The sequence below is a fragment of the Indicator indicator genome, chromosome 2 (assembly GCF_027791375.1).
Source record: "Indicator indicator isolate 239-I01 chromosome 2, UM_Iind_1.1, whole genome shotgun sequence".
Lineage (NCBI taxonomy): Eukaryota > Metazoa > Chordata > Aves > Piciformes > Indicatoridae > Indicator > Indicator indicator.
Window position 1 is genome coordinate 59,571,019 of NC_072011.1, and position 68,900 is coordinate 59,639,918.

The 68,900-nt window shown below is 47.1% G+C and overlaps 4 protein-coding genes across 8 annotated transcripts in view; 3 read left to right on the plus strand and 1 right to left on the minus strand.

The window, feature by feature from the left end:
- Nucleotides 1-1,358: 1,358 nt before the first annotated feature.
- On the plus strand, nt 1,359-5,598 carry LOC128980750 (protein PET117 homolog, mitochondrial). The gene is made up of 2 exons (XM_054399234.1): nt 1,359-1,454; nt 5,449-5,598. Exons 1-2 carry the CDS (start codon nt 1,359-1,361, stop codon nt 5,596-5,598), a joined length of 246 nt encoding a protein of 81 aa, XP_054255209.1.
- Nucleotides 5,599-5,861: 263 nt separating this feature from the next.
- Nucleotides 5,862-32,589, plus strand: KAT14 (lysine acetyltransferase 14). Of its 5 annotated transcripts, none has more exons than XM_054398929.1 (10): nt 5,862-6,117; nt 10,902-11,020; nt 13,995-14,116; nt 14,769-14,950; nt 15,876-16,295; nt 18,391-18,962; nt 20,117-20,253; nt 21,339-21,514; nt 26,453-26,643; nt 32,416-32,589. In XM_054398929.1, the coding sequence occupies exons 1-10, from the start codon at nt 5,862-5,864 to the stop codon at nt 32,587-32,589; spliced, it is 2,349 nt and encodes a 782-aa protein (XP_054254904.1). The 5 variants fall into 5 exon arrangements, with proteins under 5 accessions (XP_054254904.1, XP_054254913.1, XP_054254921.1 ...); XM_054398938.1 differs by having other exon boundaries at nt 21,405-21,514; XM_054398946.1 differs by having other exon boundaries at nt 20,117-20,166.
- A 7,021-nt stretch (nt 32,590-39,610) lies between these two features.
- Nucleotides 39,611-41,105, plus strand: BIRC5 (baculoviral IAP repeat containing 5). The gene is made up of 4 exons (XM_054397384.1): nt 39,611-39,727; nt 39,823-39,932; nt 40,494-40,611; nt 41,022-41,105. The coding sequence occupies exons 1-4, from the start codon at nt 39,611-39,613 to the stop codon at nt 41,103-41,105; spliced, it is 429 nt and encodes a 142-aa protein (XP_054253359.1).
- A 1,127-nt stretch (nt 41,106-42,232) lies between these two features.
- The window catches only part of DZANK1 (double zinc ribbon and ankyrin repeat domains 1), a 31,424-nt gene continuing 4,756 nt past the window's right edge, over nt 42,233-68,900 (minus strand). The window contains exons 4-20 of the mRNA XM_054397540.1: nt 68,808-68,900; nt 67,347-67,471; nt 65,170-65,255; nt 64,341-64,458; nt 62,525-62,638; nt 60,172-60,264; nt 57,540-57,662; nt 55,643-55,807; nt 53,802-54,030; nt 52,307-52,410; nt 49,244-49,318; nt 48,129-48,225; nt 46,240-46,328; nt 45,063-45,143; nt 43,945-44,072; nt 42,639-42,713; nt 42,233-42,398 (exon numbers count right to left, since the gene is read on the minus strand). The exon at nt 68,808-68,900 is cut by the window's right edge and continues 4 nt beyond it. Coding sequence (XP_054253515.1) covers nt 42,233-42,398; nt 42,639-42,713; nt 43,945-44,072; nt 45,063-45,143; nt 46,240-46,328; nt 48,129-48,225; nt 49,244-49,318; nt 52,307-52,410; nt 53,802-54,030; nt 55,643-55,807; nt 57,540-57,662; nt 60,172-60,264; nt 62,525-62,638; nt 64,341-64,458; nt 65,170-65,255; nt 67,347-67,471; nt 68,808-68,900 — 1,961 coding nt within the window. The remainder of the gene's footprint in view (nt 42,399-42,638; nt 42,714-43,944; nt 44,073-45,062; nt 45,144-46,239; nt 46,329-48,128; nt 48,226-49,243; nt 49,319-52,306; nt 52,411-53,801; nt 54,031-55,642; nt 55,808-57,539; nt 57,663-60,171; nt 60,265-62,524; nt 62,639-64,340; nt 64,459-65,169; nt 65,256-67,346; nt 67,472-68,807) is intronic.

Consider the following 68,900-nt stretch of genomic DNA (forward strand, 5'->3'; position numbering starts at 1 on the left):
AAACACTTAAGATACTTGAGAGAGGAGGTGCCTGGAAAAGCCCCCAGGGTGAGGAATAACTTTGTTGTCTTTGGAGCATGAAGAAGTGCCAAACACAAAGCCTGAGGCCACATGCTGAACAATGAGAAGAAACCAAACAATTGAAGAGCTGCTTTCTTCAGCTGCTGGCCCTATGCAATCTGGATTTTCTGGACAAGGGAAGCATAGAAGTGGAGATCTTCAAGCAACAGAAGCAAAAAGTCTTTCTTGAACTGAACAGAAACCTCCTTTTTTTTTTTTTTTTTTTTTTTTTCACAGCTGCAGCCACATTGGAAATGGAAGCAAACAGTGGTGGGAAGCTCTAGAAAATATCTCTTTCGGAAAGGCACAAGCCCAGCTGTCCTCCTGTGGTCAGCCTGGTCCTGTGGTCGAGGCTGCTTGTTCCACCATGCCTAGGATCATAGAATCATTAAGGTCTGAAAAGACCTCTACGATCATGAAGTCCAACCATCCATCCACCATGGTCACTAAATCACGTCCCAAAGTGCCATGTCTACACATTTTTTCAGCACCTCCAGGGAAGGGGATTCAGCCACCTCCCTGGGTAGCCTGTTAAGAACCTTCCAGTCAAGAAATTTTTTCTAACATCTGACCTAAACCTCTCCTGGTGCAACTTGAGAGCACCTCCTCTCCTCCTACCACTTGGTTCCTCAGGAGAAGCAACCAACACTCACCTCAGTACAACCTCCTAGAAGGGAGTTGTAGAGCGCAAGCAGCTCTCCCCTCGGCCTCTTTTTCTCCTCACCAGACCTGTTCTCCAGACCCTTCAACAGCTTCGTTGCCCTTCTGTGAACACGCTCAATGTCCATCTTGTAGAGCAGGGCACAAGAACACCGTAAAGCCAGGCAGAGCTGAGTAGCACGTGGGAGGTGCAGCCAGCCAACCAGGAACGTCTCTGGAGACATTCAAGGTGCAATCTGATGTAGTTAAGGATGTCTCTGCTGGCTGCAGCAGGGGTTGAACTGGATGACCTTTGGAAGTCCCTTCCAACCCAGACATGATTCTATGACCACAACCCACATCAGCCCCCCACTATCACTATCATCATCACCACCACCACCACCATCATCATCATCACCACCATCATCATCATCACAACCACCCCGCCTCTCTCAGCGCCCCGCAGTGCGGGTCGCCCTGTCTCTCCCGCTCGGCCCCGCCCCGCATCGGCGCTCTGTTGCTCCGGCCTGGCTGGATGCGCTCGGCGCTCGGCTAGCCGCGCCTCCTCTCCGCCGCCCTCCCTACCCGCGTCCCCCGCAGCCCGACCCGTCCCTTCCCCCGGCGGCGAGCAGGCGGCTCGGGCCCGCCCCGCTGCCGCGATGTCCAGGAGCTCCCGGGTGGTGCTGGCCATCTCCGCGCTGCTCTCCGCCGCCACGGTGGTGGCCGTGCACGTCCAGCAGCAGTGGGAACGGGAGGTGAGTGGGCTTGGAGCGGGCGAGGGAGGTGAGGCAGGGGGTGGGGGGGGCGAAGAGCAGGTCCGCGCCCCGCCTCGAGCAGCGGCCTCTGCGCCGCCGGTCCCGCCCCGGCAGGGCAGGCTCGGCCCCCGGCGCCGCCCCTCACCTGCAAGCCCGGCCCGAGGTGTCTCTGCGGCCCCGCCTCGCCCTTTGCCCCTCATGCCAGCCCTGGGCGCTGCGGCCTTTACACGTGTCTGGCCCTGCTTCCCGCTCCCTGCCCTTATGCCTGCTGGCCCTCACCCCCGTCTTCTCTTACCCCCGCCTGACCTCAGCCCCTGGCTCCCCTCAGCTCCTTTCTCCCCTCAGCCCCTGCCTCCCCTCACCCCCTCCCGTCTGCCCATCTGCTCGCGTCCTCCTCCTAGGGACGTTCTCCTCCTCCTCCACCCTGCCCTAGTGCGACTGCATCTGGAGTATTGTGTCCAGTTCTGGGCTCCCCAGTTCAAGAGGAACAGGGATATATGTCCAACAGAGGCTATGAGGATGGTGAAGGGGCTGGAACATCTGTTTGATGAGGAAAGACTGAAAAACCTGGCGCTGTTTAGTGTGGAAAAAAGAAGACTGAGAGGAGATCTTGTTAATGTTTGTAAATACTTGAAGGGGAGGTGTCAAGAAGAAGGGGTCAGGCTCTTTTCAGTGGTGTCCTGTGACAGGATAAGGGGCAATGGATACAAATTGGATCATAGGAAGTTTCACCTCAACATGAGGAAAAACTTTACTGTAAGGGTGACCGAGCACTGTAACAGGCTGCTCAGAGAGGTTGTGGAGTCTCCTCTGCAGACTTTCAAGACCTGTCTGGATGTGCTCCTGTGTGACCTGCTGTAGGTGATCCTGCTTTGGCAGAAGGGTTGGATTTGATGGTTTTCAGAGGTCCCTTGCAACCCCTATCATTCTATGATTCTGTGATCCCTGCCCACTTGCCCCTGTCTGTCCCTCCCTGCCTGCACACATCCCTGTCTGCCTAACCTCCTGCCTCCTTGCCCACATCCCTCTTTTCCTCCCTGCCTGAATCCCTCCCTGCCTACTTGCCAGCATCCCTTCCTCCCTTCCTGCCCACATCCTTCTCTCTTTGCCTGCCTACCTGCCTCGTTCCCTCCCTTCCTGCCTGCCTTCCTGCATCCCTCCCTGCCCACTTCTCTGCATCCCTCCCTGCCTGCCTACCCACCTGCCTGCATCCCTCCCTCCCTGTCTTCTTGCCTACATCCCCAGTGTGTAGGCAGCTCCGTGAGCTATCCCTTCCCCACCTTTTCCTGGCCTTTCCATATTCAGGCAGCAGCATCCCTTTCTTTATCCCATCCTGTTCGTTTGACTTCAGTGACAAGCAGCATCTGGGAGCTGCAGGGTGAAGCACAGGAGGCTCAGTGGAGGGGTTTCTTCATCCTCTGCAGCATGTGGAGGTGTTGTGCTGCAGGCAGGATGTGACCCTGCATCCTGTAGGCCCATGGGCCTCACCCTGGTGGCATTTCCAGGGTTCTCCCTGGCCTGACTGTGCTGTCCCACTGGTGCTTGTTCCTCTGGCAGTGTGTGTACAGCCAAAAGTGTCAGATCAGGGGATGGTGAGTCCGTATGCAATGAACTCCTGCTTGAGACTCAAAGTGATGTGATGGCAGGATGGATCTACTGCATGTAACAGAAGTTTGGGTGATTAGTGTGCAGAGAGATGAGACCCTGCTGATGAGCCCAGCTGAGGCCACACATCTGATTTCCTACCCCTTCTTTAGAAACAGATGTAGAAAAAAATAGCCACAAAAGCCTATTTAAAGGTCTGAAGCAGTTGGAAGTTACAGAACACCGGAGTTCAAGTTGCTAGTTCATCTCCCAGCCCTGTTGCCTGTTGCATGGACTTTGCCATGCAGGCTGTAATTATTTTTTTTTCCTTCAAGAGATTGTAAGGGGTTGAGAATCACAGAATTGTTTTGGCTGGAAAAGGCCTTTAAGATCACGGAGTCCAACCATCAGCCTAACACTGCCATGGCCATTAAACCGAACTTCAACTAAACCGAACTTCAGCTAAACTTAGCTCAGGGAGTTAAATCAGCAGAGTATGATTTGCTTTGTGAAGGGCAAATCCAAGAGAGAGACTTGTTTCCTCCTAGTTGCACTGACTGCCCCAGGGATGAGACAAGCAGTGCTTGTGGGGTTGGAAGGAGGGCAGCAGCACCATCTGTGGTGGGTTGAAGTTGCTGGGTAACTGTCTCAGCTGTATGCCATGTACATGACCAGTTAAATGCTTCACTTGGTCCCTGTTTCCTTCCAGAGTTAGTGACAACCTTGCAATCTTCTCTGTCCACTGTCTGGTCTCATCACCCATGTGCATGTGGAGTCTAGCAGCTAGTTCTCAGCAAGTGTCTCCCCTCCTCTTCCTCCTCAACCCATGTCACAAGTTTGGTTTTCACTTATTTTGCATTCCCCTGGTAAGAGGTAAAGTTTAAACATTTCACCTGGTTATCAGAGTGGAAAAAAAAACAACCAAACTAATTTCCAGGTAGCAAATAGAGAAAGAGAGATTGAAAAGTGTATAGAGGAAAGAAAGAGCAGCTGGGATTTTCTTAGGGGTTTTTTACACCCCTTGTGGGGCTTAACCACTGGTGTGGAAACTGCTGGTCTGCGGTCCTGTGTGTTATTTATAACAAACATTTTAGGTAGAGGGGATATTTTTTTGAATGGAGTGCCTTGCTGTTGCAAGAGTTTGGCATACACAGGCTGTGGGACTCCTGCCAGCCTTGCAGCAAGAGTCCACAAGGTATTTTTTGAAGAGTAAGATGTGAGCAGAAGGAAGCAGATGTGGACACGTGGCAGGTTTTCTTTTTGAAATACATTTCCAATTTGCCACCAGATTCCCTCCAAGCAGAGGAAAAACTCCGGGGAGATGAATTCAATTTTGTAAAAATGTAGGGCAAAAGGTAACAGGATTTTTAGATCATGTCTGTCCTGCATGGCACAGGAATTATGTGTGTAGCATTTATTTGCTTGGTTGCTTTACTGTGTAGTAAATCCACTCATATGAATTTGAGTAGAAATAAAGCATTTTTTGGTGTGGTGCCATTACCACAGAATCATAGAATGGTTTGGGTTGGAAGGGACCTTAAAGATCATCTAGTTCCAACCCCCCCTGCCATGGGCAAGGACACTTCCCACTAGACCACTTTGCTCAAGGCCCTGTCCAACCTGGCTTTGAACAATTCCCAGGGAGGGAGCAGCCACAACTTCCCTGGGCAACCTGTTCCAGTGTCTCACCACCCTCACCATCACAGGATCACAGGATGTTAGGAGTTGGAAGGGACCTCCAGAGATCGAGTCCAACACCCCTGCCAGAGAAGAATAAAGAATTTCTTTCTAATCTCCAGTCTAAATCTCCCCTCTTCCAGCTTAAAGTCACTCCCCCTCATCCTATCACAACAAGCCCTTGTCAAAAGTCTCTCCCCAGCTTTTGTGTAGTCCCCTTCAGGTACTGGAAGGCTGCTATAAGGTCTCCTGAGAGCCTTCTCTTCAGGCTGAACAGCCCCAACTCTCTCATTTTCCCCAGCTCTCCGATCCTCTGATCGTCTTCGTGGCCCTCCTGTGGAGCCACTCCAGCAGTTTGATGTCCTTCTTGTGTTGAGGGCCCCAGAACTGGACACAGCACTCCAGGTGGGGTCTCACAAGAGCAGAGTAGAGGGGCAGAACCCCCTCCCTTGTCCTGCTGGTCACACTTCTTTCGATGCAGCCTAGCACATAGTGGCCTCCTCTGGCCCTGCTCTAACAGTTCAATGTCCTTCTCATCAGTGCTTATCAATAGTGGATATCAGCTCCTGTAATCTTAGGTTCAAACCAACTGATGTGACTGTGGCTACAGGTGCTGGCAGAGGACTTGCCAAGAGTGGTGAACAGCCCTGCAGCAGGGGTTGGAGCCTGGGTGGGTGTTAACTATGTTCAGCATGCAGCAGGCTGGGATAAACTCTGTCCTTTGTGTTTTCAGAGGCTGCACAGTGGAGTTCTCAGAGATCTTGAGCGTCAGAGTCAGAAAAAGGAGAATCTTCGCCTCCTGGAAGAGCAGATAGCTTTGACAAAGCAGCTTATGGAAGAAAGAGACAAGGCACTAATGGAAAAAGGGTCCCAGCAGTCCTAAGCACAGAGCTGGGTCCTCAGAGGTTTGATGAAAGATGTTCTGAGCTCACCAGTGTCTTAACTACTTGCAAGTGTTTCAGCAAACAGAGGTAATCTGTGGAAGACTGTTTCTTTTGTAGAGGTTATCATCCACTGTAAAGTAGACACAAAACCTTTTCTCTGTCATCCCTGCTTTGGCTGTAGAGACTTGGCTGGCACACCCAGCGTGGATGGACTTGTCAATGTGGGGAGGAGCAGCTCCTTGTTCTCCAGACGCCATCTAGGATGGCCAATAACGTTCACATGAGCGGGCTGCTGAGCCGCCACGATGACGAAGCCACTAGGACCTCCACCTCAGAAGGTCTGGAGGAGGGGGAGGTGGAAGGAGAAACCCTCCTGATAGTTGAGTCTGAGGACCAGGCTTCGGTGGATTTATCGCACGATCAGAGCGGGGACTCCCTGAACAGCGACGAGGGCGACGCGTCCTGGATGGAGGAGATGTCCTATTACTGCGAGAAGTGCCAGAAGTGGATTCCAGCAAGTAAGTCTGTGTGCTGGTTTGAGTTTTAACTGGAGTTTGAAAGCTCAGATGGTAACAGATTGAGATTCCTCCCCCCTCTCCCCACCCTGCTTTTTCCTGGTAAGGTAAAACAAACAAACAAACAAAAAAAAAGAGGCAGGGGAAAGGAGAGGTAAATTCATGAAAAGAAATAGTCTGGAATCGGTTTGGAAGTAAAAGAGGTAAATTTTTGAACAAAATAGATAGTACTGCATCCAGTTCTGGAGCCCCTGTTACAAGAGGGATCTGGACATGCTGGAATGTGTCCAGAGAAGGGCCATGAGGATGATCAGAGGGCTGGAGCACCTCTCCTATGAGGATAAACTGAGGCACTTGGGGATGTTCAGTCTGGAGAAGAGAAGGCTCCAAGGTGACCTTATTGTGGCCTTCCAGTATTTGAAGGGGCCTACAAGAAAGCTGGGGAGGGACTTTTTAGGATCTCAGGTAGTGACAGGACTAGGGGGAATGGAACAAAGCTGGAAGTGGGGAGATTCAGGCTGGATGTGAGGAAGAAGTTTTTCACCACGAGAGTGGTGAGAGCCTGGAATGGGTTGCCCAGGGAGGTGGTTGAGGCCCCATCCCTGGAAGTGTTTAAGGGCAGGCTGAATGAGGCTCTGGCCAGCCTGATCTAGTGTGAGGTGTCCCTGTCCATGGCAAGGGGGGTTGGAACTGGATGATCCTTGTGGTCCCTTCCAACCCTGACTGATTCTATGATTCTATATCTATATATAGCAACAGCAGGGAGGGTTTACAAAGGTAAGGGATAAGGATAAATAGGAAAATATATAAAACTAAGCCTGGATGGCCTTTGTATTCCCTGGATGCAATGGATTCAGTTCTTTGGAAAGTGTGGATGCCTCTTGGAAAGTAGGTCCTGACCACGTGGTCAGTGCAGGAATAAGCAGCTGATCTCTCTCGAGGAGGCGAGGCAAGGAAAGGAAGAGCAGTAAAAGATGTCTGCCCTTTTTACAGGCTTGCTGGACAGGAAGGGGGAGTGGAATAGAATCACAGAATTCATCAGGTTGGAAAAGGCCTTCAAGATCATGAAGTCCAGCCTATCACCCAGCACCATCCAATCAGCTAAACCATGGCACTGAGTCCCTCATCCAGTCTTATTTTAAACATTTCCAGGGACAGTGACTCCACCACCTCCCTGGGCAGCAAATTCCAATGGCCAGTCTCGGTCTAAACCTCCCCTGGTGCAGCTTGAGACTGTGTCCTCTTGTTCTGTCACCGGTTGCCTGGGAGAAGAGACCAACCCCCACCTGGCTACAGCCTCCCTTCAGGTAGTTGTAGAGAGCAATAAGGTCTCCCCTGAGCCTCCTCTTCTCCAGGCTGAACACCCCCAGCTCCCTCAGCCTCTCCTCACAGGGCTGTGCTCCTGACCCCTCACCAGCCTTGTTGCCCTTCTCTGGACATGTTTGAGTAACTCAACATCTTTCTTGAATTGAGGAGCCCAGAACTGGACACAGTACTCAATGTGTGACCTAACCAGTGCTGAGTACAGGGCAGAATGACTTCCCTGCTCCTGCTGGCCACACTATTCCTGATCCAGGCCAGCATGCCATTGGCCTTCTTGGCCACCTTGGGCACCCTGCTGACTCATGTTCAGCTGCTGTCAACCAGACCACCTTTGATCCAGGGGGCCCCTCCTCCTAAGAGGGGGAAAACCAAGTCTCTCTCTGTCTACCTGGATCAAGTGTCTTTTGTCCACCTGAGGGCTGGGTTCTTTCAGCCCCTATCTAGGAATGGTGTAACCCAGCACAGCCTGCCAGCTGTGTTGTATCTTGCGTGCATTGCTGTGGTGGTTTGTAACGTGGTGCCTCACTCCTCCATACCTGTTTGATGAGTGTGGTAGTTTTAGGCTGTACCTTTAAAATTTTTCCACAGATCTTGAACAGAAAGTAGTAAAATGTAAAGAAATTCATCTTTGGGTGTAAAAAGGATAATGATGATAGTTCTAAACAATCCCATTGGAGAGATATCTACTATAAGAATTAGTTTGGTAAACAATCTTTCTCTCCTTTGGTTTCCTCACTCTGGGAGATACTAACTGGCTTCTGCTTGACCTTGGCTGCATTGTTTTGGCTAAGTTCTAACATCCTTCTGCTCTTACACTTGTCCCTTTGTGTACAGGAGGGTAGGGAGAGGGAATAGTAAGCTATTAAGCAGCCCCCCAGGGTTTTGGCCAGGGGGGTTCTTGTGCTGTTTATCAATTGTAAATACCTGTAAATATTGTGTATTTTGTACATATTAATTGCATTTCATTGTAGATTGTAGTTTTGCTTGTAAAGACAGATTCATTTGCTTCCAATTAGGCTGGCCAGGCAAATTTAATGTGTGTGGGGAATTTTTCAACCCACCACAATGAGGCAGCCCCTTATTTAGCCACAGCCCACTTTATGTTGGAAGAGAAAGGCTCTCTTGGCACTGCATGAAGCTGGATCCACCACCTACTCCCAGTGATGTGCATTAGGCACTTGGATCTGTGAACTGTGTGGATGTCTGAAGCTGGCAGTCCTTGTAAAGAAACGGGTCTGTCTTCTTTCGTGAGTGGAGAACAGAATCACAGAGTGACAAGGGTTGGAAGGGGCCTCTGGAGATCATCTTGTCCAACCCTCTTGCTAGAGCAGGTTCACCTGGATCTGGTTGCACAAAAATGTGTCCAAGTGGGTTTTGAAAGTCTCCAGAGAAGGAGACTCTGCAACCTCTGTGGGTCCAGTGCTCCACCACGCTCAAAGTACTGAAGCTTTTCCTTACATATAAGTGAAACCTTCTGAGTCCCAGTTTGTGTTCATTGCCCCTCATTCTGCCACTGGGCACCACTGAAAAAAGCCTGGCTCCACCCTTTTGACCTATACCTTTTAGATATTGATGAGCATTAATCAGATACCCCCTCAGTCTCCTCCAGGCTAAAAAGCCCCAGGTCTCTCAGCCTCCTGATGGTGGGGAGCACGGTATTCAGGCAGAGACAGCTGAGTGAGTTCCTCAAGATGTTAAGGCTGCTGACATCCCAGAAGGAGCCTCAAATCAGAGCTTGGGAAACACCTTTAAGATCATCTAGTCCACCCCCACCCTGCTAGAGCAGGATCACCTAGACTAAATCACAGAGGAACACATCCAGGCGGGTTTGGAATGCCTCCAGAGATGGAGACTCCACAACCTCTCTGGGCAGCCTGGTCCCTCTGCCACCCTTGTTAGATCCAAAAGCCAGATACTGCTAAGCACTTGTTGGTTGGGTTTTGTTTGTTGGGGTTTTTTTTATGTTGTTGTTTGTTGGGCTGGTTTTTTTTTATAGCTAGGAATAGTGAACTCTTCACATGGCACCTGCTTTAAAGAGTCCCTCCCCAGCTTTCTTGTAAATCCTCTTCAGGTACTGGAAGTCTGCTATAAGGTCTCCCTGGAACCTTCAAGCTGAGCAGCCCCAACTCTCACAGCCTGTGCCCACAAGGAAGGTGCTCCAGCCCTCTGGTCGTCTTTGTGGCCCTCCTGTGAACCCACTCCTACTTGTGCTGGGGGCCCCAGAACTGGACACAGTACTCCAGGTGGGGTCTCACGAGAGCAGAGCAGAGAGGCAGAATCACCTCCCTTGTCCTGCTGGCCACACTTCTTTTCATGCAGCCCAGCACACAGTTGCCTTCTGCACATTGCCAGCTCATGTTGAGTTTTTCGTCAGCTGACACCCCTAGGTCCTTCTCCTCCAATCTGCTCTCAAGCCACTCCTTGTGCTTGGGATTGCCCTGACTCAGGTGCAGGACCTTGCACTTGGCCTTGTTGAACTTCATGAGGTTGGCTTGGGCCTGTCCAAGTCCCTCTGGATGGCGTCCCTTCCCTCCATCCTGATCGATTAGAGCCTGTAACTTGGGCTGCCTGGGGTTTTACAGGTAGCTGTATCCCAGCAGGTCACTTTTTTTTTACAGACAAACTTTCAGACAAACCTCTTTACACAGCAAAGAGGCATAGGTTGAAGTGCTTTGCTGGTTTGAGATCTGTTGCATCAAACTGCAGTAAAGAAAGAATGCTTCTTAATAATGTTGGGCCCTTCTGTTGGCTCTCAGTCTGAAGGAAAGAAGATCTTCCCCTGACAGGAGAAATAAATACCTTAAAGCTTCACACCATGTCTGCTGCCCTGCATCCTGGATGCTGCTGTGAACAGGAAATCCTACTTCAGGGATGATTTGTGGACAGGGAAAAAGAGAGAGCTGCAAAGACAGGTAGCAGTGATCAGAAAGATGACGTGGAAGAGGGTGCTTGTATGCCCCATCCCTGGAAGTTTTTAAGGCCAGGCTGGATGTGGCTGTGAGCAACCTGACCTAGTGTGAAGTGTCCCTGCCCATGGCAGGGGATTGGAACTGGATGATCCTTGAGGTCCCTTCCAACTCAAACCATTCTATGATTCTGTGTTCCCGGGAGGCTTTGAACTACCTTTCTTTAACAGGTCCACTTTGGGGTTTGTCTTTTTGTTTTTTTAAGAGTAGAGTGGGAAAACATTTATTGCAGTAGGTAGGTTATCTTGGGGAAGCAAGAAGGAATGAGAAATGCAGCAGAAAGAAATAAATCCTTGGCTTGGCCTGCTGAAATGAATCTGCACTTTCCCTCTCAGTGAGTTCCTGGGAACTGTTGGGATGCTGGGGGATAAAAGCAAAAACTACTCTTCTGCCTGATGTTGTAAGCTAATCCAAATCTCCTTTTGCAGCACTTTTGCCTATAAAAGGACCAAGAAGGTGATTTTTTTTGTTGTTGTTGTTGTTTGCCTTTGGATTTAGGTCAGTTGAGAGAACAGCTCAGCTACCTCAAAGGAGATAACTTCTTCAGATTTACGTGCTCCGACTGCTCGGAAGATGGGAAGGAGCAGTTTGAACGATTGAGATTGACGTGGCAACAGGTGAGGAAAATGTTTGTGCCTGCAGGACAACCACAGGGCTTGCTAAAATTCTTGTTTGTTGTATATCTTGCTACCTAGACAAGGAGGATCAGGTATAGGTAAGAATGTGTGCATGAAATTCAGCGATGAATCCCCTCTCCCCTTTTCCCTTTTTCCTCTTTTTCTTTCTTTTTCCTTATCTTTTTCTTCTTCTTCTTTCTTTCTCTTCTCCTTTTTCTTTCTCTTCTCCTTTTTCTTTCTCTTCTCCTTTTTCTTTCTCTTCTCCTTTTTCTTTCTCTTCTCCTTTTTCTTTCTCTTCTCCTTTTTCTTTCTCTTCTCCTTTTCTTTCTCTTCTCCTTTTCTTTCTCTTCTCCTTCTTCTTTCTCTTCTCCTTTTTCTTTCTCTTCTCCTTCTTCTTTCTCTTCTCCTTTTTCTTTCTCTTCTCCTTCTTTCTTTCTCTTCTCCTTTTTCTTTCTCTTCTCCTTTTTCTTTCTCTTCTCCTTTTTCTTTCTCTTCTCCTTCTTCTTTCTCTTCTCCTTCTTCTTTCTCTTCTCCTTCTTCTTTCTCTTCTCCTTCTTCTTTCTCTTCTCCTTCTTCTTTCTCTTCTCCTTCTTCTTTCTCTTCTCCTTCTTCTTTCTCTTCTCCTTCTTCTTTCTCTTCTCCTTCTTCTTTCTCTTCTCCTTCTTCTTTCTCTTCTCCTTCTTCTTTCTCTTCTCCTTCTTCTTTCTCTTCTCCTTCTTCTTTCTCTTCTCCTTCTTCTTTCTCTTCTCCTTCTTCTTTCTCTTCTCCTTCTTCTTTCTCTTCTCCTTCTTCTTTCTCTTCTCCTTCTTCTTTCTCTTCTCCTTCTTCTTTCTCTTCTCCTTCTTCTTTCTCTTCTCCTTCTTCTTTCTCTTCTCCTTCTTCTTTCTCTTCTTCTTCTTTCTCTTCTCCTTCTTCTTTCTCTTCTCCTTCTTCTTTCTCTTCTCCTTCTTCTTTCTCTTCTCCTTCTTCTTTCTCTTCTCCTTCTTCTTTCTCTTCTCCTTCTTCTTTTTTTTATTTTTGTCTTTTTCCTTTTTCTTTTTTTATTACTTCCTCTTATGTTGCTTATGAATTCATAGCTTCAGGCAGGTTTGGAAAAGCAAAATGACTGCAGTTTGGCTGATGGGCATGAACAGGTTTTTGTACCTTTACAAGGAAAATGTAAAGCTAGTGAGGTGCAACACAAACAGAAAACTTGCCAGCTGCCTGAACAGAGGTCTTCAGCCTGGCTGCTTACCCAGCAGCAGCAGTCCTTGCTGGAATTTGTTATTCCAGTCACTTGCACAGCCTGAGCAATCACAATCATTTGCATTATACAGCAACCACCCTATGGGCAGTCTGAGGGACATCACCTTGCTCTAAGCAGGGTGCTGGAGGGGCAAGCAGGCAGTGCTGACTGCCTCTGCATGAAGTGAATTGGATCAGGCAGTAGCTGTTTTGTGCTGAGCAATATGTGTGAGACATCTGTTTGCATCCTTTGGGACAGCAGTGCTGTGTTGTCTCATAACAGATCATTTCAAACATCAGCTGTAACTTCTGCAGTGCTTTCTCGTGTTGGGCTGGGCAGGGGAGAAGGTTGGCACAGCAGGCCTGCCAGGTATCCCCATGTGTCAGTGTAGGTTGGGGAACTGACCTGTTGGAGAGCAGTGAAGGGGAAAGGGATCTGGGAGTCTCCTAGTGGATGGAAGGTTGGCCATGAGCCAGCAATGTGCCCTTATGGCCAAGAAGGCCAACAGAATCCTGGGGCGTGCTAGAAGGGCTGTGGCTAATAGGTCGAGAGAGGTTCTCCTCCTCTACTCTGCCCTGGTGAGGCCACATCTGGAATATTGTGTCCAGTTCTGGGCACCTCAGTTCAAGAAGCATCTCAGGGAACTGCTTGAAAGAGATCAGCACAGAGCCACAAAGATGCTGAAGGAAGTGGAACATCTCCCTGCTGAGGAAAGGCTGAGGGAGCTGGGGCTCTTTAGCTTGGAGAAGAGGAGCCTGAGGGGTGACCTCATTCATGTTTATAAACATGTGAAGGTTGAGTATCAGGAGGACAGAGCCAGGCTCTGCTCAGTGATGTCCAGTGATAGGACGAGAGGCAATGGGTGCAAGCTGGAGCAGAGGAGGTTCCATGTGAACACAAGGTAAAACTTAGTCACTGTGAGGGCAACAGAGCCTTGGAGCAGGCTGCCCAGAGAGGTTTTGGAGTCTCCTTCTCTGGAGACATTCCAAACCCACCTGGACATGTTCCGGTGTGATTTGCCCTAGGTGATCCTGCTCTGTCAGAGGGCTTGGACTGGTCCCTTTTGAGGTCCCTTCCAACCCCTAACGTTCTGTGATTCTGTGATCTTCAGCAGGACTTTTCACAAAGCTGTGGCCAACTGTAAGGAGGCCAAACCCTCTATGAAAAACTAATTTCAAACTTCTCTGGCAGTGAAGAGAAAGTCCCTCTTGGAAGCAGTGTCCAAAGGAGGCTGTGTGGTTGTGAAAGATGGTCCCAGCCCAACTGATCTGAGTTGCATTCAAATTAATTGGGTAAATGTCATGAACAGTTGGTCACCTAGGGTTTAGTTACAAAGAGGTGTGATACACATTGAGTTGTGCATTCAGTTTTGGGCCCCTCACTCCAAGAAAGACACAGAGGTGCTGGAGCAGGTCCAGAGAAGGGCAACAAAGCTGGTGAAGGGGCTGGGGAACAGGGCTGGTGAGGAGCAGCTGAGGAAACTGGGGTTTAGTCTGGAGAAGAGGAGGCTGAGGGGAGACCTTCTTGCTCTCTACAACTTCCTAAACAGAGGTTGTAGTGAGGTGGGGGTCGATCTCTTCTCCCTAGTAACAATAGTCTCAGGTTGCACCAGGGGAGGTTTAGGTTGGAGAGTAAAAGAAACTCCTTCACTGAAAGGGTTCTCAAAGGCTGGAGCAGTCTGCCCGGGCGGGTGGGGTGGGGCAGATGAAGCAGAAGAGGTTCAATTGTATCCAACGCTCTCTGTTGCAGGTGGTCATGCTGGCAATGTACAATTTGTCTCTGGAAGGAACAGGCCGTCAGGGGTACTTCAGATGGAAAGAAGATATTTGTGCTTTTATTGAGAAACACTGGACCTTCTTATTGGGGAACAGGTAAAGGCATGATGTATGTCCTTGAAAGGCTGCTTGGTGAGCCAAAGGAGCTCAGACCTGTTCTACAGATGGAAAAGTAACCTGGTTAATTTGGTGATGTCTCTGTTGAGCCTCTCCAGTGAAAAAATTGGAAGACTTCAGGATTGGGAAGCTGAACATAGGCACGAGGGGTGCTCTTGTGAGGGAAGGATTTCTTAGAGGGGAAAACCAACCCAAGAGTGTCACACAAAACCAATCTAAATGTAAATATTTGGGATGATTTCTTCTCTTCCTTCAGGTAGCATATGAACCTGCAAAGCCTTTGAGTCTTTCTAAATAGAATCACAGAATTGTTTCGGTTGGAAAACCCCTCCAAGATCATCGAGTCCAACTGTCAACCTCACACCACCATGGCCACTAAACCATGTCCCAAAGTGCCATGGCCACACATTTTTTGAGCACCTCCAGGGACACTGACGCCACCACCTCACTGGGCAGCCTGTTCCAATGCTTGACCACCCTTCACCTCTCTGGGTGTGTCATATCCCTGCATAAGTGCCAGTGGCAGAAGCACTTTACCCTTTCCATCTTTCAGAGAGAGGAGACTGCAGGACGAAAGGCCAGCTGGTGAGTGGGGACATCACACTTGCTTTTCCCTCTCTTCCCACTACAGGAAGAAGACCTCAACATGGTGGAGTACAGTTGCTGGCTGTCTTTCTGTGGGGAGCCCCTTGTTTTTCCGCTCAGGGGCACAGGAATTTGGAGAACCAGGGTGGTGGAAGCTGGTTCATAACAAACCCCCAACCATGAAACCTGAAGGAGAGAAATTGTCTGCATCTGCACTAAAGGCAAAAGGTAACCCTTCCCCTAATGGTATGTGGGTTCCTAGCTGGGTCAGATTTGGAAGGCACTGGAAAAGTTGACTTAAAACCATGAGCCTGTGTACATGGACAGTTCCTTAGGTACACTGTTGTAGTGGTTGACTTAGAGGACTTTGGTACCTATACTGTCATATGAAGCTTGTTATGTGTCATTACCTTTTTGGATGGTGATAACCAATTGAAAGGCTTTTGAAATTAGCTGAAATATATAATTTCTCTGCTTCTCTGTACCTTGGGGAGGGTTTTTTATCTTGTGTTGCCAACTGCAAATTCCTTCCTGTGCAGAGGAGCAAGATTGGGCCTTTCATGATGCTTTGTGGGTGCGTTTGGTTTATAGAATCATAGAATTGTCAGGGTTGGAAGGGTCCTCAAGGATCATCCAGTTCCAACCCCCCTGCCATGGGCAGGGACACCTCATACTAGATCAAGTTGCCCAGAGCCACATCCAGCCTGGCCTTAAAAACCTCCAGGGATGAGGCTTCCACCACCTTCCTAGGCAACCTGTTCCAGTGTCTCACCACCCGCATGGTGAAAAACATTTTCCTAACATCCAACCTGAATCTACCCATTTCTGTTTTTTTTTTCCATTCCCCCTAGTCCAGGACACTCCACATCCTGGGGTGAATTCCTTGGGTATATTCACACAGAGAATGCATCAGGTTGGAAAGGACCCTCAAAGGTCATCTTTCCTAACCCCTCTGCAGTGAGCAGGGAAATCTCCAACTTGATCAGATTGCTAAGGGCCCTCCAGGGATGGGGACCTCAACCACATGTCTGGGCAACCTGTTGTATTGAAGATGCATCTTGTAAGACTTGTGGACAGTGTGTTTTTTCTGCCCATATGGTATGTAGCCAGTGACTGCAGGAGCCGAGTATCTATAAGCAAACTGCTTCTTTAGCAGCTTCAAAGCCACCTCTCGATCCCATCATTACTGTGGAGGGACTGCGGAAGCGGGTGAGCCGCAACCCAGTGGAGTCGGCCATGGAGCTGAAGGAGAAGAGATCGCGCACCCAGGAGGCCAAGGATATTCGTAGAGCCCAGAAGGAGGCAGCTGGCTTCCTGGACAGGAGTACTTCCTCCACCCCCGTGAAATTCACCAGCCGAGGCCGCCGGCCTGATATCGTCCTGGAGAAGGGAGAGGTCATTGACTTCTCCTCCTTGAGCTCTTCAGACCGCACTCCTCTGACCAGCCCTTCTCCTTCCCCATCTCTGGACTTCTCAGCTCCTGGCACCCCAGCCTCACACTCAGCTACTCCCAGCCTTCTCTCGGAAGCAGATCTCATCCCAGATGTGATGCCACCACAGGCTCTGTTCCATGGTAAGAGACACTCATGGGTGTTTTTCTTTATTAAGGAGCTGCATGCAGTTCTTTAGGAAGCTGTTCTGAGAAAGAAACTCCCAGTGAGCTACAGGATCTCGAGATAAGATGGAAAGCAACTGGTCTTGTTCTGTCTGTGTCAGCTGCATGCAAGTCTTGATTAGTTCTCCATGGTTCTATCACTAGGTTCCAAGGCCTGAAAGAAAAAAAAAAATGGCCATTGTCATCTTCTGGGGGATCCTGGATAAAAACAGAGGGCAGAAGATTTCACCCAGCAACTGCTGCACCACTGGGCATAAGCGTTTCTTAGAATCATAGAATCACCTGGTTGGAAAAGACCTTAAGATCACTGAGTCCAACCATAACCTGACATCTCCCTGTACACAACTGTTAGATAATGTCCCTAAACTCCTCATCTAAATGCCTTTTAAACACCTCCAGGGATAGAGACTCCACCACTTCCCTGGGCAGCCTGCTCCAGTGCCTGATGACCCTTTTGGAGAAGATTTTTTCCTCATTTCCTAATATCCAACCTGGTGCAACTTGAGGTCATTTCCTCTCATCCTGTCACTTGCCACTAGGGAGAAGAGACCAACATCCACCTCACTACAAGCTGATTTCAGGGAGCTGTAGAGAGCAGTGAGGTCTCCCCTCAGTCTCCACTTCTCCAGGCTGAACAACCCCAGCTCTCTCAAACGCTCCTTATAGGACTTGTGTTCAAGATTCCTCACCAGCCTCATTGCCTTTTTTTTTTGGACAGAGTCCAGCACCTCCACGTCCTTCTTGTAGTGAGGGGCAGGTTCACTGCCACACAGATGACACTGTTAGGTTGCAACTCTGATTTTGCATTGAATATTTTGGAATGGGAAAATATTCTCATAGGAATGTTCCTGTAGTTAGAGAATGGTTGGACTCGATGATCTTAAAGGGTTTTTTGCCAACCAAAAGGAGTCTGTGATGGACAAATAGTAAATTTCAGTCAGATTGCAAAGCAGGGTGAGTGCTCTTAGTTGCTTAAAGAGCCAGACCTCAAACTAGTTGGTGAAGTAGAGAATAAAGCACTTTTTGATGGCAAGAAGAATAGTCAGGTTCTGTAGAGGGACAGAGCCTGTGCTTCTGCAAGTCCAAATCACAAAGTGGTAGGGGTTAGAAGGGACCTCTGAAGATCATTTAGTCCAGCCCACCTGCTAGAGCAGGTTCACCTACAGTAAATCACACAGGAAGATGTCCAGGTGGGTTTGGAATGCCGACAGAGACTCCACAACCTCTCTAAACAGCCTGGTTCTCTGCTCTGCCACCCTCTTAGGGAAGATTTTTTTCCTTATGTTTCTGTAGAACCTTCTGTGTTCCGCTTTGTGTCCATTGTCCTGTCCCTGGACAGCACTGAGAAGAATCTGGCTCCACCTTCCTGACAGCCTTTAGATACTGATCAGCATTAATGAGTTTCCCTCTCAGTCTCCTCTTTATTGGCTCAGATTAAACAGAACTCCTCCAGGGTATGCTAGCTCAAGATGCAGCTCAGCAGCTTGACCATTTGATCCCCAGTCTTCAGGAATTTTCAACAGTTTATCAAAGAACAGGAGCCTGCAGCTCAGCAGTGCTGTGTTTTCAGATGGCAAACTGCAAGGCACATCATAGAGTCACTGTGCTTGGCAAAGATCTTTAAGATCATTGAGTCCAACCATTCTCCAACTCTGCGAAGTCTGGTGCTAAACCATGTCCCTCAGCACGACATTTCTGTGTGTCTTTTAAACATCTCCATGGATAGGGATGCAATCACTACCATCAGGAGCCTGTCCCAGTGTTTGTGAACCCTTTCAGTGAAGAAGTTTCTCCCGATATCCAATCTGACCCTCCCTTGGTGCAGCTTGAGGTCAGGAGCAGGATTGATTCTGTGTCCTGAAATGGGGCTTCTTCTTATGGTGTTTCCTGTCCAAAATCAGGATGTCCGGAAGTATATAGAAAATGAGGGGAAGGTGAGGGGGGTAAACCTGCATGATTTGTCCTTAGCTGAAAAGTCCTCTGACAGCCCTGTTTGAAATGAGGCTTTGCTGTTTACATTTTGTTTCCTGGATTATTTCGATCTGTTGAGCAGATGATGAGGAGATGGAAGGAGATGGAGTCATAGACCCAGGAATAGAGTATGTGCCCCCTCCCAGTGGGACAGCCAGTGCTGGCACTGTGATAGCAAGCAGAAAAAAAGTGAAGACAGCTGAGCAGATCAAGCAGGAGGTGGAGAGTGAAGAAGAAAAACCAGAAAGGATGGAAGGGGACAGCGAAGATCCTGACGACTCAAACGCATCGCTGCAGGTGAGAGGGCGAGACAAGAGGAAGCCCCAGCTGGAGAAGGATGCTAAACCCAGAACTCCAAAGCATACCTCTGTTAGCATCTATGAGGAAAAGCTGCTGCTGAAGAGGCTGGAAGCCTGCCCCAATGCCATGAGCATGACCCCAGAGGCCCGGAGGCTGAGGCGCAAGCTGATAGTCAGGCAGGCCAAGCGGGAGAGAGGACTCCCACTCTTTGACCTGGACCAAGTCGTGAACGCTGCACTGCTCCTGGTCGATGGCATTTACGGAGCCAAAGAAGGAGGTGTCTCCAGGTCTCCAGTAGGGCAAGCAACATACAGAACTACTAGCCAGGACTTCAGGATCTTGGACAGATACCAGGTGAGCATTTGCAAATCTCATCCAGGTTTAGGCTGGGTGTTAGGAAGAAACTCTTCATAGAAAGTGTGATTAGCCATTGGAATGGGCTGCCCAGGGAGGTGGTGGAGTCACTGGCCCTGGAAGTGTTTAAAATAAGACTGGATGAGGCACTCACTGCCATGGTTTAGTTGATTGGATGGTGCTGGGTGATAGGTTGGACTTGATGATCTTGAAGGTCTTTTCCAACCTGGTTAATTCTGTGATTCTGTGATTCTTTTGGCACTGGCTGTTTTAGATGAGTTTGTGCTGCAGACAGCAGTGTCATCTTGAGGTTATTTGACTCTCAAAGCAAAAAGGATTATGTGAACAAGGCTTATTTGTACCTGGGGCTGTGTCCCCACCAATGCTCTCACAAGCCTCTTTCTGCCTGGGACGTGCTTGTACAGCACAACTGTCTGTCAGTGTCAGCACCACAAATGTCTCAGCTGTTTGTACTCCAGCCCTGCCCAAGCACTGATCGTAGAATCATGGATTGGTCTGGGTTGGAAGTGACCTTAAAGATCATTTAGTTCCAACCCTCCTGCCATGGGCAGGGACACTTCCCACCAGACCAGGTCGCTCAAGGCCCTGTCCAACCTGGCCTTGAACACTTCCAGGGAGGGGGCATCCACAACCTCCCTGGGCAACCTGTTCCAGTGTCTCACCACCCTCACTGTGAAGAATTTCTTCCTAATCTCCAGTCTAAATCTCCGCTCTTCCCGTTTCAATCCATTGCCCCTTACCCTATCACTACAAGCCCTTGTCAAAAGTCCCTCCCCAGCTTTCTTGTCCACCCCCTAGCAGCCTTCCATCGCCTTCTCTTCTCCAGGCTGATCACCCCCAGTTCTGGCAGCCTGTCCCCATAGGAGAACAGTGGTGGTGGAGGCCTGGAAGCAGGTGGTGTGTAGAAGGAAAATGACCTGTAGCCCTTTTCTGGGTGATGTATGTGGCTCATAGGTTTGGGTGCTAAATTTGAAAGGTCCCACAGCAGAGTTCTTTGAGGTGGGACTGTCCTGCTGTGGATCCATCCTGCCACGTTGAAAATGTCCTTATTTTCCCCCTGTTGATGTGATTCACCTCTGTTAAATCATTGATTAGTCTTCCTGAAATGTTGTGCCTCTTTTTTGTGCATCTAGACAATGCTGCCTGCCATGAAGGGATTTCGACAGCAGACAACAAAGTTTCTGTATCGGCTGGTAGGCTCCGAAGACCTCCTGACAGACCACAGCATTGTCAGTCCTTACACATCCCGGGTCCTGAAACCCTACATCAGGTACAGATGGTCAGAGGTTGAGTTTGCTCTTGGCTTCTGAACTGACAGCCCACAGAGAGCACACTTTTCTTGGGCAGTGCTCCTCACTCATCCCTGAACTACAGCTCAGTATCCTATGGTACACCTGAAAGAATAGCTGTTTGGTTTAGCTGAGTAGTTAAACTGCTTCTGCTTGAGGAAGGGGAATCTCCCAAGAGAGGGCAAGGCAGAGAGGGGTCATCACCATAGTCACCATTTGCACCTGCTCTTGGATGGGAACCATGATTTCCTTACTGGTGGTGTTAGGAGAGCCTGTCTTGATGTGCTCTGGATCTGAGAAGTGTCCTGGCCTCTGGCACAAGGACAGTGATTTGCTGAGCTGGGTGCTGCTTTACCACATGAATCATAGAACTGTCAGGGTTGGAAGGGACCTCAAGGATCATTCAGTTCCAACCCCCCTGCCATGGGCAGGGACACCTCACACTAGATCAGGTTGCTCACAGCCACATCCAGCCTGGCCTTAAAAATCTTCATGGATGAGGCTTCTACCACCTCCCTGGGCAACCTGTTCCAGTGTCTCACCACCCTCATGGGGAAGAATTTATTTCTAACATCCAATCTGAATCTATCCACATCTAGTTTTGCTCCATTTCCCCCAGTCCTGTCACTACCCAACATCCTAAAAAGTTCCTCATCAGCTTTCTTATAGGCCCCCTTAGGATACTGGAAGGCCACAAGAAGGTCTCTTCAGAGCCTTCTTCTCTCCAGACTGAATAACCCAAACTCTCTCAGTCTGTTTCCATAGCAGAGAAGCTCCAGACCTCTGCTCATCCTCATGGCCCTTCTCTGGACACATTCTAGCATGTCCAGATCCTTCCTGTACTAGGGGCTCCAGAACTGGATGCAGTACTCCAGATGGAGTCTCACCAGAGTGGAGTAGAGAGGGAGAATCACCTCCCTCGAATGAAGGAATGCAGAACTGCTCTTTTGTTCCAAGCTGAGCACCTCATGAAGTATTTTGTGGGCAGTAGCCACACAGCTGCAGGGACAGTGGCAGTTGGTGTTGCTCACTGGCTTGTTGTGTTTACTTTCCATCTTGTTGGCAGGCGTGATTATGAGACAAAGCCCCCAAAACTCAGGCTGCTGGCAGAAATCCGAGCGTATCCGCACAGGAACGATCTCAACTGGAAGGCTGAGCCAGAAGCACCTATTGATTACTGCTACGTTCGGCCTAATCACATCCCCACTATAAACTCCATGTGCCATGAATTCTTCTGGCCTGGTAAGATTCCTTCAGCACTTGATTTTCTAAGAAAGAAATGGGTTCTGTTCAGGAAAAACAGATGAGACCACACCTGGAGTACTGCGTCTAGTTCTGGAGCCCCTAGTACAGGAAGGATCTGGACATGCTGGAACGTGTCCAGAGAAGGGTCACGAGGATGAGCAGAGGGCTGGAGCTCCTCTGCTATGGAGACAGACTGAGAGAGTTGGGATTGTTCAATCTGGAGAGGAGAAGGCTCCAAGGTGACCTTATTGTGGCCTTCCAGTATCTTAAGGGGAGCTACAGGAAAGCTGGTGAGGGACTTTTTAGGTTGTCAAGACTTAGGGGGAATGGAGCAAAACTAGAAATGGGTAGATTCAGATTGGATGTTAGGAAGAAATTCTTCCCCATGAGGGTGGTGAGACACTGGAACAGGTTGCCCAGGGAGGTGGTGGAAGCCTCATCCCTGGAGGTTTTTAAGGCCAGGCTGGATGTGGCTGTGAGCAACCTGCTCTAGTGTGAGGTGTCCCTGCCCATGGCAGGGGGGTTGGAACTGGATGATCCTTGAGGTCCCTTCCAACCCTGACAGTTCTATGATTCTTGGGCCGAATTTTTCCTTCAGTTGGTTTCTGGCTGGATTCTTAGAAAACCATTAGCTGATGTCATAGGATTGCAGTTGAGATGGAGACTGTGGGTTTGGTGTCTGTCTTTGGAGATTATTTAGAAGGGGGCAATTAGGCCCTAATTAGCACAGCATTTAAAGAGACAGGTTGGTTTGGGTAACACCACTGATGCCAGCAGGAGTAGTCAGTTACTCAAACTGAGCATCCACTGAAACCATTTGGCAGAATCAGAGACTTAAGGAAGCAGTTTTACACCAGAGATCTGCTGCTCATCAGCTTTATCTCCTTATTGGGTCAGGCTGACAGAGCTGGGGCTGTTCAGCCTGGAGAAGACAAGCTTCAGGGGAGCAGCCTTCCAGTACCTGAAGGGAGCTACAGGAAAACTGAGGAAAGAAAGCTGGGGAGGGACTTTTGACAAGGGCTTGTAATGAAAGGGTGAGAGGGAATGGATTGAAGCTTGAGGAGGGGAGATTCAGACTGGAGATTAGGAAGAAATTCATTCCAGTGAGGGTGGTGAGACACTGGAACAGGTTGCCCGGGGAGGTTGTGGATGCCCCCTCCCTGGAAGTGTTCAAGGCCAGGTTGAACAGGGCCTTGAGCAACCTGGTCTGGTGTGAGGTGTCCCTGCCCATGGCAGGGGGGGTGGAACTGGATGATCCTTGAGGTCCCTTCCAACCCTAAGAATTCTATGATTCTGTGATGTTTGTGTACTGCATGGATCAGCTTCTAATCAGCAAACAACACTGATTAGGCTGGCAGACCAATTTAGAAAAGACCAGCACAAACAGTACAGAGCTCTGCTCCAGGTAACTGTTTGCTTTACGTTTTGACTTGCAGATCAGTGAGTCAACAAGGTTTGTAGGTCAGCTGTGCAGTCAGGATTGGAGCTCTCTGTGCTACTCATTGTCCAAGTTGTACAACTGAGGAGGAGATAATGTGGTGTAACCTTTCCTTTCACAAGCTGTTCTGCAGCTCCTGAGAGACAGTTGCAATCCCAACAGAGGCTGAACCTCTTAGTTACAGTCTCTCTGCTTCTGATAATGTGTTTGAAGTTCTGGCCAAGTTGGGTCACACCATCATTAAGTTCTTCAGGACTCACCCTGTTTTATTTACCATAAAGAGCATGGGTGTGTTCCACTGTGAACTGTTTGTCATTAAATCAGAAAGCTGACAACTCCCATCAGCCTCCAAATAGGACTCTCCAAATCTGGTGTGTATTTATTTTGTGAGGCTGGGATTAGGTGATTAATTGCACCTTGGTTCTGGTTTAAAAGGAGGAGCTGATACTCCAGGAGATAAATCACAGTATCTTTGTGGATGGGAAGGACTGAGCCTCACAGTGGACTGGTGCAGCTGAGGAGAGGGTGGGTTGTGCAGCTGGGAAGACATCATTAAGCTACCACTTGTTGAGAGAAATAACTGTAGTTCTGCCTGAGTTTTGGCATCTGAAGCATCTGTGTTTGAGGGATACTATCCTCAGTGAGTGGCAGCTTAGATGGGCTTAGTTACCTTCTACTAGTGATGTTCTCACTGACTGAATCCTGACACTTTCACCAGGCCAGCCCAGGCCTTAGTTCTTCTGCTTCCCAAATCACAGAATCATCACAGAATGGAAGGGACCTCTGAAGATCCTCTAGTCCAACCGCCCTGCTGGAGCACCCAGGAGCACCCAGAGTCAATCACACAGGAACATGTCCAGGCAGGTGTGAAATGCCTCCAGAGACAGAGACTCCACAACCTCTCTGGGCAGCCTGGTCCAGGGCTCCGCCACCCTCAAAGGGAAGAATTTTTCCTCATGTTTATGTGGAGCCTCCTGTGTTCCAGTTTGTGTCCATTGCCCCTTGTACTGTCACTGGACGCCCCCCACCATTCTGTGAATTTGTGATTTGGGAAGGCAGAAGAACTAAGGCCTGGGCTTGTCCCAACTGGTGAAAATGTAAGGATTCAGTCAGTGAGAACATCACTAGTAGAAGGTAACTAAGCCCATCTAAGCTGCCACTCACTGAGGTTAGTATCCCTCAGGCACAGATGCTTCAGATGCCAAAACTCAGGCAGAGTTACAGTTATTTCTCTCAACAAATGGTAGCTTAATGAGAAGAGTCTGGCTCCATCCTTCTGATGGTTGCTCTGTAGATGCTCATCAGCATGAATGAGACCCCATCTCAGTCTCCTCTTCTGCAGGCTAAACAGGCCCAGCTCTCTCAGCCTCTCCTCAGAGATGTTTCAGTCCCCTGAGCATCTTAGTGGCTCTCTGGTGGACCCTCTCCAGTAGTTCCTTGTAAACCCTTCCCATCAGAGCTCTTCTTGTTTCTCACAAGGCAGAAATAATTTGCAGGTAGTTACTGCAAATGAGCTGCTGTGAAGCAAGATTCCCCCTTCTTGTCTGTCCTGGTGTCTTGTGCATTCATGCCCTGAAGGGAAACATCTCCTGAGCAGAAGAGTGGTAAAACCATACCCAGCTAAGCATCTGCTGAGAGGAGGGCACCATCTCCTAGACTCCAGGGTGCTCAGGGGAATGCAGCAGTTCCTGCACAGACATGATGTAAGGCACTTCACAGTCAGTTGCAGCCTGGAGATAATTAAGTTGGCTCCTTATTGCCAATCGATTCCTCCCACGTTTTGCTCCACCCATCTTGACTCTGGAGCAGGAAAATAATTTACCTTCTCATTTATGTCTGGTGCCTTATGAAGTCTTGCATCTCATCACAGGATCACAGAATGTTAGGAGTTGGAAGGGACCTCCAGAGATCAGTGAGTCCAGAGCAGGATCTAGCACAGGTCACACAGGAACACATTCAGATGGTCTTGAAAGTCTCCAGAGAAGGAGACTCCACAACCTCTCTGGGCAGCCTGTTCCAGAGCTCTGTGATGATTACAGTGAGGAAGTTCCTCCTCATGTTGAGGTGGAACCTCCTGTGCTGTAGTTTATATCCGTTGCCTCTTGTCCTGTCACAGGGTGCAACTGAGCAGAGCCTGTCCCCTCCCTCTTGACACCCAGCCCTCAGATATTTATAAACATTTATTAAATCCCCTCTCAGCCTTCTCTTCCCCAGACTCAAAAGCCCCAGGGCTCTCAGCCTCTCCTCATAGGGCAGTGCTCCAGTCCCTATCATCAAGACTGATAAAACATTGCTGGAAAAACTTAACTCTGCTCTTTTGTTATCTCATGTTCCAAACGTACCTGGTTTGCCAGTTTGAGGCAGAAGCTAAAAGTTGTGGGCCAGCTTTGCTACATCTTGCATCTCACTTAGGGCTTGTCCACATAAAAAAATAAAATTACCACCTTCTCTGTCTTGAGCTGCACTGCTGGGCCCTGACATGCTGCCTGGATGTGAGGCTGCTGCAGCAGCAGCAGCAATCTGATCAGGGGAGCTAACAAACTCCACTCAGAAGGCACCAGCCTCAGGCGGTTCTGTCCAGCCTCTGACTCACACAAGCGGCGCTGCCCGCAGAGGCAGCTTCACGCCCAGCGCTAGGCAATTTGCATGCCAAAAGCGAGCGTGCTGATAGCGCCAAAGTTCACGAGTAGCTCCCCGACGGCTGACGGTGCACAGGAGGAAGCAGCAGGAGCTCAAGACCAGGTGGACAAAAGAGATAGGAACCTTAGGCAGGTAACCCTACCAGAGCTGAAGGCTGGTTTCGTGTCTGCTGCATCTGGATTTAGGTTTGCAGGAAGAACAGGACGGTGCACCTTGTCTGTTAGGCTGATACACTCTCAGCTGCCCCAGTTTGCTTGCTATGGGCAGGGCCTTGGCGTTTGCCAACTGGAATAGGAAGGGTGTCCAACCTGGCACTGGCCCAGCTCAGGGCAAATGAATCACAGGACATTAGAGGTTGTAAGTGACCTCCATCAAGTCCAACCCCCCTGCCAAAAGCAGGATCACTTGGGGTAGTCTGCACAGGAATGCGTCCAGGTGGGTTTTGAAAGTCTCCAGAGAAGGAGACTCCACAACCTCTCTGGGCAGCTTAACTGGGGCCTGGAGCTGCCAAGCTGAATTTTGTGCTGCATCACAAATGGAGGGTAGGGAGGGGGGCATGGAAGCCTGAGTTTTGTTGAGCTGGCATAGAGGGAGGTTTGGGAGAAGCTTTGGCTTAATGAGCTTCTGTGTTAAGCCCAGACTATGGATTTCTTTGTACTTTAATGCTTTGTACTATACCACTTGTAGCATTATAGCTTGTAAATAGCCTTTCCATTTAAACTTTCCATCCTATCCAATCCTTTGTGTGAGCTGTTCTCTTTTGCCCCTTTTGGAAGAAGTAAAAGAGCAAATCTGTCCTGCTTTAAACTATGACAGTTGGCAACACTTCCAGCTGCTGTTTCTCTCTTCTTGCCTAGGAATTGATTTGTCAGAGTGCCTGCAGTATCCAGACTTCAGCGTTGTGGTCCTTTACAAGAAAGTTATCATTGCCTTTGGCTTCATGGTGCCAGATGTGAAGTACAACGAAGCTTACATCTCTTTTCTGTTAGTTCACCCTGAGTGGAGAAGAGCTGGGATTGCAACCTTCATGATTTACCACCTTATCCAGGTAATGAAGACAAAAATCCTACACCTCAGCCAAAGAACTGGCTCTGCCTTCTTGAGTGCACACAGGCAAATACTAGAAAGTAAGTGGTGGTGTGTTTGAATCATAGAATTGTTTTGGTTGGAAAAGATCTCTAAGATCACTGAGTGCAACCATCAACCCAACACCACCATGGCTATTAAACCATGTCCCACAGTGCCATGTCCACACATTTCTTGAACACCTCGAGTGACAGTGTCTCCACCACCTCCCTGGGCAGCCTGTTCCAATGCCTGACCACTCTTTCAGGAAAGAAATTTTTCCTCCTATCCAACCTAAACCTCCCCTGGCACAATTTCAGGCCATTTCTTCTCATTCTCTCTTTTCCTCTCATTCCTCTATCCTCTCACATGCTAACTACTTTCTTTCTATCTTTCTTTTCCCTTGCCCTTTTTTGTTTTGTTTTTTTCCTTACACCTGCAGAGATTGTCTGTAGCCTGTGTTAATATTTATAAGGGGAGGAAATCACTTTAGAAGCAGAAAATAAAATGCATTCAGAAGAATAACCAGACTGGTCAGGTCCTCAGAATTAGCAAGATGCTGTAGATTTAGACTGCCTTGGGATTAACTTTCTGTTCTTCAGTGGTCAATAGTTCACAAAACAGTAAGACTAAATTTGGAATTCAAAGGAGTAAATGAAATAATAGTGGGAAGGTTCAGTAAGAATCTATTGGAGCTTTTCTTGGCTACACCTGGAGGTTTATTCAATGACCAGGATCACTGCATCAAGTCACTTACTGATCCAAATAATTCTCTTTCACTTTTAATGCTCTGGTTCAAATCCTGCTCAGCTGAAGATGACAAAATCACAGAATGGTAGGGGTTGGAAGGGACCTCTGAAGAGGGACCCCTCCTGCTAGAGCAGGATCACCTAAAGTAAATCACACAGGAACACATCCAGATGGGTTTGGAATGCCTCCAGAGACAGCGGTTCCACAACCTCTCTGGGCAGCCTGGTCCAGTGCTCTGCCACCTTCAAAGGGAAAAAGTTTATCCTGATGTTTATGTGGAGCCTCCTGTGTTCCAGTTTGTGTCCATTGCCCCTTGTCCTGTCACTGGACACCACTGAGAAGAGTATGGCTCCATCTTCTTGACACTTGTCCTGGAGATACTGCTCAGCATGAATGAGATCCCCCCCTCAGTCTGCTTTTCTCCAGGCTAAACAGCCCCAGCTCTCTCAGCCTCTCCTCCTAAGGTAGATATTACAGTTCCCTCAGCATCTTAGTGGCTCTCTGCTGGACTCTCTTCAGGAATTCCTGGATAACAAAGAACTGTTTGCAGCCTCCTTCAGACTGGTTTGTAGTGGGCTTTGTTCTACTGGAACACTTTGGGAAAATGAATCTGTGCTAACTCAATGAGGAGTATTAAAGGAATTAAACTCCACTAAATGTCTGAGTGAACACTGTTACTGAGGTGGCTAGAATTCCATCCATTTCCTTGAATTCCATTTCAGGAAAGCCAGCCTGAGTGCAGACAGGTGTCCTTGTCAGAGCCCAGCTCTGCCTCTTCAGAGCCCACAGTTCTACCACTCCCTGAACTCTCTTGACACAGCTTGTTTTAGCCAAGATGAGCTGCTCCAGCAAAAATGCACCACTGAAACTGTTTTTCCTCATCCTTATTTGGTTGGAGAGAGGTAGGAAGTGTTGGCAGAGCCCTGGGAACAATGATCCATACCTTTTGAATCATAGAATCATAGAATTGTTAGGGTTAGAAGGGACCTCAAGGATCATCCAAGTCCAACCCCCCTGCCTTGGGCAGGGACACCTCACACTGGATCAGGTTGCTCAGAGCCACATCCAGCCTGGCCTTAAAAACCTCCAGGGGTGAGACTTCTGCCACCACCCTGGGTAACCTGTTCCAGTGTCTCACCACTCTCATGGGGAAGAATTTCTTCCTAACATCCAATCTGAATCTACCCATTTCTATTTTTGTCCCATTCCCCCTAGTCCTGCCACTACCTGACACCCTAAAATGTCCCTCACCAGCTTTCTTGTAGGCCCCTTTCAGATACTGGAAGGCCACAATAAGGTTGGTTGGAAAAGATCTTTAAGATCATGAAGTCAAACCACTACCTTGTTTACACTAAGAATTGTTCTTCTGGGCCACCTGAGGGTAATTCTTCTACCTTTGCAGCTCTCTGCAGTGTCCACCCCTCTACCACCACAGGCCACTAACCAATCTCCTTTAAAGATGCCCTCTACGTTTCCTGAGCAGCTCTGTCTAAAGCAGTTAAGTAAATTGCCTTCAGCTGTAGTCTGTTGACGTGGGATGTCAACACCTAGTGAGAACAGGAGCAAGCCATGAGCCAAGGTTTGCAGGGACTCAGAGGCTGGCCTCGTGGTTTTTCAGCAGAGTTGGAGTCTGTTGACAAGCCAGCTTTAGAAACCCATCATCACTCTCTGCAGGAAGTATCACAGCCACTTGCAGGTAGGGTAGTGTAAAATGATCCTGTTGAGGAGAGCTAGGCAGGTTTGAGGCTGATTACCATTGTATATTTGGCTCAGGTTAGATCTGGGGGGCATTGGACTAGATGATCTTCAGAGGTCCCTTCCCATCCCTGCCCTCTGTGATTCTCTGAAAGGATTTGTTTTTCCATTGCTGTCTTTTTGTCAGTGGTAGAAGGCGTGTGGTCACGTAGAAGAAATGGTGGTTGTGACCTTCTCATCCTTGGTCATCACATGGGTGAAGCAGTGGTGCTGCAGCTGCCTGGAAAACCAACATGGAGCACAGTGCTTCATGCATGATGATCCAGAGGGCTGGAGCACCTCCCTTATGGGGAGAAGCTGGGAGAGTTGGGATTGTTCAGCCTGGAGAAGAGAAGGTGCCAGGGAGATGTAATAACAGCCTTCCAGGACCTGAAGGGGGCTACAAGAAGGATGGAGAGAGACTGTTTGCAAGGGTCTGCAGTGACAGGACAAGGGGCAATGGCTTCAAACTAGAGAAGAGCAGATTTAGATTGGATGTTAGGAACAAGTTCTTTACCATGAGGGTAGTGGAACACTGGAACAGGTTGCCCAGGGAGGTGGTTGGGGCCCCATCCCTGGAGATATTCAGAGTGAGGCTCTGGGCAACCTGATCTAGTTGAGAATACCCCAGCTGACTGCAGAGGGGGTTGGACTAGATGACCTTTGGAGGTCCCTTCCAACCCAGACCTGTGATGATTCTATGTGCTGCTTTACAGCCTGCTTGGGCTCACATTGGGGTCTGCTCTCCACAGCCAGTTCCAGACCCTGTTTGGATGAAGGGTAATTCCCTGTCTCTTAGCTCAGTGTGCTGAGTTTGGAGATGAATTGATGGGAACAGCATAACCTAAGAGAGAAGGTGTTGATGCAGATGGTCCCTCCATGGTGGGTTTGTTGTCAGAAGAGGGGAGATTTAGAGTGGATATTAGGAAGAAGTTCTTTCCAGTGAGGGTGGTGAGACACTGGAACAGTTTGCCCAAGGAAGTTGTGGATGCCCCCTCCCTGGAAGTGTTCCAAGGCCAGGTTGGACAGGGCCTTGAGCATCCCAGTCTAGTGGGAGGTGTCCCGCCAATGGCAGGGGGGTTGGAACTAGATGATATTTAAGATCCCTTTCAACCCAAACCATTCTATGATTCATGAGAAAGTTTCTTCCAAACAGTCATAAGCTGGATATGTTGGAATGAAATCCGGGAATTGCACTTAGACCTGCATGTTTCATTGGAATGTACTTGAGTTCTTCCAGCCTCAGTATCTGCAAGGTGTGAGAGAGCTTTGAGTAGTCATTTTGACGTGTCATTTCCTGAACTGTAGGCTCTTTGGGGACACTGGCTGTCCTTCATGGGGGACAGTTAGAAGGCTGTAGATGATCTTTAAGGTCCCTTCCAACCCAAACCATTCTATGATTCTATGTAGGTGTCCTCTGATGCACCCAGCCCAGAGAACCAACCTGCACTTTCTTAATGATCTCACAGTATCACAGTATATCAGGGGTCAGAAGGGACCTCAAGAGATCATCAGGTCCGACCCCCCTGCCAGAGCAGGAACTCACTGCAACTTCTTTTTTTTTCCCAAAAAATGGCTCCTGGTTATACTTTTTTTCCTCCTTAAATCCCTGTGAGAGCCTTCCCTTTGAATGATCTACCTTGGAAATTTCCTAAAGGGTGTAACTGTTCCCCCTTGGAGTTACCATCGGTCCAATATACCTGGAATGCTATGAAAACACTAGATGAAAGCAGGAAAAATAAAGTATTATATCAGAGAGCTGCTGGTTAGAGTGGGATCTGCAGGTTATCTGGGATCTTGAAGGTAGCTTCAGCTATGTCTTTCGCTGTCTGAACTGAATTTCCTGAGTGCTGTGCCCTGAAGGATGGGAGAGGAGCAGGGTGGGATAGACAGGAATTCCAGCCTGACAGCCCAGAGGTGTGCTGGGGCTGCTCGCGTGGTCCCAGAGTGCTCAGCTCTGTTTGCTAACGGGGAGGAGCACGGCGCCTGATCCTCTTGACATGCTTTGACTTTTCTTTGGGCCATTGTTAAGAGATCTTTGAGGGTCCAGGTGACTTTTAATTAACAGTTAGTTAGCAACTGGCAATGGAAAGATGACAAATTAAAATCCAAAACCTGCTTTGGTTGTCAGAGGGACTACGTTTCCCAGCAGGGGAGGCTCAGAGGAGTGCAGTGTTCCCTTTCCTTTAGATTGGAGATTAGGAAAAATTTCTTTGCTGCAAGAGTGGTCAGGAATTGGAAAAGGCTGCCCAAGGAGGTGGTGGAGTCACCATCCCTGGAGGTGTTCAAGAAGTGTGTGGATGTGGTGGTGTTCTTCCCCCGATTTGAGGGCCATTGGGTGACGAATGAAGGCATGAACCCCACTGCTGTATAGCAATGAGATTCCAGAAATGCAGAGAGCAGAAAACCTCAGAAGTCTTCCCAGAAGTCCTTTATTGCTGTGTTGTGGAATCCCCAGCATTAGAGTCTCAGAGTCCCACTTATAGAAGAAGTCCTCGAAGCCCTCAAAAGACAAAGCAGCTAACAGAAGTCCCAAGCATATCCCTAGCAGCATCCCTACACCAAAGCCCTAGCCAGAAGAAGCGAACTGACAGAAGCAGAAGTCCCTAGCAGCCCTCACTGAAGAGAACTAACCAAAGGTCCCTAACCAAAGTCCCTAGCTGAAGATCCTTGAGAAGTGATTATTGTGGCTGTTTTTTATACTCTTTGTTATAAATCCCTTAACCAGAAAAACCCAACCACATACAAAAGCTAAAATCTTTTGTCCCAATGTTGTCCCAATATTGTCCCAATAAGAGGTGCCAGCATGTCAAGGAGGTGGCTCCTGCACATGTGCCAATCCAAGGGTGCCAACGTGAGGATGTTGTTCTTGGCGCACATGGAATGTTATTGTTTTGCTCTAGGCAGCGTGCTAAGGAATTGGTCAGCTAAGGAGTCCAGCAGCTGCCCTCAGAACAGTGGCTGTAAAAATGTGGCACTTCAGGATATAGTTTAATGGTTGGGTTAGAGTTGGACTCGATCTTAAAGGTCTTTTCCAACCTTGATGGTTCTGTGATTCACCTTCCAGCTGTTGCTATGTGTGGCAATTCCTGTCTCAAGGCCTGTGATTTTCTCACATTTCCTCAGCTAGAAGAAACTTGAACACCTGAGCTGCTGAATCTCTTCACCTCCACATTCCCCCAGAGGCTGTCTCGTTCTCTCGCTGTGATTCTTCCTGTGTTCTCTGATTGGTTTGTGTTTGGTTTTTTTTTTTCTTCTTTTCCCTTGGCAGACCTGCATGGGCAAAGACGTAACCCTTCATGTCTCTGCAAGCAACCCTGCTATGCTGCTCTACCAGAAGTTTGGCTTTAAGACTGAAGAATACATTTTGGATTTCTATGACAAGTACTACCCCTTGGACAGCAAGGAGTGCAAGCACGCCTTCTTTCTCAGGCTGCGGCGCTGATCCCTCCCAGCTGCCTGGGGGATGCAGCAAAGAAAGGAGCCCAAATCCATCAAGGAAAGATCTGTTGCAGCTTTCAGCAGAGGACATCGGCTGCCATGTGAGAGCTGGAGCACACCGATGCCCTTTTTGGCCCTAGGGCTTCAGCAGTGCTGTGTTGTGTGCTGAAACTGCGATCCGAGAGGGTCGATTCCTGCGTTCCAAAGGGAGAGGCCTGGAAATGCCAACTGGGACATGCTGAAACCACTGGAAAACTGAAATTCATTCTGAGAAGTGTTTCCTGACACTGTTACTTTGGAGAAGCCTCGTTGACAAACAAGTAAAGAGACAAATCCAAACAAACAAACAAACAAAAAATAGTCATTTCAGAGGGGGCCTCATGGATTTCAAATTTTGAAACCTGTCCCAAAAAGTAGTTGCAGGTTTTTTGTTTCTGGGTTGTTTGGTTTTTGTTTTTTTTTTTACTTGTTTCTAAGGAATGAACATCTAAACTGAAGTCATCTGCAGTGTTTCTGTGATTTGATTGCTTTGTTAGGATCCATGTCTTGAATCTGTGAAGGAAAAATTAGATATTGGTGCATTTAGCTGAATGCTAACTTTAGGAAAGCTCTGCACGTGCCAGAACAGCAATATTGGAACCACGTTGTAGGCTCATTATGAACTCCTGTGATCCCTGAAGGCAAGGCTCAGAGGGAGATGTCTTTCTCCCTCTCCATGCCTGCCGCCTTCCTTTCCCCTCGTTGACCCTGTGCTCAATGTGAAGTCCTTGTCGTGTGCAGTGTTTGATGTTCAGGAAGAAGGTGTCAAAGCGGTTTTGTAACTAGGTGAGGTAGGACACAGCAGCTGCCAGATCAGCTCTTTGAAATCTTACAACCTCTCTGCCAGTTGTTGATGCTGCAGATCAGCCCTTTGGGCACACCTCTATCCACAGAGCCAGCCTTGCAGACTGCAGCATCCACCTCCTCCTGCTACAGATGCTCTGGCTAGAAGAAACCCAGAACAAAAGTCAGAAGTGACATGTGAAATGCAGGCTCTGGTTTGTAAAAGCAATCTCTTTGCAGCTTGGAGGGAGGAGAGGATAGAGATGGGCCAGTTCCAGTCCTTAGAGGCATCTAGGCTGTGATCTCATGGCTCTAACCCTAAGAGAAGAGCAAAGAATAAATAGAAACAACTAAAAATTACAAAAATTCAAGCCCCAAAGTGTTTTTTACACAGTTTAGGGCTTCTCTGCATAACTTTTCTTGTAGCTGAAGAGCAAGCTGTCAGTTTGCTCTGCTGCCTGGCCAAAGTTTGGTCCATTCATGTAAGTAGGAATCACACCCCCTGTGCTGTCCCTTTCACACCAGGACCCCACAGAGAGCTACGTGACTTTGTAGACCACAAACATGACTTTGGTCTTAATCCATTTTGTATACCTGTTGGGTACCTTGCTGTAGTGGTAGCTGCCTTAACAGAGTCTTCAAGAGAGGAACACCCAAGTATGTTTTTTTTTGTGTAAGCAATGTCCATCCTCACCAAAACAACAGCAGTGGGAGGGGAAGAAGAACCCATCCGAGTGTGGTGTTCCCCAAGCATCTGTGCACGTCTCCACCTGCTCTGTGGCCGCGTGAAAAGGTTTTGATGTTGATTTGGGAAGAAAAAAAAAAAAAGGAAAAATGTGTCTGTCTTGATGAATGGAATTAAAGCCCTTCCCTTGGAAATGCCTGACTGTAGTCGCACTGCTCTTTGAACTGTCTGCCCATCGTCTTGATGAGTCAGCAATGTGGCCTTCTGGCCAAGAAGGCCAATAGGATCCTGGGGTGGATTGAAGGGCTGTGGTTAGTAAGGCCTGCCACGTATCCCCATGAATCAGTGTAGGCTGGGGACTGACCTGCTGGAGAGCAGTGAAGGGGAAAAGGACCTGGGGGTCCTAGTGAATGGCAGGTTGACCATGAGCCAGCAATGCCATTCTGGGGTCTATTAGACCCCAGTGTGGTTAGTAGGTCAGAGAGGTTCTCCTCCCCCTCTACTCTGCCTTGGTGAGGCTGCATCTGGAATATTGAGCCCAGTCCTGGGACCCTCAGTTCAGCTGCTTGAGAGAACTGCTTGAAAGAGTCCAGCACAGAGCCACAAAAACGATTACGGGAGTGGAACATCTGCCTTATGAGGAGAGACTGAGGGAGCTGGGGCTCTTCAGCTTGGAAAGGAGGAGACTGAGAGGTGACCTCATTCATGTTTATAAATGTGTAAAGGGTGAGTGCCAAGAGGATGGAGCCAGGCTCTGCTTGGTGATGCCCAAAGACAGCACAAGGGGCAATGGGTGGAAGTGGAGGCATAGGAAGCTCCATTGAAACATAAGGAATTTTTTTTCCCTGTGAGGGTGACAGAACACAGGAACAGGCTGCCCAGGGGGGTTGTGGAGTCTCCCTCTCTGGAGATATTCAAAACCTGCCTGGATGTGTTCCTCTGTGATCTGCTCTAGGTGATCCTGCTCTGGCAGAGAGGTTGGACTGGATGATCTTTCAAGGTCCTTTCCAGCCCCTAACATTCTGTGATCCTGTGATTTATGTGGTCATGACTCCTTTTTTTGATAATTTACTTGTTTTAATTTTTTTTTTTTTTTTTAGTAAGTCAGTTAACAACTCTACCTATTTTATCTCACACTCCCAGAACGGTAAGTTTAAGTTTTGATCCCTTAGTGTCATCTTCTGTGCTTTTGTAAACTCCACACCCTGTTCCTCAGTGCTGCCTTTGAATTGTTTGCCATCAGATCTCTCCCTGTTGATCCTAATGGCTTTGGTGAGTGGAAGTGTGGATGGCTTTGAAGATTTTGCTGATGGTCTGGGCAAAGATCAATGACCCAAAGAAGGCCTTCCTGACATGCAAAGGGATCCCAGCAAACCAGATCTGAAGGACAGTGGTGAGGCCTGGGGTGCCTGTTGGCTGAGAAGCTGAACATGAGCCAACAATGTGCACTTGCAGCCTAGAAGGCCAGTGGCATCATGGGCTGCAGCAAAAGAACCTTGGCCAGCAGATCCAGAGAGGTGATTCTGCCACTCTTCTCTGCTGTGGTGAGACCTCACCTGGAGTACTGTGTCCAGCTGTAGGGCCCCTCACAGAAGAAGGACATGGCCCTGCTGGAGTGGGTCCAGAGGAGGGCCATGAAGATGATCAGAGGGCTGGAGAACCTCTCCTCACAAGGACAGGCTGAAAGAGCTGGGGCTGTTCAGCCTGGAGAAGAGGAGGCTCAGAGGAGACCTAATAGTGGCATTGCAGTATCTGAAGGGGACCTACAGGAAGGCTGGGGAGGGACTGTTTAGAAGGGATTGTGGTGATAGGATGAGGGGCAGTGGTTTGAAACTGGAGCAGGGGAGATTTAGGTTGGACATCAGGAGGAAGTTCTTCACAGTCAGGATGGTGAAATACTGGAACAGTTGACAGAGAGGTGGTTGAGTTCCCATCCCTGGAGATGTTCAAGGGCAGACTTGATGGGGCCCTGGGCAGGCTGATCTAGTTAAAGATGTCCCTGCCCACTGCAGGGGGGTTATACAAGATGACCTTTGAGGGTCCTTTACAGCCTGATGTCATCTGTGATCTGTGACTCTGTGCCTGTATTACTCTCTTGACTACTCAGTCTGCCCATAAGGGACAGTTTCTTTTTCTCCACTGGCTGTGTGGGTGAGCACAGAGCACTGCTCTGCTGGCACTCTGTGGCTGAGCAGAGAGGCACTGCTCAATGAGCAGCAATTCACTCCTCTCTTTCTACAAGAGTCTTCTGAGGACAGGAGGTTGAGGCCAGCCTCCTAACAGGCATGATGTGAAGTCAGATGTGTAAACTGATAGGTGGCCCCTGGGAAATGCGTTGCCAGGGAGCTCTACATGCCCTCACTAGGTCAGCACTGGACTCAGGCAGCCCTCGAAATACCTATAAAAGAGCTGCTGCAGCTCCACCTCTCTCTTGTGGCTGTACAGGGACTGTTTCCAGCTTCCCCAATGTGTTGAATAGTGAGAAGCTCAAATGTCCCTTAAGCTTTAGCAGCTTAAATCCACTGCTTGAACGGTCACACACAATTGGCCTTCTCTGCAGTGGATCAGGCTCTTGGCAAGGCAAACTGTGTGCTCTCAGCCCTCTGCTTCCCTGCTCTGCATGCCTCAGAGGGCAGCGTGAGGAGTGATGTTAGCTGTGGTTACAAAGTCAGCCTCCCCTCTGCTTTCTGGGGTGATTCCTCCAGGCCTTCCTGAGCTGCACAGCAGCTGTGGCACTGGCACTGGCTGTGGCTGCCAAACACAGCTCAGTTCAAAAACCAGACTTTGCTGGAGGGTCAAGGTTGAACCTCATTCTTTTCCTAGCAGGGCAGCAAAGCCTAAAGCCTCCCACACGCTTTATCTGAGCTTTGATACTTCACAACCAGGAAGCCACCTGCTGTGGCCAGCTTCTCACAGAAACAGAATTGTTTCAGTTGGAAAAGACCTCTAAGATCATTGAGTCCAACCTTCAACATAAGACCACCACAGCCATGAAGCCATGTCCCCAAGTGTCATGGCCACACGTTTCTTGAACACCTCCAGGGATGGTGACTCCACCACCTCCCTGGGCAGCCTGTTCTCTGCAGTAGCTGAGCTAGGTAAATGCTGGCATCGTTCAGCACAGTTGTCAGCAATTTTGTAGACACAACCCTTCACAGCTGATTCTGAAAGACCAATCTCTTTTCCCCAAGTCCTGATGCCACACGCATGTGCCAAATGCTTCTTTCCAGGTTTCAGATCCAGTCTTGGGGAAGAAGCAGAAATTTGCTTGGTCTATTCGTTGCCCTCCATGGTGTCAGGATGTGCCTCTCTGCAGACCCACCTGCTTGTGACCATAGTCTCCTAGGAAGTGGTTGAGCTAAGCCATCAGTGATACCTTTTCTGCTTTGTTGACATCAGCTTGCTTCAGGATGTAGCCTGATCCTCAGGGTTGCTTCCCTCTAGCCCCTGTGGTTTTTTTTCTGGAGGAGCCTCTCTGAGCAAACATTGCCTGCTGCATCAGGTAGTGCAGGAAGCTGAGCTCCTGCCACTATGATGGATGAGCAGCCAGTTCTTGGCCACAAAACCAACTGCCACCTGTCCCTGCGGCAGGGAGCCAGCTTGCCAGCTCTTGCTTCCTCCTCCTGGCAGGCAGAGTTAGTCAGGCAGAGATGGTGAGTTCAGCCACTCCTGCTGCCTGCAGGAGGGGAAGGGCAGCTCCCTGTGGCAAGAACAGGCAGCCACTACCACAGAGCAGTGGGAGAATCCCTGTGCAGGTCCTGCCTCCACAGAGCCACTGTGCTTCTCTGCCATCCCATGACACCTTCTTATGGGTGTAAGCTAGAAACACCAATGAGGTCCAACCAAGTAAATTGTTCTCCTTTCCCTTGGGTTTGTGATGGAGGCTTTAAAAAAAATCAACATCCTTTTCCTGCTGTCTCACACCCTGTCCCAGGCTCCTCAGGAGTTAGAAGAGTGCTTCTTGCTTGTCTTTGCCAGCACTGCTGCATGAACGTGAACATAAGAAGTTCCATCCAAACATGAAAAGGAAGTTCTTTACTTCGAGGGTGGCAGAGCACTGGAACGGGCTGCCCAGATTGATGGTGGAGACTTTCAAAGCCTGGAGACTCTCAGAATGCTGCAGACTTCCTGGACATGTTCCTATGTGATCTGGTTTAGGTGATCCTGCTCTGGCAGGGGCGTTGGACTAGATGATCTTCAGAGGTCCCGTCCAACCCCTACCATTCTGTGATTCTGTGATTCATGTGCAGTGGTGTGTGGCAGCAGGGCTCAGCACCTCTTTCCAGGGTGGGAAAGGGAGACCCTGGATGCCAAGCGCATGGTTTGCACATCATCAGACCCAGGTCTGGCAGAGGTATAAGGCCCAGAGGAAGGTTTCAGGCTGGGAAGTTTCACCTCATGGGGTGTGAGAACACTGTGGCTTGGGTGGAGTGACCTGCTGCTGGGTTGGGCATGCCTGATGCTGCACCAGCCCCCCAGAGTCATAAAATCATAGAATTGTTTTGCTTGGAAAAGACCTTTAAGATCATCGAATCCAACTCTTAACTACCAAGTCTGGTGCTAAACCGTGTTCCTTAGCACCACATCTCTGCCTTTTCAACATCTCCAGGGACAAGGATTCAACCACTTCCCTGGGGAGCCTGTTCTAGTCTTTGAGAAACCTTTCAGTCAAGAAGTTTCTTCTAGTATCCAACCTAAGCCTCCCATGGTACAACTTGAGGCTGTTTCCTCTTGTCGTATCACTTGTTACTAGGCAGAAGAGACTGACCCCCACCTCACTACAGCCTCCTTCCAGGAGTTTGTAGAGCGTGAGGTCTTCCCTCAGCCTTTTCCAGACTAAACAACCCCAGTTCTCTCAGATGCTCCTCACAAGACTTGCTTTCTAGACCCTTTACCAGCTTTGCTGCCCTTCTCTGTGTGGACACACTCCAGCACCTCAGTCACAATTTTTCCTTATATTTGCGTGGAACCTCCTGTGTTCCACTTTGTGTCTGTTGCCCCTTGTCCTGTCCCTGGACACCACTGAGAAGAGTCTGGCTCCATCCCTCTGACACTCATTCAAGGATGAAGCCTTGAGCAACCTGGTCTAGTAGGAAGTGTCCCTGCCCATGGCAGAGGAGTGGGAACTAGGTGATCTTAAAGTCCCTTATAACCCAAACCATTCTATGTTTCTATGATCAGCACTGGTACAATCCCCCCTCAGCATCCTCTTCTGCAGGCTGAACAGCCCCAGCTCGCTCAGCCTCTCCGCAGAGATACTTCAGTCCCCTCAGCATCTAAGTGGCAATGTAGTAAGCGCCCCAACACCGGACGCAGTATTCGAGGCGCGGCCTCATCACGGCTGGGGCGGTGAGTGCCACGATACCGCCCGCCGGCTCCTGCCCGCAGCACCAAGCGCCCCGGAGCTGAGGGAGCGGCAGAGGAACTACAGCTCCCGGCGGCCCCCGCGGCCGCGCCGCTCCCGTCCTGCCCTGCCCAGCCCTGCCCCGCGCCCAACCGTCGCCATTTGAACCGAGCCATGGCTGCCGCTCCGGACGTTGTGCCCGAGGAATGGCGGCTCTACTTCGTCTCCACACGCATTGCCACCTTCTGCAACTGGCCGTTCACGGAGGGCTGCGTCTGCACGCCCGAACGGGTGAGTCCGGCGGGGCAGCGGAGCCTGGGGGGACCAGGGCCGGGAGCGGTGCGGTGGGCGCTGACGGCGCCTTCCCGCGCTCCCTCTGCTCGCAGATGGCGGCGGCGGGGTTCGTGCACTGCCCCAGCGAGAACAGCCCCGACGTGGCACAGTGCTTCTTCTGCTTCAAGGAGCTGGAGGGATGGGAGCCCGACGATGACCCCCTGTGAGTACCGAGGGGGTTCCCCGGCCCCCTCCCTCTATACAGACCTGTCCAGGTTGAACCGGTCCAGGAGGTAGTGGCAGAGGTGGAATTGAAGGAATTTAGTCTGAAGGAGGCTGAAGAGAGACTTTCTCGCACTCTACGACTACCTGAAAGGAGGCTGAAGCAAGCTGGGAGTCGGTCTCCTCTCGAGTAACAAGTGATGGAACAAGAGGAAATGGTCGCAAGCTGCACCAAGGGAGGTTTAGACTGGACATTAGGAAATTTTTTTCACTGAAAGGGTTACCAGGCATTGGAAGAGACTGTCCAGGGAGGTGGTGGAGTCACTGCAGCGTCAAAAAATGTGTAGATGTGATGCTTGGCTATATGGCTTAGTGGAGGACTTGGTAGAGTAGGGTTAATGCTTGGACTCTTGAAGGTCTTTTTCATCCTAAGTGTTTCTTTGATTCTAATGCCAATAACCCATGCTCTGCAGAGAAGAGCAGCTGCTTGTATTGTGTTGTGAGCTACCTTTCATTCCTTTTCTTTTTTAATTATTATTTTTCCTTTTTGTTTGTTTGTTAGGGAGGAGCATAAAAAACACTCTGCAGGCTGTGCTTTTCTTAGCCTTCAGAAAGATGCTAGTAGCCTGACACTGCAGGAGTTCCTGAAGCTGGACAAAGAACGAATGAGAAACTTAATTGTACGTACATGTGGGCACCATCATGTTTTTCTACACCCCTGTGATGCTGGAAGATCATGAAATTCCTCTAGGGCAAGAGGAAATGGACTCAAGTTGTACCAGGGGAGGTTTAGGTTGGAGAGTAAGAAAAATTTATTTATTGAAGGAGTGGTCAGGTACTGGAACAGGCTGCCCAGGGAGATGGTGGAGTCACCATCCCTGGAGGTGTTTCACAGAGGCAGAGATGTGGTTTTGAGGGACATGGTTTAGCAGCAGGCTTGGTAGAGGTGGAGAATGGTTGGACCTGATGATCTTAAAGTTCATTTCTAACCAAAAGGATTCTGTGATTCTTGGTAGGCAGTTTTGCCCTGGAAGATGTAGGTGGCTCCCTTCAGTGGCAGGCAGTCATGTTTTACTTCTGTTCTTTGCAGAAAAAAAGCATTTTGCAGAAGGTGACCAGCGTTGAGGATGCAGCTGCAAACGTGCGCCGTCAAATAAAGAACCTGGTCTCCTAGGACACTAACTTCTGCCTTGCTGGTGGCACCTGCCTTGTACAGGATCTCTGGCACTGCCTCTTCCATGAATGGTCGTGTTTTACCAAGGCTGCATTCCAAGTGTCTCTGTGAGAAGCAGACTGATTTCTCCTTCATTCCCCTGAATCTGTCCAGGTAGTACCTGGTGTTCAATGCACTGCCTAGAGAGTCATTTTTATCCTGGTGGGATTCTCCTGCTCTTCCTGTTGGTTTCACTAAGGATTGCTACTTGTGGTTTTGTGTGCTCTTTATTTTTATACTCAGCTGTGTCTGGTTTTGGAGATGCAGTGGCTCTGGTGCAAAAACTTTTGTCTCTTGCAAAAGCTAACAGACGCTTCCATTTTTGTACTGAATATACCAATGCATGTAGAAATCTAAAGGGTAAGGAGTTTTTAAAAACCCTTCAAGGGGGTTGGGGATGATGTCTTAGTTATATCCAATCTTGGTATGCCTGGTATCCTTGTAAACTTTTTTTTGTGGTTGGCTGCTGTCTGATGCTGATGCGTTTGTAAATAAAAGTCGAAGGCGAACCAGCAAAGTAATTTTACTGTTTTCTGGAGGAAAAGTATTCAACCTGTGGTCCCTGGAGACATTCAGGATCAGACTTGATGTGGCCCTGCACAGCCTGATCTAGTCAGAGGTGTTCCTGCTGGCTGCAGGGGGGGTTGGACAAGGTGACCTTTGAGGGTCTCTTCTTACCCAATGCAGTCTGAATCTGAGCTGCACTGGATGCAGTTTTAACTGCAAAATGCAAATGAAGCGAGTCGAAATACAGCTTGCAGTGCTGAGCGTGAGTTCAAGTGTCAAACTGCCTGAAGCAGTGTCCTTCAGGTCTCCTTCAAAGGTCCTTGTGCCTTGAAAGGGTTGGGTGCTCCTCTCCCTGCATGAGTTTGTAAGGGAAAGGAAATCTTGCAGGACAGAGTGCAGTGGGTGAAGAATTGTGCTGTGAACTGCTGGGAGGGAACAGGGGGTGGAAGCTGGTACAGAATATTTGGCTGTGATGGGGCCTGAGCTGCTCTTACAGGGCTGTGAGGTCTGCAGACAACTGGCTGCATGCCTTTTGGTGCTCCCAATCTGGGAGAACCATCATGGTGAAGAGGCAGCTGCAATCACACGCTGACAGGATCAACGTCCCTGGGTTTTCTGAGTCTCTCCAGCGTTCCCTGTCCAAGCTGACTTGGGAACAGGGAAAGAACTTGGTCGTTTCCAGCTGTGACAGCCAAATCATAGGCCGACTGCCCTTCTGCATTCTGCTTTTCCAGGCTTGCATGGCAGCTGGAAATAAAGAACAGATTGGGAATAGATTTTCAAGGAGCTGAACACGGTTACTGGAATGAACCAAGCGGCTTGTAGGTAAGTGTTGATGCAGAGCAGCTGCAGCATTTTTGATTGCCTCTTCCTGCAGGGGCACAGCTATGAGGCAAGAGCTGTGAGCCCTTCAGTATTGCAAACTAGAGCTGCAAGCAGACTGTGGGTGGCCTGCACCTGAGCTGGTGGCCCAGCTACAGTACTTACCGTAGCAGGGCTCGGATGCACTCCTCTCCCTCCGATCCAAGCAGAACTGCCTCATGGAGAGCAGTGTTATTGTGCCTGCAAAGGAGGAATGAGCAATATGAGCCTAAGGAAAACTGGCCTGGTAAGTGGAGAAGTCTACCAGATTAGGGGTGGTGGTGTTAGGTTGATAGTTGGACTTGATGCCCTTAAGAGGCCTTTTCCAACCTTAATGATTATATGATTCAATGAATGGAAGGCTGTAGAACGCACTTGGCATCATGCTGATGTTTTTGGAATAGGCTTTAGTGTTGTCTGTGATACTAAGTTGACGCAGACAGGAAAAGGACTTGAGTAGAAGAGCAACTTTCCTAACAGAAATTGAGTGCATGCTGAGTAAGCTTGCAGATGACATGAAGCTGGGAGAGAGTGTTGATCTGCAGGAGGGTAGGAAGGCTCTGCAGAGAGACCTGGACAGGCTGGATCAAAGGGCCAAGGCCAATTATATGAGACTCAACAAGGCCAACTGCCAGGTCCTGCACGTGGGTCACAACCCATGAATGCTCAGGGCTTGAGGAAGAATGGTAGGAAACTGCCCAGCAGAGAAAGACCTGGGGGTGTTGATTGACAGCTGAAGATGAGCCAGTGTGTGCCCAGGTGGTCAAGAAGGCCACCAGCATCCTGGCATGGATCAGCAATAGTGTGACCAGCAGGACTAGGTAAGTGATTGTTGCCCTGTACTCAGCACTGGTGAGGCCACACTTTGAGAACTGGCTTCAGTTTTGGGGCCCTCACTCCAATAAAGACACCGAGGTGTTGGAGCAGGTCCAGAGATGGGCAAAGAAGCTGGTGTGAAGGGTCTGGAGAACAGGTCTGGTGAGGAGCAGCTGAGGGAACTGGGGTTGTTTATTCTCGAGAAAAGAAGGCTGAGAGGAGACCTCCCTCTCTACAACTCCCTGAAAGGACATTGGAGCCAGGTGAGTGTTGGTTTCTTCTCCCTAATAACAAGTGATGGATGAGAGGAAATTGCTTTGAGTTACACCAGGGTGGTTTAGGTTGGATGTTATAAGAAACTTCTTGACTGAAAAGGTTCTCAAAGACTGGAACAGGCTCCCCCGGGAGGTGATTGAATCCTCTTCCCTGGAGGTGTTTCAAAGAGGCAGAGATGTGGTGGTGAGGGACATGGTTTAGCCCCAGCCTCCGTAGAGTTAGAGAATGGTTGGACTCAGTGGTCTTGAAGGTCTTTTCCAACCAAACAATTCTGTGACTCTCTGAAAGTCCATTTTTGTGGTAAAGCTTCCACAGGCCTGAGGCAGACAATCTTACTTACAGCCCTGACTGCTGGTCAATGTCAGCACCTTTCTGCACAAGAAGGGGAATGACTTCTGCATGCCTGTTAAGGACAGCAATGGTGAGAGCAGGCCGGTCCTCCTCGCTGCTGCAGTTTGGGTCAGCCCCCTAGAAGGCAAAGGAGAGGAAAGGTGAGCTGTGAAAAGCCCCACAGATTCTTCACCTTCCACCTTGCTTTGCTATTATTACTATCTGTGTCTGGAGCACAAGCCCTTTGAGGAGAGGCTGAGGGAGCTGGGATTGTTTAGCCTGGAGAAGAGGAGGCTCAGGGGAGACCTTATTGCTGTCTACAACTACCTGAAGGGAGGTTGTAGCCAGGTGGGAGTTGGTCTCTTCTCCCAGGCAACCAGTGACCAGAACAAGAGGACACAGTCTCAAGCTGTGCCAGGGGAAGTTTAGGCTTGATCTAAGAAAGAAGTTATTCACAGAAAGAGAGACTGGCCATTGGAATGGGCTGCCCAGGGAGGTGGTGGGGTTGACATCCCTGGAGGTGTTTAAGAAGAGACTGGATGAGGCAATTAGTGCCATGGGCTAGTTGATTAGTTAGGGTTGGGTGACTGGTTGGATTTGATGGAGGTCTCTTCCAACCTGGTTGCTTCTGTGATTAAAGCAACTTGAGTTGGCAATGGACTTTATCCTCAAGAGAGAGAAATGTTCTGACTGCATGGTGGTGTTTCTTCCTGTTTTTTCTAAAGATGCTGTCTCCTAGCTCAAAGCCAGAGTAAATATATCGTAAGAAAAGCAGTCAAATTAGATCCCACAGATCTTATTACACAGTAAAAAAAACCCCAAAAAAGTAGAAGTCATCCTTGTGTTTGCTATACAGAGAACTTGACTCTAAACTATAACATCAAGATATTTTTCTGTACAGCCTTGCAAAACCCAGAGGAGAATGCCCTATGCCCTACTAGACAAATAGGAATTTGAAGAGAACATACATGAATGTAAAATAGATCTGTTTCTCCTCCAAAATGTTCTTTCATTCTGCAGATGGTTGCATTGCAAGGATGTTGTCTCCTAAGATGTGTACCAGGCTAATATTCATGCATTCGGTGGTCAAACAGTTGGAAAGAGAAACTTAAGCAAGCAATAACTTACTTCACTGAGCAACTGTTCTACCAAGGTGATTCTTCCTTTCCCATTTGGACCCAGTTCATCCAGGAGTTGTCTAGACTCTGGCTGTGGAAACACGGAAAACAGTGTATTGGCAGAGTGAAAACACCAGGAGGAGAGGCATCTTGAGTTAAGGTGGAAGATGGACAGTGTGGCATGAATGTGGTGTAGCTGAGCCCTTCAATATTCCTAGTCCCTGAGCCCTTTCCAAACTGGAGCAAAGTGCTGCATAACCCAGGTTAGTATCTCACCAGGTCTTTGCTATAGGATTAAAGTTTGAAGCTTGTAGAACTTGAGGAAGTATTTTATTTAAAAAAATAAAACAAACCCAGCAAATATTTCACTTCATGAAAGTTAGTTTCCTAAATCTTCAACCAGCAAAGAAACAACAAAACCTAAACCCCTTTCCTTTTATTCCTTCCCAGCCTTCTACCTCCTTTTTTCTCCCTTTTTGAAAGCCCAGTCCCTTGACCAAGCATTATTCTCTCTGGACTGGTATCACAAAGCTCTGTATCTTCTTCCACCTGTTGTTGAGCTGCCTGACTGATCCAAGCTTAGATTAATGTACATTACCCTTCTGAACTTTTCCATGCCATTGCTGATAATCTATTTAGTAGGAAGTGATTCCAGGATGTTTACTGGAAGTAAAGCCTCAGCTGTGCTGACACCTCAGCTCCATGAGAAAACTGAGTCAACAGAGATGATTTTTAAGGTCCTTTCTAATCCAAACCATTCTATGACTTGAAAGCTTGTTGCACAGGAACAAGCACTTCAACAACTTGGACAGTGGAATTTCCCTCTAAACATGAGGAGGAACTTCTTTACTTTGAGGGTGGCACAGCACTGGAACAGGCTGCCCAGGGAGGTGGTGGAATCTCCATCTCTGGAGGCTTTCAAAGCCTGCCTGGAATTGCTCCTATGTGACCTGCCCTAAGTGATCCTGCTTTGGCAGGAGGGGTTGGACTTGCCCTTTAGAGGTCCTTTCCAACCCCTACCATTCTGTGACTGTGGTTTCCTGTTGAGTAATAAATGGCAGTTACCAGTGTTCAGCTTTTATATTAAGCTGGACTTTTGTTTCCTTCCCTCACCCTCAGTGAGTGTTAAAATCTTTCTATTTTGGCTCTTATTGGTAGTTTTGCCTTTACTGACAGAAGATACGTACAGGGAGCTTCTCTTCTTTTCCTACAAGTGTTCTCAGCTTTGCTCTCCTTATTTCACCTCTTGGATGGAAAAGATAATGATCCTCTTTGCCTACCAGAAAGGGAAACAAAGGTTAATTCAAAGCAAAGTGAGTATCCTAACAAGAACTTCTGGGAGAGACCTGGAAAGAATTTATCCACCAAAACCAGCGTGCTTTGTGTTGAAATCAAAGCAATATTTATTACTCTGCTACAAGAGAAAGTGATGAAATACTGGTTGCAGATCAGACTGGTTGTAACAAAAGGTTTACACTCAGGCAAGCTTCAAAACTTGCTGCTTTGAAATGAAGATTTAATGAAATGTGGAGTTTAGGGGGAGGGTTGCATGTCTTTAACTAGCTGCAGCTACTCAGCAGGCTTGACTCAGAGTCATGACTTGTTGATCAAAAACCTTACAGTTTTTCCAATGTTGTTTGGCTCCCAAATACTTAAGAACAAGACTGAAAGACTTTTAATAGATATTCATCTCCAGTATTTGTAAGAGACATAATCTACAGAATCCTTTTGGTTGGAGAAGACCTTTAAGATCATCAAGTCTGGAGAGGAGAAGGCTCTGAGGAGACCTTATTGTGGCCTTCCAGTATCTAAAGGGGGCCTACAAATGAGCTGGTGAGGGACTTTTTAGGGTGACCAGCAGGACCAGGGAAGGGATTGACCCCTGTACTCAGCACTGGTGAGGCCACACCTTGAGGACTGGGTTTGGTTTGGGGCCCTCACTACAAATAAGACATTGAGGTGCTGGAGGGAAGAAGGGCAGCAAATCTGGTTGAAGGGTCTAGAGAGAGGTCTGGTGAGGAGTGGCTGAGGAAACTGGGGCTGTTTAGTCTGGAGAGGAGGAGGCTGAGGGGAGACCTTCTCACACTCTAAAACTCCCTGAAAGGAGATCAGAGCCAGGTAGTTGTTGGTCTCTCAAATACTGGAACAGGCTCCCCAGGGAGGTGGTTTCAAAGAGGCAGAGATGTGGTGCTGAGGGGACATGGTTTAGCACCAGCCTTGGTAGAGTTGGAGAACACTTTAGGTCGATCCTAAATGTCTTTTCCAACCAAAATGCTTCTGTGATTCTGCAAAAACGCTGCTCTGAGCTGTGGCAGCAATTTACCAGCCTCCTCAGCTGTCCTTTAGGGATGAAGCACTCCCATGAGTTGTTGACAGTCTGTACATTCCTTAAACCTCATCTTGGGCACATTTGAAACTTAAAGATCAATGTAAGGAGGCACAGAATGTACCGATCTATTAGTTTGCCTGTCTCTGTGGTTAACCTTCCAAGCATTACTACTGTGTTCCTGGCTACTGCATTTCACAGAATCAGAGCATTGTTTCAGTTGGAAAAGACCTCTGAGATCACTGAGTCCAACCATCAACCTAACCCCACCATGGCCATTAAACCATGTCCCAAAGGGCAATGGCCACACATTTGTTGAACACCTCCAGGGATGGTGACTCCACCACCTCCCTGGGCAGCCTGTTCAGTGCCTGACCACTCTTGCAGAAAAGAAATTCTTCCTAGTATCCAACCTAAACCTTCCCTGGCACAATTTCAGGCCATTTCTTCTCATCCTATCACCTAGTACTAGGGAGGAGAGACCAACCCCCCCCCTCACTCCAGCTTCCTTTCAGGGAATTGTAGAGAGCAATGAAGTCTCCCCTCAGCCTCCTCTTCTCCAGACCAAGCAACCCCAGCTCCCTCAGCTGCTCCTCACCAGACCTGTTCTCCAGACCCTTCATCAGCTTTGTCCTCCTTCTCTGAACCTGCTCCAGCACCTCAATGTCTTTCTTGTAGTGAGGGTCCCAAAAGTGAAACCAGTATTTGAGGTGGTCTATCACAAAGACTGGGGGGCAGGGGAAATCTCACCCAAACTGGTTTGACTGCCATCCTGTCCATCTCTGCCTTCTGCTGCAGTATTCAGGTCATGACTGTTGAACTTCCCTGGTTTATTAGTAGGAGTATCCTGTAGAATCATCAAATGCAGGCAGTTAATTGATTGTGTGATCCTGTAAGAATCTTAGTAGCACAGAACAGTGCTGGTGTTTATGGGGGAAAAAAATATATATAAGCTTTAGTATCAGTCTCAAATTAGCACTAGATAAATTATGCTCTGTCATTAAAACCTGTTTTGAGGCAAAGTAATCAGCTTTTTTTTTTTTTTTGTCTAAAGCTTGTGTTAAGTATTTGTTTGGATTAAAAAAAAAAAACAGGAACAATGTCACTTAAATGAAAATTCTCATTCAAGTGGAAGAGCTAATTAAGTCCTCAGTTGTGAAATGACATGAGAGACTTTTTCAGACACCACAGGGGAGGGTAGGCTTGTTAAAATTCTACACAAGAGGTACAGGCTGAATTTTGGCTCTATGGAGGTTTTTAAGGCCAGGCTGAATGGGGCTCTGGGCAACCTGATGTAGTGTGAGGTGTCCCTGCCCATGGCAGGGGGGTTGGAACTGGATGATCTTTGAGGTCCCTTCCAACCCTGAGAACTCTGCTTCTGAGAAATGGGAGATTTTTCCTCTTTGTAAAGCTGGAAATTAACACGAGTGGTTTTTTGGATTGTGGTGTTTCTGGACACAGTGTTTGGATATCATTAACAAGAGATGTGGCAAACATTATCTCCAAGTGACTGAATAATAACTGAGCTTGTTTCTTGAGAGAAAAAGAAATAGCAGACTTGAAGAAAAAGGAGGGTCTAAGACCAAGACTTAAGCAGTGCTAGAACTGTCAAACAGCTGAAAGAAGAATGTTAATATTGATAGCAGACTGATGAAATGCAAAGTAATAGTGACATAATCATGAAGCCTGCTTTGATCAGATAAAGATCCTTGTTCAGCCAGCTCCAAGAGAAAAAAATAAATGATTCCTTTTTCTGGAGTGAAGAGTTAACCACCTCTGAACAAAAGGATTTCTTGTTTGGACCTGCATCTAAAAATCTATTAGCATTATATCCTGACTGATCTAACAACAGCTTCAGAACTCACCTTCTTAACAGCAAGAGCATAATTCAGTGTAATGGTGACTTCACAGTCACCCTCACAGATGGTAGCAGAATTCATCTAGAGGCAAAGAGCAGCTGGTTAGTATCTCTTACAAAAAGTACACAGAGTTTTAGCAGTAAGCCTTGCTGAGGATGTTTATAATGGAGCCAACAGAAAAAATCATGTGTGGCCTACCTGTGATATAGCCATTAAACCATGTCCCCAAGTGCCATGTCTACACGTTTTTTTGAACACCTCCAGGGATAGGGACTCCACCACCTCCCTGGGTAGCCTGTTCCAATGCCTGACCACTCTTGCAGCAAAGAAATTTCTCCTAATATCCAGCCTAACCCTCATCCCCTACCTCCCTGGCACAATTTCAGGCCACTTCCTCTCCTTCTATCACCTGATACTAAGGAGAAGACACCAACCCCCACCTCTCACTCCAACCTCCTTTCAGGGAGTTGTAGAGAGCAATGAGGTCTCACCTCAGCTTCCTCTTCTCCACACTAAACCACCCCAGTTCCCTCAGCTGCTCCTCACCAGCCCTGTTCTCTTAGACCCTTCCCCAGCCCTGTTCTCTTAGACCCTTCCCCAGCCCTGTTCTCTTAGACCCTTCCCCAGCCCTGTTCTCTTAGACCCTTCCCCAGCCCTGTTCTCTTAGACCTTTCCCCAGCCCTGTTCTCCAGACCCTCCCCCAGCTTTTTTGCCCTTCTTTGAACATGCTCCAGCACCTGCATAGGAGGTTCTGAAGAAGTGCAATGCAGCTGACAGGGTGATATTGCAGCAGGGTGAGAATTCTGAGATAAGGGTGATTATATTTCTAATCCCCATGAGAACTGACAAAGCAGCTTTAAACCCAGAGAGATGGCAACTGCCTGGAATCTCTTCTGTTACTTTTGAGGGGCAGTGGCTGGTTTCAAGACAATTGCATGACAAAAGGGCAGGAAGCAGCAGGAAAATAGCCTTTTCTAGCTCATTTAGTATTTTTCCTCCAGTAGAGGAAAGAAATTGCAGTGGACCTAGAGTTCAACTCCACCTAGCATGCATATATATATATATAAAATATATATAGATCTATATATATTATATAATACAGAATAAATATTTATAATAATATATATTTATACTATATTATATTTCTATTATATATAATATAGAAATTATATTAAAATATATTTATATAATATATATTATATGTAAATAATATGATAAATATGTATTCTAATAGATAATATATTATATTTCTATTATATATAATATTTATAACAACATATAATATTATTAAATATAATGTTATAATAATGAATATATATAATAAATATTAAATATTTATAATAAATATACATTTTATTTATATATATATCTATAACTTCTGAACATATTGATGGAACCAGTAGCTATAGAATTCAGATGCAGAATATCTGATGGAGTGTCATACCTCTCCAAAGCATAATCTGCCAGGTGACAATTAGCTTTCTGACCCCTAGTACTCACAAACTTTTCTGTAGTTGTTTCTATGTGCTAATATTCTTTGTTTATTGGGTTTTTTTTGCCTGCTGTGTCACATCAGTCAGGATAGGCTAAGTAATTCTGGGCTTGAATTTTAACAAGGAAGACTTGGGTAAGATTCCAGCTATGCCAGTTCTAGGAGGTTCCAACCCTACTTCTGCCTGCATCCCACTTCTAACTGCTCACTCCCAACCTGCTTTTGTGCTATCACTAGCATCCCTTTTTGTCCCCTCCAGTGCTGTTTTCAGCTTGGGTTAGTCACTGGTCCAGTCCATGGGATGTTGCCCCAAGCAGATGTGCTGGTAGAACCTGGGAAGCAGTGTGAGGCTATGCAACTCCTTAACCCATCAGGGCTGCCAAAGCTGTAAAAAGCTGTACAGCAAGGACAATTGAATGCAGAAATGGCCTGCCTGGAGCAATGGTGAAATATCCATTGTTGGTGAGTTTGAAAAGCTTCAAGACAAACATCTCTCAAGAGCAGTTTAGGCACAGCTGATCTTCCTTTAGAACAGGGACCAAATAAACTCTCAGTCATAGCAGCCCTATTGTCCATGATTCTTTAGGAAGAATTTTCAGTTTTCAGCTTCTTGCTAGCATCCCTTTAATCATTTTAGGAGAGTTTGATGATACCATGAAGCCTACATCTCCAGTGAAAAAAACAATACCCTGTTCCTCTAGTACTGGTCTAGTTTACATTAGAAGTCTACTACATACCCAAAGAGAATTGCTGCTATCTGCTGCTACAATCCAGCCCAGAGTAGAGGCAAGCATGAAATTTAAACCCCATTTCCAGCAGGGCTTTCTTTAACTGCCCAGCTCCATGCATGTCAGTTTTTTTGGTTGGTTTTTTGGTGTTTTTTTCTTTTTTTGGTTGCCCACTGTGGGATGCTATAAAAGCAGCTGAGCAAGGCTTTTCTGTCTTCTAAACTTTCTCTTTTCATGCTTCCATCACTTCTCTGATAGCTGTGAGATAGGAGAATAGAAGTTGCCATAGAAAAGAAAGCAGAAAAACATCTGGAGGGGAGAACGCTCCAAGGAGTCTTTATTGTGGCCTTTAAGTATCTTAAGAGATATCTACAAGAAAGTTGGTGAGGGACTTTTTAGGATTTCAGGTAGTGATAGGACTAGGGGGAATGGAGCAAAACTAGAAGTGGGTAGATTCAGATTGGATGTTAGGAAGAAGCTTTTCACCATGAGGGTGGTGAGACACTGGAACAGGTTGCCCAGGGAGGTGGTAGAAGCCTCATCCATGAAGATTTTTAAGGCCAGGCTGGATGTGGCTGTGAGCAACCTGCTCTAGTGTGAGGTGTCCCTGCCCATGGCAGGGGGGTTGGAACTGGATGATTCTTGAAGTCCCTTCCAACCCTGACAATTCTGTGATTCTATGGTCTTCAATAAGAGACTGATTAAAAAAATAAGACAACAGCATGAGACAAATTACAGAAACAGACCAATGTGTAAGGAAAAGGGAGACATTTTGTCTTCCAGTTTGTATCTAGCAGCTGCAATAATCTTTTCATAACATGAAGATAATACTCACAAGGTCCTTCCTACCTTTCCCATTCGAGGTTCTCCAATCAGTGCTCTGAATTTGAGGTTGTTCTGAGCATAGCTTCTAAGGTGAGCACAGACATGATCCAGCTGTTTTCTCCAGTAACCTGATCAGAGAGATTTAAGCAGGAGAAAAATCCTTACAACTGTGATTAACACTTCTTTTCTACCCATGTACTGGATGATTTAAAAGACAGCATCTTTAGAAAATTCATCTTATCAAGACAACATGAAGCAGGACATGCCCTGGGATCAAGTGTACCCTGAGTAAGTTTGCAGATAGCACTAAACTGGGTGGGAGTCTTGATCTCCTGGAGGGTAGGGAAGCTCAGCAGAGGAATCTGGACAGGCTGAGGTCATCTGTATAAGATTCAGCAGAGTCAAGTGCCAGGTCCTGTGCTTGGGTCACAACAACCCCATGCAACACTCCAGCCTCGGGGAAGAGTGGCTGGAAAGCTGTCCAACAGAAAAGGAGTTGGGGGTGTTGGTTGACAGCCAGCTGAACATGAGCCAGCAGTGTGCTCAGGTGGACAAGAAGGCCACCAGCATCCTAGCTTGGATCAGGAGTAGTGTGGCCAGCAGGAGTAGGGAAGTGATTGTGCTTCTGTACTCGGTACTGGTGAGTCTACACCTCAAATACAGGGTTCAGTTTTGGGCCTCTCTCTAGGAGGGCACTGAGGTGCTGAAGTGAGTCCAGAGAAGGGTAACAAAGCTGGTGAAGGGTCTGGAGAACAGGTCTGGTGAGGAGCAGCTGAAGGAGCTGAGGTTGTTTAGTCTGGAGGAGAGGAGGCTGAAAGGAGACCTCAATGCTTTCTACAACTTCCTGAATGGAGGTTGAAGTGAGATGGGAGTCTTCTAATAGCCAATTTAACCTCCCTAGTGCAACTTGAGGCCATTTCCTCTTGTCCTGTCACTCATTACTAGGGAGAGAGGACCAACAACCATCTTACTCCAATCTCCTTTCAGGGAGTTGTAGAAAGGGAGAAGGTCTCCCCTCAGCCTCCTCTGCAGACTTAATCCCAGTTCCCTCAGCTGCTCCTCACAAGACTTGTTCTATAGACCCTTCACCAGCTTCATTTACCTTCCTTGGACCTACTCCAGCACCTCAACATCTTTCTTGTAGTGAGGGCCCCAAAACATTTGTAATGGGGCTAGTACTCAAGGTGTGTCTTCACCAGTGCTGAGTAGTGGGGGCCAAGCACTTTATAGGACACCTGCCCCATATTTTGTAGCATCTGAGGAAAGCAAACTCTCAGCACATTAGTAAGGCTGCAAATGGAGCCAGTAACTAAAATTTTGATGTGCTGATAAACTTTCTTATAGCTGTTGATGGAAAGCAATGATTGAATTCTAAAGAACAGAAATTTACAAGAGACTGGTAGGAAGACAAGACTTGTAAAGATGTAAATCAGTGTCCTACTGATGGCACCTTCCAAGGACTAAGAAAAATTACAAGATCACACATTGCAGCTTTGGTTAGAAAACAAAATCTCCCAACCTTTTCCTGGACTAATTGCTGTCAGAAGAGGCTTCCGGTCACTCATCTTTTCCAGCTTTTCCTGTTGGGAAATCAGCTCCAGCTCCTTCTTTTCCAGCAGTTTGCTAGATGGGTAAAAAAGTCCAATGGTTTGGGTTCCTTTCTCTTCTCTTTCTTTCAGTTCTGCTCTTGTTTTTGGCAAGGCAATAGGAAGAGGCTGCCAGGCAACTCGAGCTTGAAATTGTTTAGCCTGTAGGGGGGGTGTAGGGAAAGGAGAAGTGTAAGCAATTGTCACTGTTTTAAAAGTTATGCTTAATTGAAAATAAGAATTAGATGATTTTTTTTTCCCCTAGAGAATTCAGTCCAGGGGCTGGAGTAAATAAGAATTAGATTTTTTTTTTTTTCTTTTCCCAGTGAATTCAGTCAAGGGGCTGGAGTAAATAAGATTTTTTTTTTTTTTCCCCCTAGAGAATTCAGTCCAGGGGCTGGAGTAAATAAGAATTAGATGATTTTTTTTCCCTGGAGAATTCATTTCAGGGGCTGGACTTATTTTCCCAAGAGTCTGAGCAAGTAACAGAGATAAGTTTATTTCATTTCATTGGTTCTGCAAATTTCTATATAGTTTAGGAACGCAGAGTGTTCTCTTTTTTTCTTTCTGCTGCTCCCTTGCTTGTTTCTCTGTGTCTCTGTTCTCTGACCTTAGTTGCTTGGCCTGATCTTGTTTAGGCTATGGTAAGAATTGACTCGGAGTGGGATAGAGATAACTTGTTAACTGGAACAGCAGCCCTCTGGTCTGCACAGGGGGTGTCAGTCTGTCCATGGGGGTATTGTCATGTTGTTGAATTGCATATATGTGTAAATACCTTTTCCATATGTGTAAATATCTCCTCCATATGTTTATTGCCTTTTATACTTTTATAGTTAGTCTACTTTTGTAAATATAATTGCATTTTGCTTCCAAGTTCTGAGTTAGTGTGGTAAATTTGCTGGGAGTGTCTGTGTAAATTTCCAATTTGTTGGGTGCAAACCCAACCCACAACAGTAATATAATTAGATAACATTAAATGGCTTACAAGCAGAAATTAGCTAGAACAATGTACAAAATGGGAAAGGCATGGAAAATGTAGCAGCAAGAGTCATTAACAATTCTTGATTTTAATTACCAGTCTGTAAAAATGATGTAACTTACCACAAATACTCAAGTTTGGAAAAGAGGAGGCTGAGGGGAGACCTCATTGCTCTCTACAGCTACCTGAAAGGATGTTGTGGACAGGCTGGTGCTGGTCCCTTCTCACAGGTAATTAGTGATAGAACAAGAGGGAATGGCCTCAAGCTACCACTGGGTAGGTTTAGACTGGACATCAGGAAACATTTTTTCCCAGCAAGAGTGGTCAGGCATTGGAATGTGCTGCCCAGGGAGGTGGTTAAGTCACCAACCCTGTTTTGTGTTTAAAGGTTGTTTGGATGTGGTGCTTGGGGATCTGGTTTAGGGGTGACCTTTGTAGGGTAGGGTTCTGGGTTAGACTTGGTGATCCTGAGGGTGTTTTCCAACCTGAATGTTTCTGTGATTCTGTGAAATCTCTTCAGGTGCATGCTATGCTTCTATGACTGCCAGCAGAATGGCATGTATGCTTGTGAAGGACAAAGGCTGGCCTGGCTAAGTGTTATGGTCTTTCTTAAAACAGAGTTTTAAAAACATTGTTAGATAGGCATGAAAGGACAGACATATGCCACAAGTAATGGACAGAAGTCCTTAAAGAGCTAAGGCTTTGGAGAATATGGTTGTTACTCACTTTGCTATTTAGAATAAGGCTGGATTTAGTTGTGTTCAAACTTAGCTTTTGTCATACTGTGTGTCTTACCTCAGAGAACCCCAGTGAGTTCCCAGCATCCATGAGACTGCTGTTGGGAGAACCCAGCCTTGATGGAGGCTCTATGTAAACACCACAGGACCCACAGAAGCGAGCGTAGGGCTGGTTGCTTGTACCACACTTGAAACAAGCAAAATAGGATGGAGGAGGTCCAGGCTGGAAAGTTCAATGAAACATCTGTCACTACAGGAATATATGATGCATGGTGCAGGAATGAGAGAAGCAGTGGTATGAATTAATAGGGAGTAAAGCAGTACTGAACATGAGCTAGTGTGTGCCCAGGTGGCCAAGAAGGCAAGCAGCATCCTGGCCTGGATCAGGAATATTGGGGCCAGCAGGACCAGGGAAAGGGATTGTCCCCCTGTACTTGGCACTGTTGAGGCCACACCTTGAGACCTGGGTTCGGTTTTGTGGCCCTCACTACAAAGATGTTGAGGTGGAGTGGGTCTAGAAAAGGGCAACAAAGCTGGTGAAGGGTCTGGAGAACAGGGGGAACTGGGGTTGTTTAGGCCCACTGAAGAAAGGCTGAGAGACCTGGGGCTGTGTAGACTGGAAAAGAGAAGGCTGAGAGATCTTATGAACGTTTATAAATATCTGAAGGGTGGGTATCAAGAAGAAGGCACTAGTCTCTTTTCAGTGGTGTTCAAGATAGTTTATGTCCATTGCTGCTCATTCTGGAGCACAGGAAGTTCCACCTCAACATGAGGAAAAACTTTTGTGTAAAGGTGACAGAGCACTGGAACCATGCCCAGAGAGGTTATGGAGTCTCCTTCTCTAGACACTTTCAAGACCTGTCTGGATGCATTCCTGTGTGACCTGCCATAGGTGATGCTGCTTTGGCAGCAGGATTGGACTTGATCTCTAGAGGTCCCTTCCAACCTCTACCATTCCGTGACTTGATGAAGTTAACGAGGCCTTCAGCCAAAAACATTGCATACATCATCTCAGCTCTGGCAATTGTCTACAGAGGTGATCATAGTCCTGATTACAGTATCACAGTGTATCAGAGGCTGGAAGGGACCTCAAGTGATCATCAGGTCCAACCCCCCTGCCAAAGCAGGATCACTTAGGGTAGTCCACACAGGAATGCATCCGGGTGGGTTTTGAGAAGGAGACTCCACAACCTCTCTGGGCAGCCTGTTCCATGCTCCATCACCCTCACTGTAAAGAAGTTTCTCCTCATATTGTGGTGAAATCTTCTATGTTCATGATTGAACCTGCTGCTCCTGGTCTTATCACTGTGAACCACTGAAAAGAGCCTGCCCCCCTCCACTTGACACTCACTTGATTAGATATGGGAAAACTTGCATTGGGTAGCCTCTAGCTTAACCTTTGATGGACAAGTTACTTGGGCAGAGTACACAGCTGCAGCACCTCAGCTGATGCTCACTAACACATGGTAATGTGTTTACACATCCAAACCCTTAAGTCATGGACTGAGGTGGGGCCAGGATGTCATCTAAGCCTTGCATTTTTCTTTACATTATCCATGTGCTCTAAGCAAGTGTTTTGATAATAAGCTGTGTCCTAACTGACAGTTCTGCAAGGAGAAGGTTGAAATTACTGAAGGTCACAGCTGAGTAAAACCCAATTTGTCAGCATGAGGGACAAGGGCTTCAAACTAGAGAAGAGCAGAATTAGATTGGATGTTAGGTACAAGTTCTTTACCACGAGGGTAGTGGAACACTGGAACAGATTGCCCAGGGAGGTAGGTGACTGGAGCCCCATCCCTGGAGATATTCAGTGTGATGCTTGACAGGGCTCTGGGCAGCCTGATCTAGCTGAGGATGCCCCTGCTGACTGCAGAGGGGGTTGGACTAGATGACCTTTGGAGGTCCCTTCCAACCCAGACCATCCTGTGGTTCTATGAAACACCGAGGGCACGTGCCTTGGCTCCACACCAGTCACAGAAACGGGCATCAGACCGGTTCACACGATGGCATTTGGAGCATGAAACAGTCTCCTTCTGCTGGCCGTGGTAGGGTGGTGGAGTGTCTCCTCCAAACCCTGGCTGATGAAACAAAACAAGCATTAGGGAGAAAATATTTCCTATGAAGAAAAGTTCACAAGGGGAAAGAGGAAAGCAATTTGCTTTTAAAACATAAAATAATACTCAGCCTAAAAGGATTATTTCAACTTAGAATAGACTGACATGGATCTAATGATTCTGGGGTTTGTTCCTTTTGGCTTTTTTTTTCTTTTCCTTATAAAACCATCCTAAAAGATGAAATTATTTAATTTTAAAAATATTTTTTTGCAGAATTAGTGCCAAAAAAAAATCTGTTCTTACCAATGGTGTCCTCTTATGCTGAGTACTTATTAATACAGCTCACATACAAGGCCACTCAAAGTTAAAGGAAGGTTTCTCTGCTGATGAATTTTTATTTTCAAATCCAACATACAACAGCTTTGTTGTTGTTGTACTATGGCAGGTAAAATGTGTTCAGGCAAGTAGTTTTCTCTTAGTTTTGTGTTTGCTGGGTAAGTATTTTTTATACCCTTTTACCTCACAGAAGTTGTAGATTACCTACCTTTCCTACTACAATTAACTTAGGCATGTGAAAGAAAACAGATTTTGCAGCTGACATGTCTGGAGGTTGAGTTACTTAAGACAAAAAAGGTCTTGCTAGGACAAATTGTTAGGTTTTGCCTCAAGGCTTCTGCAGTTTTGCTTTTTCATCCCCAAGTCAGGAATATGGATAAGGAAGAGAAGCTGAGGAAAAGCCTTTTTATTACAGACAGCACAGCAGTAAATAAGCAAACACCAAACAGCCCTGTTTTAACCTGTGTCTGTGTTGCAATTTGGATGATGTAATGTGAGGGCTCGTTTGGAAGAGAACGTTCACAAGAATGCAAGTCAAAGTATGTTCTAAGGCTAAATTATTTAATAGCCATTCATAGTAATATCAGTGTTAGTACTAATTATTAATTATTCAGGAATTACTACTAAATAACTACTAACCAGCCACACATCACTAATCAGTAAAATTGATTATTACTATTAATTTTACTTTCTCTCTTAGGTACCACAGGTCTCATCATCTACATGTGCCTATTCATATCTACATTCACTGAGGCAGCTAAACACATATTTATGGTAGGTAAGTAGAGATTCCTATTGAAATTCTCTTTGAAATGGCACCTCAGTGGCTACATGGCACTCTGGGGACATGGTTTAACAGCCATGGTGGTTGATGGGTAGACTCCATGACCTTAGAGGTCTTTTCCAGCCAACACAATTCTATGATTGTACACAAAAGATTTTTGCCTCTAGCTACTAGCAACTTTTAAAGCTCAGGCTGTTGCTATTGTAATGAGATGGTTTTGACTTGCAGATCATCATTCTTCTTTCATTTCTGTATTTGTCAAGAGGTGGAAGTAAAATTCATCAAAGGAATCAAGTGAGCAAGCTAAACATGGAGTCAAAACAGACAGTGGTTTTAGGGAGGGGACATTTATTGTTCCTTGTCTCACCTCTGTGCAGAGTCACAGCCAAACACAAGCAATAGTAGCTGTATGCATGCAGGAAGAGCAGCAAATGGAGATAAGAAAAAGTGTGTCAAAGAATATTTACTTTTACAAAATACCTGAAATCAGTGAGAGTGATCTTCCCAGTACACATACTCAAATTTTTTATTGCAATGACAATAATCTGAATACAAAGAAGGTTCCCCTGGACTACCAGTTTTCTAAGAGCCTCTTGAGCGTTCACAATGGCATAGAATCATAGAATGGTTTAGGTTGGTAGGGACCTCTAAAGGTCATCCAGTCCAACCTCCTCTGCTGTCAGCAGAGACATCCTCCACTAGATCAGGCTGCCCAGAGCCCTGTCGAGCGTCACATTGAGTATCTCCAGGGAAGGAGCTTCAACTACCTCCCTGGGCAACCTGTTCCAATGTTCTACCACCCTCATAGTAAAGAACTTGTCCCTAACATCCAATCTAAATCTGCTGTTTTCCAGTTTGAAGCCATCGCCCCTCATCCTATCACTGCAGGCCTTTGTAAACAGTCTCTCCCCATCCTTCTTGTAGGCCCCCTTCAGAAACTGGAAGGTCACTATTAGGTCTCCCAGGAGCCTTCCTCCAGGCTGATCACCCCCAGCTTCCTCAGCCTGTACTTGTAGCAGAGGTGGTCCAACCTCCTGATCATTTTTGTGGTCCTCCTCTGGACCTGCTCCATCAGGTCCATGTCCTTCCTGTATTGGGGGCTCCAGACCTGGATGCAGTACTCCAGGTGAGGTCTCTCCAGAGCAGAGGAAAGAGGCGTTTGCAACCTTCACCTCCACAGGAGAAACTTGAAGGTATATGAGAACACTTAATGTTTAGCTGGATATTTATGATGGAGCATCTGTGGGAGTACTGGACTTGAATATGACAGAGGAAGGATTTTCTGCTTTTGTAACATAGGCACACGGGGATCTGACTGCAGTTTTCCAAAGGAAAGGTATGTGATTTGATTTGAATTTGATTTGATTTTTTTAATTTGATTCACCCTAGTGTTACTGATGCAAGAAGCCTTACCAGCTGCAGTTCAGGCAGTTTGCTTTCACAAGTCACACAGTGTTTGTGGTGAAGAGGATTTCCTGTGCCACACACCTGACAAATTACTTTACCCTTAAAGAGAGAAAGAATATATTTCACATAGTGTTTGAAAACTGTGATCAAGAAGGAGAAGAAGAGAACTTGGTGTTACAAAGTGCTGTGGTTATTCATCCTTGCAGATAGAAGAGGTCCTTCAAGTCTGTGCTGTGGGCTTCAGACTTTAGTTGGGCCATATTGCTTGGTCATCACAAATGCACATATCTTGGTGACAATTTGTTTTTAAAGTCTGGTACAGTTCCCTCAGGAAACAGAGCATCAGTACCTCCAGATCTTTTTTATGGCTTAGTGTCAGTTTGCTTAGTCACTGCACTCACAGAAAACAAATAATCCAGTATCTGCAAGGAAAATTATTTATTTGCTATTCTTATTATTGTTGTTGTTGTTATATACCATGGAGGTGCACTAAAATTTCTTAGCACAGTCACTATCAACAAGGAAATTTCCAACAAAGCTAAGAGTAATGAGCCTGGTCTTTTGATTACTGCCACCAATTAGCCTGTGGTTGTCTTTACACCACCATGAAGGTTGCATAAAACATGAAATTGGAGCCAATGTCTAAAATCTAATTTGACACCAAGGCCTCAGATTGTGGATCATCTTTGTTATCTGACAGTCTTCAGTCAATACTTTCCTTTCAGCATCCTTTGCTTTTCAAATATATTTCCTTGCAGTTATCACAGAACCACAGAATGGTTGAGATTGCAAGTAACCTCTGGAGGTCCAACCCCACCCTGCTACCCAGAGCAGCTTACCCAGGACCATATCTTCAAGGATGGAGACTCCACAACCTCTCTAGGCAACCTGTGCCAGTGCTTGGTCACCCTTATAGTGAAAAAGTGTTTCCTTTATGATCTCTAGAGAGAACCTTCTGTATTTCAGTCTGTGCCCACTGCCTCTGGTCCCGTTACTGGGCACCACTGCAAAGAGCCTGACTCTGTCTTCTTTATTCCCTTCCTTCAGATATTTATGCATATTGATGAGAATCCCCCAAGTCTTCCCTTCCCTAAACATTCTCAGCTCTCACAGCCTTTCCTCCACAAACTCCCATACTTATATTAATGCTTCTTTCTCTAGTATGTCCATGTCTCTCTTGTACTGGAGAGTCCAAAACTGGACACTGTACTCCAGATACAGCCTCACTAGTGCTGAGTATAGGGGAAGGATCACCTCCCTTTACCTGCTGGCACCACAGCATGCAGCAAATGATATGCAGCCCAGCATGTCATTTGACTTATTTGAGCAGACCCCTGAAGAGGCCAAAGTCTGCTCTCCTAAAGTCAGGGGCTGTGATCCTGCATTTTGCCCTTGCTCCTTCCTTTCAGGGTTTTGAATTCCATCATCTCATGGTCTTTGGCAGCCAAAGCTGTTTTTCACCTTCAAAAGCCCAAGAAGCCTTTTCTTCTCTGTAAGTATGAGACTCAGCAGAGCTCCCTTCTTCATTTGAATCAAGCAGTTGTCATCAATCCCTTCCAGGAACCTCTGGATTTTGTTATGTCCTGCTGTGCTGTTCCTCCAGGAGATATTGGAGTGCTTCAAGTCCCTCATGAGGACCAGGACCTGCAAATATAAGCCTACTTCTAGCTGTCTGCAGAAGGCCTCATCCACTGGTTCTTACTGGTCAGTGGTCTAGAGTAGACACCCACTACAATGGCAACCATACAGTCAGGTGAGCCAATCTCCACAACTCTGTAGTCTCAACAAGATCATGGCCCTGGAGTCTCTTTTCAATGGTGTGCTGTGATAGGTCAAGGGGCAATGGATATCAGCTGGAACACAGGAAGTTGCACCTCAACATGAGGACAAACTTCTTCACTCTAAGGGTGACGGAGCACGGGAGCAGGCTACCAAGAGAGGTTGTGGGGGGTCTCCTTCTCTGGAGACTTTCAAGACCTGTCTGGATGCTTTCCTGTGTGACCTGCCCTAGGTGATCCTCCTTGGGCAGGGGGTGTGGACTCAAAGATCTCCAGAGCTCCCTTCCAACCCCTACCGTTCTATGATTCTCTGACCTGGATGAAGGGATGAAGTGAACCCTCGGTAGGTTTGCTGACAATATCCACCTGGACACATTCCTCTGTGATTTCATCTAGGTGACCCTGTTCTAGCAGGGAGGGTTGGATTAGATGATCTCCAGAGGTCCCTTCCAACCCCTACAGTTCTGTGATTCCGTGATACAAACCCAAGCTGGATCAGAGCATTTGTAGCAAAGCCATCTGTCAGAAGAAGGCACGCCAGAAGATAAATTGCTATTTTGTTGTATTTCTTCTCAAATTACCTTTATGCAGCTGTTGGTTTGGGGCTGCAGCTGTGGAGCTTTTGGTGACTCACACACAATGCAAGTGGGAGTATTCGTTGGCACAAGATGTTTGCATTCAAGACACGGAGCCATCTGAAGAAAAAGTCACATTGCAGCATGTTAAGGACTGTAATTAAGTTTACACAGTATCACAGTACCTAAGAGGTTGGAAGGGACCTCCAGAGATCATCAAGTCCAACCCCCCTGCCAGAGCAGGTTCACGTAGGGTAGTCTGCACAGGAATGCGTCCAGGTTGGTTTTGAAAGTCTCCAGAGAGGGAGACTCCACAATCTCTCTGGGCAGCCTGTTCCAGTGCTCTGTCACCCTCACTGTAAAGTAGTTTCTCCTCATGTTGAGGTGCAATCTTCTATGTTCAAGCTTGAACCTGTTGTTTCTTGTCTTATTACTGTGCACCATCAAAAAGAGCCTGGCCCCCTCCATTTGACACCCACCCCTCAGATATTTATAGACATCGATCAGATCCCCTCTCAGTGTTCTATTCTCCAGACAAAACAGCCCCAGGGCTCTCAGTCCCTCTTCATAGGGAAGATTCTCAAGTCCCCTAATCATCCTCGTGCCTTTCCGTTGGACTTTCTCCAGCAGGTCTCTGTCTCTCTTGAACTGGGGAGCCCAAAACTGGACACAGTATTCCAGGTGAGGTCTCACCAGAGCAGAGTAGAGGGGCAGAAGAACCTCCCTAGACCTGCTGGGTACACTTTTCTTGGTGCCCCACAGGATACCATTGGGTCTCTTGGCCACAAGGGCACATTGCTGTCCCATGCAGAACTTGCTGCCCGCTAGGACTCCAAGGTCTTTCTCCATGGAGCTGCTCTCCAGCAGGGCAGCCCCTAGCCTGTTCTGGTGCCTGCTGTCATTCCTCCCCAGATGCAGGACCCTGCACTTGTCCTTATTGAACTTCATGAGGTTTGCCTGCACCCAGCTCTTCAGCCTGTCCAGGTCACGTTGGATGGCAGCACAGCCTGACAGGTGTCAGCCAACCCCCCCCCAGTTTTATATCATCAGCAAACTTGCTGAGGGTACTCTCAATCCCCTCATCCAGGTTGTTGATAAAGATATTGACCAAAACTGGACCCAGTGACGATCCCTGGGGAACACTAGATTATCATGAGATATTTAATATTCTCCTGGTTAGAATCTCCACCAGCAGGGAAGTTACTGGAAACATAGCAAGTGACAGCAAGAGATGCTGATGTTGATATTTAAAGGTCAAAAGCTATTGAGGAAACGTGAAGACAACTGGAAAGAGAATACTTCACTGGCTATTCAAATGTGCCAGAAAGCTGATTAGTTAATTTTTATTAAAATTAAAATTAAATGTCTAGGTAGGTGAAATCCTCCTAATTATGAACCTGATCTAAAGAGGTGGAATAAATTGCACATGCAGGTCCTGAAGATGCGGTGCTTGTTCTTGCAGGTTGAGGGGAAAGCTGAATTTGGCAATGGGGGTTAGAAGAAACTTCTTCACTGAAAAGGCTCCCTGGGAGGAGGTTGAATCCTCATCCTTGGAGGTGTCTCAGTGACACAGAAATGTGGTGCTGAGGGACATGGTTTAGCACCACACTCGGTAGAGTTAGAGAATGGTTGGACTTGATGATCTTAAAGATCTCCTAACTGAAACAATTGGATGATTCTGTGCTAAGAGAAAACAACCAGAATCGAACTTCCAGAATGGAAGTGTGACTACATCATGGTATTGCCATCATTCAGTGCATAATTTGATAAGGAAGTTGGTTTCCCCAAAGATGATCTGTTGAGTGCTATGATGTTTTGCTACCTGTGCTCCTTCAGGGGATGGAAAGCGATTTACTGGCACAGGTGGGATGGGAGATCCACATTCCTGACAGAAGTGAGCCAAGGGGTCAGATAGGCGAGGTGCAGAACAGTGTGGACATCTGAAAAGAAGAGCAAAACTGGCTGAGCTTGGTTTGGGTTTTTACTGCTGCACAATAACAAATGATAATCTGGAATAACAAATAATAACCTGGAATTTATTGTGACAGGACTTAGGCCACTGATTTCTCAGCTGGGGATTCCAAGCTCTGGTGGTCCACCAGACCGTGCCCTAGCGTCCAAGAGCCCTCTACAAGATTCTGAACTCTTAACAGCTTTGCAAGGTAGAAAGCTCTCTGGCTGCCATGGAGTTTCATACTTTCTGCCTCACCATGTGAGTCTCCTGGCACACAATCTGTATCAGGCTTTACTGCTGTAACATGGGAAACCACTGCTGGAGAGCGCATCACCTCTTGCAATACTGATAATCATTTGGTGAGACTATCCTAGGGAGCAGGTTTCACCTGCAGCAGTGAGGGCTGTACTCTAATTTGAAATGACAGCTTTTCCTCTGATCTTACAGCTATTAGGAATTACTTTTTTTTTTAAAGATAAGATAGTTGAAAACTGTGTGTGGTGAAATGGAAATCAAACTATATGCAAGAGAAGTTTCAAAGGCCTGCCTACATCATCATCTCCAGTTACAAACCAGTGTGTGTCATTGCTTTTGTCATTTTTTTTAGAGAGCCCCACAGCATTATCAGCTTGGTTACAAAAGGCAATTGCTGGGATATTTTCCAAGGATAAATATGTTCAAAGGAGAAGTCACTTACCTGAGGAAATGTGTTTCCCTCTGGATCCTTGACATCTGTGTGTTTGCTAAACTTCTCCGGCTAGTCAAGGCAGAAGAACTGGCAAACTAAAATAAAGGTAATTCTTTAGCCTGAAGTAAGTGAATGTTTGCAAAATGCATGGAAGAGTAGCAAAGTTTTTTACAATGAGGATGGCTGAAACACTGAGCCAGGTTGCTTAGAGATGCAGTTAGAAGCCTCATCCCTGGAAACATTCCAGGTCAGGTTGGATGGGTCTCTGAGTAACTTGATATAGTTGGAGATGTTCCTGCTCACTGTAGCAGGGTTGGACTAGATGAGCCTTAAAGGTCCCTTCCAACCCAAACCATTCAGTGATTTTATATGAAAATCAGCTACAGATGTTATTTGGGACAATCATTACTGGAAGGCGTTGCTTTAAGGAGTATGTAATGTAACCACCTAATTCTCCTGTTACAGAATCATAGAATCCACGGAATTCTTTCAGTTGGAAAAGACCTCTAAGATCATTGAGTCCAACTGTCAACCTAACACCACTATGGCCATTAAACCATGTCCCAAAGTGCCAGGTCCACATGTCTCATTCTGCCCTAGTGAGACCATACCTGGAATACTGTGTCCAGTTTTGGGCTCCCCAGTTCAAGAGAGACAGAGACCTGCTGGAGAGAATCCAATGGAGAGCCATGAGGATGCCTTGAGCATCTTCCCTATGAAGAGAGACTGAGAGCCCTGGGGCAGTGTAGTCTTGAGAAGAGATGACTGAGAGGGGATCTGATCAATGCTTCTAAGTATCTGAGGCATGGCTGTCAAGTGGAGGGGGCCAATCTCTTTTTGGTGGTGCACAGTAATAAGACAAGAAATAGTGGATACAAACTTGAACATAGAAGGTTTCACCTCAACATGAGGAGAAACTTCTTTACAGTGAGGGTGACAGAGCACTGGAACAGGCTGTTCAGGGATGTTGTGGAGTCTCCTTCTCTGGAGACTTTCAAAACCCACCTGGATGCATTCCTGTGCAGACTACCCTAAGTGATCCTGCTCTGGCAGGGGGATTGGACTCGATCTCTGGAGGTCCCTTCCACTCTCTAACATTCTATGATTCCATGTTTTTTGAACACCTCTAGGGATGGTGACATTAGCTGCATTAAGAATTCAAGCTTCTTCCAAGAAATCTAAATCAGTGTCTCACTATTTACTTCCAATTAATGAATAATAAATATTCAATTTTAAATAATTAATAATGAATACTAAATTCTAAATATCAGCTTGAGCCAGTAATGTGCCCTTGTGACCAGGAAGGCCAAGGGTATTCTGGGATACATTGAGAAAAGAGCCACCAGCAGGAGGCTTGCCTCCCTCTTTACTCCCTGCTAGTGAGGCCACACCTGGAGTATTGTGTCCAGTTCTGGGCTCACCAGTTCAAGAGAGACAGGGAATTACTGGAGAGAGTCCAATGGAAGGCCATGAACATACTAAGGGAACTGGAGCATCTACTTTACAAGGCAAAGCTGAGAGACCTGGAGCTGTTTAGCCTGGAGAAGACTGAGAGGTGATCTCATCAATGCTTATTAATATCTAAAGGGTGGAGGCCAAGAGGATGGGGCTGGACTTTTTTCAGTGGTGTCCAGTGACTGGACAAGGGGCAGTGGGTACAAACCAGAACAGGAGGTTTCACTTAAACCTAAGGAAAAACTTTTTTCCTTCAAGGGTGCTGGTGCCCTGGAGCAGACTGCCCAGAGAGGGTGTGGAGTCTTCCTCTCTGGAGACTTTCAAAAGCTGCTGGGTGACCCTTTTTTAGCAGGGGGAGCTGAACTAAATGATCTCTGGAAGTTCCTTCCAATCCCCACCATTCTGCGATACTCTGATTCTGTAGCTTACCAACATAAGTGTTTGCTAATTGCAGACTGAGTAACCTAATAGAAGAGAATTGGTAGGAAGGCAGGCATTGGTAATTTGCTTTGCCTGGTTTTGTCCTAACTGATAGCCCTGCACTGCTTTGGGTATTCCTATTCCACTGTGTAAGTTTACATTGCTGCTGTATAATACAGCCCCAAAGCATTAATTTCTGAGAGATTAGATGAGAATGATCACAAATTTCTTTTTTTGTTTGTTTTGGTTTGGTTTAGTGCTCAGTTCTGATGACAGCCTTTTACAGCTGTCCTCAACACCCCTTTGCTTACCTGCAATGACTCTGTTGGCAATGCTGAGAGGGATCCATCTCTGTGCTCTGTTGCTTCCAAATGACTGACAAGCAACTTTGGCCCACGCAGAGACCTGTGAGTAATCTTTCTTTCTGTTTCCAAGTCTAAAATTACAATCCTCTTATTATACTGTCATTCACTTCATGCTGTTAACATATATCTTCATTGCATACTCTTGTTTTAAATTCCAATAGTTAGCATACATAAAAAATGTACTTGATAGCCAGATTTTTGATTCAAATACACTGCATGGAATTACAGGAAATGAAACTAGAAAAAAAACCCTCATTCCTACCTAGTTTTCTTTACTTTTGAATTTCTTCCTGCAAGAAAACCCCCAGCTCCTAAGAGTAAATTAATTTGTAACCATTAATATGATTCCCTGCTCTCAAGACAGTCCCATTGCTGTTATCATAGAACACCAGGCTTTATTTGTAGTGAAAAATCTGGGTTAAGCTTTCATTTCTGCTTTGGGGATTTATTGTGGAGTTGTACTGCAAGCAAACACCAGTCAAGAACTCTCTAAACCCTCTGCAGTGCCACCCATTTAACAGCATATTTTGGCACAAAGGGAAAGATGGTGAGGGCTTTTTTATGCTGCTGAGGAAATGAATGACATCTTAATAGGTGTTTAAGAGCTAATGTGAAATGTATGGAAGGTGATTTTTATTCTGCATTAGCAGCTGTCATGGTTTGAGGCTGGGTGCCTTTACGAAACCACAAAGAAGTCTTCCAGGAGGACCTGAGAGGTCCAGGGAGAGTGTAATTTTTTGCTGTTTCATTCCCACAGTGCCTGCAGCTCCCATTTGTAAGGGGACAGCACACGCTGTTCCTTCCCCTTTTTCCCCCCTCCCTCTCTGCTCCTCGGTGCATGCTTGGAGCCTTATTCCAGTTAGGTGCTGGGGAGTGAGGCCTGGTTTGGTCTCACTCATGCTGCCAGTTTGGGCATGGAGGGGCCTGGCTTGTCCTGGAACTGGGGAGCTGAATTGGCAGTTGTGTCACTTGAGCATAGGGGGGTGCAAAAAGGCTTAGTATGGTGGGGGGAGGCATTCAGGCCTGAGATTTTGGTCTGATTTGGAGGGAGTTTTGGCCTAAGGAGGTTTTGGAGAACCGTGGCCTATGGATTTCTTTGTATTTTATATGTCTTGCACTGAAGCATGTAGTTTATGAATAGCATTTTCATTTAAACTTTCTAATTCTATCCAGTCCTCATGTGGAGTATTTTCTTTAACTACTTTGAGAAGAGTTAGAGAGCTCTGTCTCACTCCTTAAACTGAGACAGCAGTGTTGAGGAACTGAAATTGGAATTCCCAGAGGATGTTCTGTCTTCTGAGACAGTTTTAAAACTCCCCATAGGCTACCAGTGCTATAAAAGAAAAAATTCACACCATTTTAAACTAAGACAGAAGGCTAGTTCAGTTTTCTGAAGTAATACTATACCTTGAAAATCTTGGGGTGCTTCACTCCAGGCAGGCTTGATTTGCAAATTCACTCGATTCTTCTTTGGTTTTGTAGTCAATGTTCCACCTTCCC

Coding starts and splice junctions, on each gene's coding strand:
- LOC128980750 (XM_054399234.1), top strand. CDS start 1,359: ATGTCCAGGAGCTCCCGGGTGGTGCTGGCCATCTCCGCGCTGCTCTCC. Junction 1,455..5,448: donor AGCAGCAGTGGGAACGGGAG/GTGAGTGGGCTT, acceptor TTGTGTTTTCAG/AGGCTGCACAGTGGAGTTCT.
- BIRC5 (XM_054397384.1), top strand. CDS start 39,611: ATGGCTGCCGCTCCGGACGTTGTGCCCGAGGAATGGCGGCTCTACTTC. Junction 39,728..39,822: donor GCGTCTGCACGCCCGAACGG/GTGAGTCCGGCG, acceptor CTCTGCTCGCAG/ATGGCGGCGGCGGGGTTCGT. Junction 40,612..41,021: donor AACGAATGAGAAACTTAATT/GTACGTACATGT, acceptor TGTTCTTTGCAG/AAAAAAAGCATTTTGCAGAA.
- KAT14 (XM_054398929.1), top strand. CDS start 5,862: ATGGCCAATAACGTTCACATGAGCGGGCTGCTGAGCCGCCACGATGAC. Junction 16,296..18,390: donor ACCACAGGCTCTGTTCCATG/GTAAGAGACACT, acceptor TCTGTTGAGCAG/ATGATGAGGAGATGGAAGGA. Junction 26,644..32,415: donor TGATTTACCACCTTATCCAG/GTAATGAAGACA, acceptor TTCCCTTGGCAG/ACCTGCATGGGCAAAGACGT.